The following is a 71,357-nucleotide window of genomic DNA, read 5'->3' on the forward strand; positions in this document are numbered from 1 at the left end:
GATGGGCCGAGAAGGCAGAGACCCCCACAGCTGTGCATTCTGTGCATTCCCTTGGGAGGAAGGCAAGGCCTTACAATGGCCTGCCAGGTCCACAGGATGTGCCCCAGTATCTCCACCGTGTCACCTCCCCGGTGTCATCTCCCACAGCTCTTGTCACCCTCCCCCAAAAGCACTCTCCTTGCTTTTCCTAGACTGGGTCAAACCCGTTTGTTCACAAGGCACCTTTGTCATAGTTGTTCCCTGTTACTTCCCCCAGATACCTCATAACCAACTCCTTCCTCTCCTTCAAATCTTTGTTCTATAGTTACCTCATTTATGAGGCCATCCCTGCCTGCCATGCACAGATTGAACACATTATGATCACTGAAGCTGCCTTGCCCGTTGCTCACAGGGACTGTAGGATCAGGGGCCCATCACAGGCTGTGCCTTAGACTCTGCACCGACAGTCCTGGGAGTCCTGCCACTATCAACCATGTGACTTTGTGGAAGTCCCCTAACCTTTCCAAGTTCAGCATCCTTGTAGGTAAGAGGAAGAATATTTCTGGACTCCCTCATTTCACAGGATTTCTGTAGGAACAAGAGACACATTGTCTCACTCATCTCCAAACTTCTGGAAAGGAGATGGCTCTGTAACCTGTAAAGTGCTGCACTGTCAGTGAGGCCACTGTCGGCCAGCATATGTGCTCACTTGAGTGCTCCAGACACCTGGGCGGGCCATGTCTTCCAACATCACATCTTACCCCTTGAAAGTCAAATTGGATACCTGGACCAATTTGGATAACCAAGAGGTTAACCTTGGATAGCCAAGAGGCAGTCCTAGAACCGGTGTGCTGTCCTGATTCGTTCCCGAAGGCTTGGCCCGCTGTTTCCTGGTCCACATGGCCAACTGGAGTGGGCGAGCGCCCAGATGGTCCTCTGCTCTGGGCCTGGGGATCCCCCACCCATCGCTGAGCTCCAGCCTAGTCTCACAGCACCCCCACATAAAAGACATAAAAGGCCATAGAAAGCAGGAGATGTCACATACCCCAAACACTGGGCCATGTTTAGTTTGTAGTGGTATTTCCTAATGTTGCTAATCACAAAAACTATTCATTGTAGGAAACACAGAGAATTAATGCAAATCTATAGAAGAAATTTTATTTTATTTTATTTTATTATTTTTTTAAATATTTTTTTTATTGGTGTTCAACTTACCAACATACAGAATAACCCCCAGTGCCCGTCACCCATTCACTCCCACCCCCCGCCCTCCTCCCCTTCTACCACCCCTAGTTCGTTTCCCAGAGTTAGCAGTCTTTACGTTCTGTCTCCCTTTCTGATATTTCCCCCACATTTCTTCTCCCTTCCCTTATATTCCCTTTCACTATTATTTATATTCCCCACATGAATGAGAACATATAATGTTTGTCCTTCTCTGACTGACTTACTTCACTCAGCTAGAAGAAATTTTAATTCCTATTATTCTACTATCCACAGATAACCACAGCTAATACATGCATACCCTCCCAATCTTTTTTCTATGCATATAAAAAAATTGGACATTAGATATTAGAATTAAAGTTTTCATAATGTCTTATTTACTTAGACACGTGGTATCCCTGCCCTATTTACTTAGCATGAAATCAGTAACATTTTCCTACATCATCAAATAGTTTTTGAAAATATCTGTATGACTGCATCCTACTCTATGCTCAAGCTCTAAATATAACTTGTTTGACCACTGCATATGGTTAGATATTAGGGTTGAGACTGTTCCAACAGAGACCCAGTTTCTCCTCCTTCTCTGCTCCTCCCTCCTCACTGACTCTCCTGATCTTCATCACTGATTACCCTCTTGCCCAGGAGGCACCAGGTAAGACCCCATCCCTGCCCTGGACAGGCTGCCTATCTATGTGAAGACAGAAGACAGTGCACTCATAGGAAAGCGGAGCAGGAGCCCCATGCTGAATGAGGGGTTAGGAGAGTGAAAATGTTAGAATTTCCAGATGCTAGGGCCAAAATACACTAGACAGCAGTAGGGCAAATGCTAAGTATTCAGCACAGGCCCGTGTGGCCAGGTACAGCGACCCCAAGAGTATACAGAGTCCCTGAGTCTGAACCAAGCCCCCAGCCTGCAAACATGGTTCCTGTCCCTTTGAGCCTACAGCCTTAGAGGGTGACAGATATTAATCAAATAACTTCACAAATAAAGATAAAACTTACAACCGGTCCATGAAGGACAGGTAGGTAAGGCTATGAGAATGTGTAACCTGGGGTTCCCTTAGGAGGCAGAAGTACTACTCCATGTAGAAGGAGTGGGTGTGGAGAAGGACCCAGAAGAGCAGAGTTGCAATGGAAGGTGGAATCCAAGGGGTGAGCAGAGCCAGACCATGCAGGCCTGATGGGCCATGCTGGGTTTTAATCTTGAGAGGAACAGGAACTATTGGAAGTTTCTAAGCAGGGGGAAGCCAAGATTGGATTTCTATTTGGAAAAGTGTGCTCTGGCTGTGGATGAGTAACTGGCTCAGGGGAAGGGGCAAGAGTGGGGGCAGCATGGTCAGTAAGACGCTGCTGCTGTAGCTGGGGCAAGCGGACAGTGACTTGAGCCAGGGTGATGGCAAAGGGGATGGGAAGAAGTGGAAGGATTGGATCGCTATTTCTAGAATCAAGGTTAGGTCAATGATGTGACTTTCCCAAAAAAATCCCTGTTTTAGTACATTTGCTAGCTAGAAACATTAACCTGTTAGCGTGAAGGGGTGCTCACATCAGCAGGACCTCTCCTTAGACAAAGTCCCCCAGCCGATGTCCTAGTGAAGGCAGAAAGGAAAGGAGTGGGACAGGACTCAGATGAGGAATTGCAGCAAAGGAGGAAGGACGGGACACCAGGGGGCAGCACAAAGGGATGGGGATCTGTGGGGACTGAGTGGCCACCACCAGCCCAGCCCCCGGAACCTGGGGCAGGTCACTCCGGGGCCCCACAGCTTGGTGTGCTCATCTGTTCATGGGGAAAACAAGGCCTGCCCTGCACCACCACCCACTCCCCCCCACACACACCCCAGCCGGCTGGTGTTGTGAGGATGGCAGATTAGGTCATTCTGGAGGATCTTGCCAACCTCAAGTGTCTTAGGAAAGGAACTTGGCCATGTCCCAGGCTGCCCTAAGAATGAAGCCAACCTCCAGAAATCAGCCCTGGGGTCAGAGGTTCCAGGAGGAAAGGAGTCCTTAAGCTCTGGACTGGAGCCCTGGGTCTCCAGTCAGGACCCACCCTATAGGCCAGGATGGGGCAGCCCTGGCTGGGTCCCTATGTGTTGTAGGTGCCTGGAGCCGTAGGCTCTGGTGGAGCAGAGACTGGACCTTAGAGTGTAACTATCGCTAGTGGTTGCCACGGCACATAGTAGTGCAGCCCAAAGGCACCCTGTGGTTTGTGGGGGAAACACGCGCTCTGGGGCAGGCCCCTCTGGACCAGTCCCAGCTCGTCTGGGAGACAAATCTGGAAGAGCGTCTGTTTCCAATTAACCTCTGGTTCCCACTTGGCCTCTCTAAGACTCAGTTTCCTCATCCGCAAGCCGGAGATGCCCACACCTGCCCTGCAGAGGCCCCGACGGTGTGGCCCAGGTGAGGCCCTCAGTCACAGGATGTGCTGCGGGGCCTGAACTCCGGCGCCTGCGAGGGGCTCCTCCGGTCCCCTCCACGCAGGCAGGCTGCTGACAGTGGCAAAGCCACGTTAACATGTTTGGGGGGAAGACTGCCCGGGTTGCGGGTTTAATTAAAAAAAAAAAAAAAAGGCATTTGGGTTTGGTTTGTCTAGGGCTTGGCAGACGCGTGTGCTCTGCTTCCCGGCGGCTGGGCGGCGGCTGGGCTGGGGCGGGCAGGGCCACCAGCGGGGCTTTAGGAACGGCCCGGAGGCACCGGAGCACCGGAGGCCCGCGGGGCTCGGACTGCGCGGCGGGCGCTCCCGCGGAATAGCTCCGCCGTCGCCAGGCAACAGCCCTGACGCAACGCAAAAAAAAAAAAAAAAAAAAAAAAAAAAGTCCCTTAAAAAAAAAAAGAATAGTGCTGAGAATTCACGGGAGCGGAGAGAAAGGCAGGCAGAAGCGGGCTCAGCCCCGAGCCGGGGCCAGAGGCTGGGCGCCGGGAGCCGCGTCCGGAGGAGGAGGAGGAGGAGGAGGAGGGGGAGGAGGAGGAGGGGAGCTCGTCCACCCCCTCGGAAGGGGCCTCGGAGCGCCGAGAAGGTAGGGTCGCGACCCGGGCGGGGACGTTCCCAGGACTGGGGCAGGGGCTGCGGCTGGTGGCGGCTGCGGGAGGGGGCTCGGGGCCGCGGGTGCCCGGGGCAGGCACCTGCAGACAGTGCAGCCTGGTGCAGCGGGGCCGGGAGCACCCTGGATGGACACCCCCAACCCGCCCCGGGAGAGCCGGGTCCTCCCCCATCGTCGCCGGGGGCTCGCTTGTCTCCCGGGGAGTGGGACAGCCTGCTGGACGCTATCTCCCATCTCCTTGCCGGCCGCGGTCCCCGGCTAAGATCTGGATGGAGATGTGGGGGGCACGGTCTGGGAGGGAGGAGCCCCACTCGGTCACCCCAGGTCCGCTCGCAGACTGCCGGTCGTGTCTAAGCCCGCCCTGTCCCCTCCAACCTACTTCAGGCTCAGTGACATGAAGTTCTTGCCCCAAGGAAGCAATCCCTAACTCAGAAGTGACCCAGGGCCCGGCTGAGGCCAGTTTGATCAGAGGGAAGGGCGCAGCCCCAAGGGCCCCAGGGGAAGGAGCAGGTCAGCCTTGAGACTGGGCCCCGCCCCCCCCCCGGGGGGGTCATTAAGAGAAGGCAGGAATGTCTATGGTCCTTGGCTAGGACACAGGTGTCTCCTTCCACCAAGTCAGGTTAGATGTTCTACTTTTAAAATAATCTCTTATTGTCTGTATCTGGTTTTCATTCTCTGCGGCCTGTGGTTCCTCCTGAGGAGGTCTGGAAGGGAGGCTGGTTCTAGGTTGGTGGGCCACGACCTCATCTTCGACCCACAGGCATGAACTCCCAGATTAAATTTCCATCCACTCCCAGCCATTCCTGGTGAATCCCAGGTGGGATGAGCTCAGGTCCCCATCAACAGGAGAATCCCCTAAGGGCCCAGGGGAGCCATGGCTCCAAACAACTTCCCTTCTGATGCCCCAGAGATGGTCCTGCCGCCCACCAGGCAGGGGATGGAAAGGGGACAGTGCTGGGCAAAGTCGTGGAAGAGCAGAGGTGGCCATGGCGCCTCTGACCTGACTGCGTCCCCTAGTTCCTGCTAGCATGTTTTTAAGAGGTTTGGCAAAGCAGCCATGAGCTGTGCTTAGGGTGGCTAAAGATGACAGCTCTTTTCAGGGTACATTTACCGAGCAGGCACTGCTTGAAAACACTTTGCGTCCGTTGGTCATTTTGTTCTCACGATGGCCCTGGGAGGGGACATCGTATCCCCATTTTGCCCCTGGGACTCCAAGAGACTCGGGAACTCTGCACAGCACAGGTGGCTAGTGAAAGAGGAGGGAGAGTCAGCCTCACGTGCCCGACTCCGAAGACAGTGCCCTCAAAGGAAGGCTGCTTTAGGAGATCTAAGGGGAGAGGCCCAGAGAGGGGGAGGAAACCAGTTGCACCCAGAAAAAATGAGAGCTGTGTGGCAGGGCTCATCCTGGGTCCTGGGACTATCCCTTACCATCCTGAGGGACCCCATGGAGCCAGGAAATCCATTTCTTACATCAGGAGCCTGAAAGGCTTTGCAGTCAGGCCTGGCTCGCTTCAACCCTGCTTGCCTGAAGTGGAGAGAGGAGTTTTCCTTCAGCCACTTCTCCTCCGTGCCCACCCGAAGTCCCTCAACTTTTCACACACTTGTTCCTGTCTTGTCCTCCCAAATACATGCATGGATTTCCACAAAATTAATAGTCCTGTTTCCGTATCTACCAGCTTGGCCTCCATCCAAAGAGGGGCTCTGGCGGGGAAGTAAATTAAGACTGTGCCTAACTATTTGCTGAGGGAGACCCACAGAGCCCCAGGCCAAGGGGGAGGAAACTGCTTGTTAGGCTCCTCACACACTTGGGTGGTTTTCTCTAGGTAAATTGTGCTGGTGGAAAGCTCCTACGGCCGTACACAGGCACCTGGAATCTTTAGACTCCTCCAGGAGCTGTACTCTAATTGGCAGTGGTTCTGTGCTTGACTGGGATGTTGAGCTACTTGCAAAGCTGGAAGATGAATGATAAGCTGACCAGTTTGCTCCCCGGTTTACAGAAGAGGGGTGAGGGAGTTCTTACTCACCGGCAATCTCCTAGGATTAGCCAGGATGGCTCTCAAGAGGCAAATGTACCCTGGAATTTGGTTTGGGGTGAGGACAAGGGAAGGAAAAGGCAAATTCTGAAGTGATCCTGAGGCAGACCTCAAAGGCCTGGGGAGGGGCTGCAGAGAGGGTGGGAGCGGGGAGGAAGAGTCTGGAGATGGCAAAGGGGTTTAGCGGCAACTTGGCCATCAGCCTGTAGAGTTTGGGCGGCTCTAGAGGGTCGAGTTGCCAACATGAGTTTGGAAGGCTGCAAATGTCAGCTTTTCCATGGTTAGGACAGTTGCCCTGGTGCAGGAAAGCCCAGAGCTTCCCTCCCCAGCCACCCCCCCCCCACAGCCCTCCCCCTTTCTCTCTGAAGTGTGGGAGACAAAGAAAAGGAGAAAGAAGGAGGGCAAGAGGAGAGGTTAGAGGCTGGCACTCCCCACATCGTCTGCTTTCCTCCTCAATGCTACCCACCCCTGCTATCCTGACTCTGAGCAGTGCTCACCCAGAAAAAGCCCTTAGAGAAGGGAGTGCCCAGGGCAGTGTCAAGGAAGGTCTCTCATCTCTAGGAGTGGAGGAGTAGTGAGCATTCCGGCATCAGGGGCTTCCTCACCCCCAGCAGCCTTTGCAGAGCCCCAGAAGGGGCAAGCGTTCAGCTTATCCAGGAGAATAGCCTGAGCTCCATTTCTTCAAGACAATCTCTCCAGCATGGCCAGAAATCCGCCCCCCCCACCCCCACCCCCCACCCCCCACACACAGAATCTGACATAACTGTGGGAGCTAGTGATGGGTCCCAGGAGACTTCCTCATAGGGCTTGTCCCTTGAGACCTGGAAGGGAAGGCCCAGCTCAGAGCTGGTTTTCCAGGTACAAAATGGGCCCAGACAGTGACTTCCACTGTGGCCATAGTTTCGGGGTTTATTGACAGCCGAGCAGCATTTCCTCATTCCAGGAAACCAACAGAGCCTCTGGAGTGTGAGCTGGGCACTTCAGCCCCAGAGGCCAGCTGGGGAACTCTCAGGGCGATGCATGCCCAGGAAGGTTCTAGATCGGGATCCATGCCTGGGAGGCCTCTTAGGGCCCTGGCTGTCCCCTTACCCTCAGCCCTTTAAAGTTAAAAGTGACACTATCTCCTTAGTCCCGTGAGCATTGACATGTGCTGTGCCCTGGGGACGCTGAGATACTATGAACTGACATAAGCCCAATTGGTCATGACTCTCAGGCTTCGGTGGCTTGTCGTTTGTACATTTGTTGGACAGTAACCACTGCAAACTCTGACAAAGGTAAAGACGAACTTCGTTTGCAGCTTAGATGAAAGCAAGCCTCAGACCAACGTCTGCCATACATGTACATACATTTTTTGAACAACCATGTATTTGCAGACAGGTCCAACAGAATTCACACAGCTTGCTCTGGGGACTCGGTGAGGTCACAGCTATCCATCTCTCTAGGTGCCCTGACCACACCTCCCCTAAGAGCTCACTAGTATCTTTCCCCCCTACCTTTTCAGGTCAAGAGTGTCTCAAGTAATTTTGGCCAAGCCACATATCTTGAATACCTCTGTTTTCACCAAGGAGAATGCATTTCTAACATTTACTCTTTTAATTATCAGATGCCCAGTGTTGAGCAGAAAGAAAGACAGCCAAAACACCTGCCATAGCTCCCTCTGGAGCACAGACCCTCTGCTTGCGGCTGCTGGCCAGGAGTAGGGAGTCCCAATTTGAACGTACCTTTGTTAAATGCACCCCTCGTTCCAGCTAGCCTGCTGCACCTGCACAGAACTTCTCACTCCACCTACGAAGGGTTTTAAGATCAATAATAGACATTGTATTGTGATGAGACAATGATCTTGCCCTCAAGCAGTGTGGAGTCTGATCAGGGTTGCAGGTTAGAAAAGACAATTTGAGCAGCCCAGAGTACCGAGCTGACAGAGAAGTGATGTTCCGAACATTCTGGAGCACACAGACGTACATGAGCTAACTTGAATGGTTTGCATGGATGGGAGGTGGCAGTCCTAGTAGGGGCATGACTAAGAATTCAGGTACACTCTATCTCATTGGATCCTTCCAAAGCTTTGAGATGGATTCTTTTTTTTTTTTAACTTTTTTTTTTAATTTTAATTTATTTATGATAGTCACAGAAAGAGAGAGAGAGCGAGAGAGAGAGGCAGAGACATAGGCAGAGGGAGAAGCAGGCTCCATGCACCGGGAGCCCGACGTGGGATTCGATCCCGGGTCTCCAGGATCGCGCCCTGGGCCAAAGGCAGGCGCCAAACCGCTGCGCCACCCAGGGATCCCCTTTGAGATCGATTCTATTATGACCCCCATTTCACAGATGAGGAACTTGAGGCCTAGTGGGTTAAATCAATTACCCAAGGTGGTATATTTAGTTAAGTCTTGGGACTGGGCTGTGAAACCCTGTCCCCCCAACACCCCACCCTGCCCCATCCCTAACCTGCTCCATCTCTTTCTCTGCCCTCTGGGAGCTATGGACTCAGGCAGCTCAGCGGCCCAGCGACACTCAGCTCAAGTTGACACAAGCAGGGAGCAGGGCCATGCATCCCACTTCTTGTTCTCCCTGAGCCAACTGTTCCCTCCAAACCCCAGCAACGGTGCAGTCCCGCACCTCGGGTTAGCTGCAGGCCGCCTGGATGTTGCTAGGCAAGCAGAATCCAGGCCGGGGCCACCCCTGGCCTCCATCCCCAGTTCCTGGGGATGGGCCCTGCCCAAACACAGGGAGACTCTAAGGGCCCTTCAGTCCCTGGAGAGGTCAGCACGCCCAGACCGACTGTGAGAGGGAAGTGACTTGCATAAGCACCGAGCACACCATGCAACTTCTTAGGAAGTCCTTGCTAAAACCACGAGGCTTTAGAACTTGTGATGCGGAATAAAACAGAAAGCCCATCATCAAAACAAATTCCCGTTTGAGCTGGACTTTGTTGACTCTGTCTGTTTGAAGTTGAAGCCAATTATCCTGTGGATTTGGGTAGTCCTAACTCTGCCTCGTGTAGGGGCTGAGACCAATCCTAGTCGGGAGATACTTTGGTGGCCTGCACCCCACCGGGGGGCCATGTACACCTCAGTGCCCTTATCTGTGAAATGGTACCCTGAGTTCTAGTCAGCTGTGAAACCTTCCCTACTTTTATAGCCAGAACACCCGCCTGAACTGTGTTCTACTTTGATCTCTTCAAATTGCTTTAAAGGCCACTCTGTGTCTGCTTTCCACCCCCTAATCCCCAATGCCATGGCCTTTGGCCAGAAAAGTGCTCTGGTCACATGCAGCGGAGGGCTGGGACGGTGAATGGGCTGGCTCAGCCCCTCCTGGGCATCCCTGCCTGGACAGGCTCTCCCTGGAGGAGGGCCCCTGCTTCAGACCCTGCATTTCCCTTGGCTCCCCCCTCCCCCTTTCCCCCCTGCCTGCCAGCCTGTCCCCTGTATGGGACTTGAGGATTTTCAGGCACCTTTCTCCCTGCCTGTCACAGCAGAGCAGTCCTTTCCCAGGGCCTCACAGCATTGGAGGGGACACTGTGGCGTCGTGAACTCTGGGTGGCCCAGCAGCCCCCTCCCTGTAGCAGCCCTATGCTTTCTTCTCTCCTTTCACTGAGGCAGTAAATTAGATCTGCAGGTCCCAGGAGCCAAGGCCTCTCTCTGCAGCAATAGGGAAGCACAACTCTTTCTTGGTGATTTTCTGGGAAACTTCTTTCACTGGGTGAAACCATAGGAAAGGTTTCCACATTCCCAGCCCTATGTGTGGCAGGAGGCCTGTGTGTCTGCTCTGAGTGGCCGAGAGCAGAGCCCATCAATTATTCAGCATGGGCTGAGCACTTTGAATGTGCAAAGGTCTGAACAAGTGTTTTTTATAGAATCTTGCCTCACAATATGCCAGCGAGATGAGACAAGGTTTCCCGGTATTCTAGACAGTAAAAGCCCAGTTTGGAGTCAGAAGATGAATCCAATCCCAGACAAACCCCACGGACAAAGCTGTGTGACCCCAGGCAAGTCTCAAGACATCTCTGGTTTGTGGTTTGTCTGTGGTTTATCTCCGGAAGGCCTCTCTCCAGCCCAGACCATAGCATGTGGGGTGAAAAATTGTGAATTTTTGTTTACAGGGTGATTTCAAAATCATTGTGATTTTTCTTGTTATGCCAGGTAAGGAAACAGAGGCTTTGGATGATAAGTGGAGGTACAGCCATTAGCGCTGGACGTCAGAGACGGAGCTTCACTGGGAGACACCCCTGGGAGAGCGTGGGTAAGTGGGTTCCCCTGCCCCCACCCCTCATGGGTGCAGCTCGGTGACATGGTGATAACCCACCAGCCGCTGTGGTCTCAACTCTGCACGTGTCAAGGTGGAAGGAAGTGCAGAGGCCTATGCGCCCAAACTGCATGTTTTGCAGGAGAGAAGCGAAGCCCTGAGAGGGAAATGAGTTGCTACAGTCACTCAGGATGAGACAGGGTCCCTGGAGCTGACTCTCAGGCCAGGAGCTCTTTTCTCTCCCACCCTGGGCTGGATCTCTCTCATTTCCATCTGCTGGCAGCAGTGCTGTGACCCTGGCTAGGAGGCTCTCTGGGTTGCCCAGAGCAGGAAAGTCCAGAGGAGTGAGGAACACAGCCCACTGAGCCTCTCTGTACCTGCTGGGGTCCCACATTGGGCCTCGTACCCAACGGCGCATCCTCCCAGGCTGGCAGCCTCAGGTCTAGGAATCCTAGCTGCCCCTGGGACCTGCCTGGGAGCCAACTTACCTCCAACAAAAACACCAGGGACAGAAGAAATGAGCTCTGTGTCCCATACCAGACACGTCACTCATGTTCCAAAAAGTCATGTAATTTGTCTGGGAGGTTGTCACAGTCATTAAACAGCAGAACTTTGCTTAGGCTTGGGTCCCCTTACTGCCAGACCCTGCCCTCAGAGGAGGGCTCTAGACTGGGAGAGAGACCCTTATGCTGCAGTAGTTTTGCTCATCAACGTCAATAGAAAGGGACTTCAGTCTAGGTGCTTGGGTCTCAACCTACTCGACTGTGCAGATTAATTTTAAAGGAAAATGAAGTATTGCCATAAGACTATTTAAATGGTATTATTTGCTCCTGGCTTTAAAACATTGAAACACTATAAAGCATATGTTCCTGTTACTTTTCTACATATGAAGTCATTTGAGGACATGGTCAAAATGATGGAGTTGGGAAAACTTGGGCTCAGATGGTCATTTCTTACTTACCTGTATATGACCTGTCAAGCAGAGATATTCCTATCTCAGGGCCATTTCAAGGCCTGGTGCATGGTAGCCACTGGAAAATGGTTCTCTTCCCCTCTTCCTCTTGATTCTAGAAATTTGTATTTTTATTCCTGTATTCAGTTTGAGGGGAAATGACCACTTATATATTTCTTTTACTTATACTGAAAAACACACGAAAGTTGAACTGGCAATATCAAGCCAGTAGCTGTAAGAAGTATGGGGAAGAATTGGAATTAGATAGTGCCTAGACAGATCCCACAGTGAGTGCAGGGAGATGACTGGGGCCTGTTTTGGTGGCAGGAAACAGAAGTCCAGCTTAAATTAGCCCAAACAAAGGAGAGAATTCATTAGTGCATAGAAATAGGGAGTTTATGTCTTTGGACACCATTGGGTCCAATGGCTCTGAAGATGTTATCATGTTTCTGTCTCTGTCTCTCATTTGGTTCCCCTTCCTAAAGGCTTATTCCTTCTCAATGAAAATGAGTTCTCCATGAGGCTGACAATGATGCACCCTGGAAACTCCAGGCCAAAAAGCCCTGTTTCTTCAAATGTCTATATTTAAATCCCGTAGGAAAGACTCAGACTGGCCTTGCTTGGCCATGCATACATCCATCAGACCAGTCGCTCTTGCTAGAGTAAGGGCTAAAACGAACCTCTAAGTGTGGGTCACATGAGCATCCCTGGGGGTGGGAGTGGTGGGCAGGGAGCTCTGACTCACAGTCCCTTCTAAACACTAAAATGATGCTGGGAGAGGACCCACAGAAGGGATGCTGAAGACATTGGTCCACCTCACAGGAGCATCAGAAATGTAACTAATGTGATCCAAGGAGAGAAATAGTCAATACCTAAGACTAGTCAGTGCAGAAAAGTGCTAAAAAATTTTTGTTTGGGGAAAAAGCGATCGGTTCCATTCAAAAGGAATGTGGAAGGGGATCCCTGGGTGGCGCAGCAGTTTGGCGCCTGCCTTTGGCCCAGGGCGCGATCCTGGAGACCCGGGATCGAATCCCACGTCGGGCTCCCGGTGCATGGAGCCTGCTTCTCCCTCTGCCTGTGTCTCTGCCTCTCTCTCTCTCTCTCTCTCTCTCTCTGTGTGTGACTATCATAAATAAATAAATAAGTTAATTTAAAAAAAAAAAAAGAATGTGGAAAGCTCTAGAATGAAGTGGTGTTTGAAGTAGGCTCAAAGACTTGGTCATATTCAAACATGAGGTTTTGGGGGAAGTATAAAACATGAAGTTGAGGCCAGCCCCACAAGCCATCCCGCCTACCAATTCAGACTCATTCTGACCTTGAAAGTCTCACCTATGAATTTGCAGGAGGTCTTCTGCTGGGCAGGTTTGGAGGTAGAACTACTACAGCTAGGATGTGGTCACTGATTCACAGCATCACCATCCTCAGCACTTATTGAACATCTATGGTCTCTAGAGTGTTGTGTTCAGGACGCAAAAGAGAAAGCAGTGTTCTTCTATTGAGGAGCTAGACATCTGGTCAGGGAGGCAGGACACTCCCAAAGCTCAAGATCAAACCGCCTAATGGGTGGTGAGCGTAATAGAAACCAGTGCCCGGGGGAATTCAAAGAATGACCTGGCAGGTGAGGTATCCTTGAGGACTTCTGAGTGGGAGCAACCTCTCAGCTGAGCTCGAAAACAGAGTTTTAGTCTTTGTGAGAGCAGGGAGGTCCCGGAGAAGTCATTCGTTTGTTCAACAAGGCTGCTGAGCACCTACTGTGTCCTGGGTGCTAGAGACACAGGAGACCATCACCGCCCTCACAGAGCCTACATTCTAGTGGGTGAAATATACAATAAATAAGTAAATAAATAAATAAATCGACATATAGCATAGTTATATGATGAGTGATAACAGCTATGGGTTCAAAGGAAGAAGGATGTCTCCATAAGATGGTCAGAGCCAGTCTCTGTGTGGAGCCAAGACTTGAGGGCAGGCAGCATGGCCTCAGACTCTTAGAAGAAATGGCTGGATTCTCACAGTGGCTTGCTGCCAGGAGTAATCCAGGCAGCAAACAGATGACTTCCAGGAGGTAGAAAATGAAGGGGTCTTCTGGGTGGGCAGCTTGCAGCCCCGTAGGTGAGCTGTCCCCTGAGGTATAGATCAGGGGGGCATTTGAGAAAGGTTCCACTGACAGGCACAGCTGTGGTACCATCCTCCTTCCCTTACTGTCATCCCCCACCGTGCACCCAGAGCACACATGCAACAATATAACCTACCCCCCCACACACACACACACAATGTCCCAGCACAGTTCACCCCCGCCAGGGTCCAGTCTCTGCAAGATGTCATTCCCCCACCTCAGGAGCTCCCTCCCCACACTGGCTCAGCCAAGACTTGGAATAAAGATGAGCTATGCAGGGGCCAGACCAGCGGGTGTCCCCTCCTGCTTTGGTCACCATGGCAACCTCTGATAGGAGAGAAAACACACTTTCTGGCAGCTCCTGGAAGCTCCCTGGCTCCTCTGGGCAGCTCGGTAGGGTGCAGGGCTGTGTCCCTTGGCCTCTCAGGGTCATTAGCACTCCTGCCAGTGTGCAGAGCACGCACTAGAAATTCACGGCCAGCCTGCGTGGGTCACCACCACCGGAGGTCAGGCCTGAGTCGGGGCCTTGGGCTCTCCATTCAAGATAAGCTTTAGGGTTTTAATGATTAAACCTAGCTGGAAAAGGCTGCCTGGTCAGAGATCCGCCTCCACATCCCAGACCTATTGACCCCTCATCCACTTGGGGGGAAAAAAATAAAAGAATTAGCCGCTTTAGAAAAGGAAAGAAACAAATTCAGGTGTGAGTTGTGGCCTGAGCTGCCCTGAATTTAAGTTTATAAAACACATGGTAGTGTGCCAAGCCCTTTGCCCTCACTCTCTCATCCTCACCATAGCTCTGCAGGGTGGACACTGCAGCCATCTCACTTTCAAAACGGAGGCCCTGTGGTTCTCAACTGGGGGTGACACCACCAGCCTCCCAGGGACACGTGGAAACGTGGAGAGGAGAGAGTTTTTTGGTTGTCATGCTGTTTTATGACACTGCTTAGCCCTCAATGATGTATTTTGTCTCCCCAAATGAATTATTCATCCTCTACCTTTCAATCAGGGCTCTTGGTCTAAGCAGCAGAAAACAGTATTGCTGTAAGGTGTTCACAGAATTGGCAGGAGGTAAAGACCCAAGGGAGAAGACAGGCAGAACCAAGGCAGCTCCAGAAAACAAAGAGTGGGAGGCAAGGCCCTGTGAATTAAACTGTCTGAGACCGACTCAGTGGAGTGCTAGGATTTGACTCACACTCTACCCCCACACAAACATTTCTGATACCAGATGTGTGATTTCTTCCACACTAAACAACCCTCCGGTTCTCTGCAGGCACCAACTGGGTGTCCTATGATTGAACTCAATTTTGACACCATCTAGTTAAAGTCAGTGTCAGATCCTACAAGTGAAGGATTCAATTCGGCAGACTGCCCCCACCTCACACGCCAACTGCACATCCCGGATTGCCACCTGTACCTCCAACCTACTGGCTATAAACCGAGAATTGCCCACAAACCCCTCCTCTGATTCACAAGTTTGCTAGAATGGCTCACAAAACTCAGGGAAGCATTTGCTTGCATGTCCCTGCCAATGAAGAGGTACAAGGTGTGCAGAAGGGTTGCAGAACTCACGTGCCCTCCCCAGGTGTGCTACCCTCCCAGAATTCCCGTGTGCACACCAACCCAGAAGCTCTCTGAACTCCTTAGGGTAGGGTTTTTATGGAGGTTCATTACATAGGCATGATTGATTAAATCAGTAGCTATTTGTGACTGACTCCATCTCCAGCCCCTTCCCTCTTGCCCCCCAGGGCAGGGATGGGGCCGTAAGTCCCAACCCTCTAATTACAGAGTCGGTTCCCCTGGTGACAAGCAGCCCCATCCTGAGGGGTTTTCCATGAGTCCCTGCATTCACATAAACGCAGGTGTGGTTGAAAGGGACTTGTTATGAATAGTGAGATACTCCTTTCACCTTCTCTGGGTCTATAGCCATTTCAAGAACTAAGGACAAAACCCTAGATGTTACAAGAATAAATATTCTTTTTTTTTTTTTTTAAGATTTTGTTTATTCATGAGAGACGGGAGGGGGGGTGCAGAGACACAGACAGAGGGAGAAGTGGGCTCCCTGCAAAGAGCCCAATGCAGGGCTCGATCCCGGATCCTGGGGTCACGTCCTGAGCCGAAGGCAGACACTCAACCACTGAGCTACCCAGGAGTCTCAAGAAGAAATATTCTTATTGCTCTCATCAATTAGGACATTCCAAGGGTTTCAGGACATTCCAAGGGTTTCTCTCTGTACGAGAAATTGGGGATGGAAACCAAATATCTATTTCTTATTATGTATCACATCCTCCAATAGTCCTTTAGCGGGGATGATCTGGCTAAGATAATGCCACCTCCCCTGCACTTCACATCTGCTCCAAGGCTTACGTGGCCACAAACGACTCCTAACCATTTCTCCTTCAGGGCCTCACATGCACCACATTCTGAGGCCTGGGCCTGAGCATCTGATTGGCCAAGCTCAATTCACATGCTCACAGCTGGTTGTGTCAGGGCTCAGGACAGGAAGGAGGATATGATCCTGTCTGTTCCAGAGGAGATATACCCAACCTGCCGGCTGTCTAGCACAAAATGAAGAGCTCCCTGAAAACAGTTTATGGTAAACTAACAAGACAAATGCCCACAAATATCCACTGACGCCAGATGTTATTTATATTCTTTCTCCAACACATGCTTATGCTGGTTATAAATGTCAGAAACACAGTTTCTCCCTGTGGTGACCAAGGCCCCCAGTGACCCCAGGTCAGCACGGAACACCGGCTGGTTTCTGGATGATTCTGGTACTGAAACCTAAGAGGACTCTGATTGGCCCAGCTGGAGTCATGTGACCACTTACTCGGGACAGAGAAGGCCTACCCATCCCGAAATGTTACAGGGTTGCAGGGTTCTTGTCTCCCTGAGTGGAAGAACGAATCTCTGAATCCGCAGATACAAAAGGGTGAGGTGAAGTGAAAGTTTATTAAGGTTGAGAACAGAAAGGAAAGAAAATAGCTCTCTGGAGTGAGAGGGCTCCTGCATGGGGACCCCTGAGGCCTTTTATGATTGGTCTTTTATAGAAAACTGACCGGGAAACTTAAATTTTCTTGATGTCACCTCTGATAGCACCATCATTACTTCCCCTTTGAATATCTCCTCTGTGCTGTTTAAGACAAAGTGGTGTGGTGATGTTCCCTTATCTGGCTCTGTTAGCCTCAGCATTTCTGGGATTTTTGGTGAGCCCAGATCACTTCCCTCTTACCTATCTCTCCCTACCTCATCTACCTCACCCCAGCTGTCCCTTACTCAACAGGAAGCACAGAGAAATGCTCTTTCTAGAAGAGATAAAGGACACAGGGTGGAAACTACTTCATGATGCTGGACACAGAGAAGGCCTCTCCAGCTGGACCTGTGATGCTGGACTGCCCTGTGTGCCAGCTCCCAGGCCTGGCCCTTGATGCAGGATGGGGCTATCCTTTCTTCCTAGGGCCTGACAGCCTGTGTCTGGGACTCTGAGGTCAGGGCATGTCTCATGAGGACAAGTGGTGAGGGGACCGGGTCTCCTCTGCTTCTGTGAGCCTGTCCAGACTGGTTGAGACTGGAGTGAGCATAGGCCACAATGCCCGAGGTGGGTGCCTGGGGGGCATCTGTTCTATTTACTTGTTCATTCCACAAACATTTAGAGAAGGCAGCATGGTGCTAAGTGCTGCTTGTTCCAGGATACAAAGCCTGGTTCTCACCCTCCTGAAGCCCAGAGTCTGGTAAAGGAACCATTAGGAAAGTGCTATGGCTCGAGGGGAACCACTAAATCCGGTAGCTGAGGGGCCAGCCCAGAGCGAGACTGCAGAGGTTAGATCCCTACTTTCCCATTCATCAGTTCTGTGCCCTCAGGCAAGCTACTCAGCCTTCCTGTGCCTCAGTCTCCTCATCTGTGTAATGGAGACAATGCTACTACTTGCCTTGTAGGGTTGTTTTGAGGATTAATGTGTTATTACATGTAAGGCTCCTAGAACAATGCCTGGTGTGGTCCGCTCTGAGTAAGCGTTAGCTAATATTGTTGTGATGAGATCATTGTTTCTCTGATGTGCTCTCTCTCTATTGCATCCCAGGCACACACAGCTGGGGCGGGTCAAGGAAAACTTCCTGAAAAAGAAACCCCTTGAGAAATGAGGGGTAGAGGGAGGGAAGGGTGTTCCAGGCTAAAGGAACAGCTTGTGCAAAGCCCTGAGGGAGTGAGAAAGCATGCTCCTCCATGGGACAGGAGCACTGGGGAAGTTGCACACCATGGAGAAGAAATGAAACCATTCTAGCCCTGTACCCCAGACTGAAGGGAGCAGGCGCGAGCCTGGGAGTCCCAACAAGGGGTGAGGGTGGCTTTTGAGTTTCTTAGACCGTAGAGCAATAAGGGAGTGAGTCCTGCCAGGGAACAGTCTCATCTGACCTTCACCTTGAGAGAGACAGAGACAGGGAGAGACAGAGAGAGTGGGTTAGCAGCTCCCTCTGCCCTCGCACCCTTCCCTGCCCAAGGAGTCCATCTAGGAAGTGGGTTTGAAAGCTGTTCAAGTGAACAGATTAGGTCATGATAACACGAGGGCATAATTGGCTGGATGACTGAGCTGCACCCACCTGGCTCCTCTAGCAGCCTGAGAATTAGCTCATGGCTGGCACGGCCTCCTTCGCAGCAGCCACTGTGGGCTGGAGTGAGCCAGGAGCGTGTTGGAGCAGCAGCCCTCCTGTGCAGCGCACGTCCCCAGGCGCTGGCTTGTCGCTCCAACAAAAAAGGCGGATGCGCCCCTGAGGCTTGTCTTCTGTTGAGGGAAATTTTGTGTTGCCCCGCAGCCAGGTGGCCTGCCTAGCAGAGCACGCCCAGGCCTGGTGGGGATTAGGGTCTGACTTTGTTTTTCTGGGTGCCCGGGTCTGCCAGCGTCCTTTGGCTTTCCTCCTCAGGCTGTCCACCTTTGCAAGGCCCAAAGTGACAGACACTATGTTCCCGCGCCACAGGAAGGACTTAGGTTAGATAAAAGAAGGCCCGCTTGCCCTGGTGTTGGAGGGCTCTTCCTCCCCTGCCCTTTCAGCACAGGAAACCGTCCAGTGCTGGCCTCGGTTCCCCTGCACCCAGCCGACTCCTCTCCACCAGCTCAGCACCCAAAGCCCTACAGTGCCCTGAGTCGGTGACATTCCGGCTCAGGCCCTGGCAACCTGGCAGGTGGAGGGAGGAGCACCTCCACAGAGGCTCTCAGGGCACCTGCACATCCAGAGGGGCAGTGATCCCTGGGACACCCTCTGATGACCAGGAGAATGGAGATCAGATCCAATTTCAGCAAATCCTCACCCCCTGGTGAGGGGGCAAGGGGAAGCAGCCTAGGGCTCTGTCCCTGCCCGCTCCGTGTCGCCATGCCCCCCAAGTGGCAAGTCCCTGACTCAGGCCGCTCCATACCCCATACATGCCTTGATGATCATAATAATCCCCAGGTGGGTACAGCTCTTCAAAGGTTGCAGAGAGCTTTTGTGTACCAGAATCCAGCAGACCCTCACAGCATCCTCGTGAGGCGGGTTGGGGTAGGAAGCCCTCTTATGCAGAGTTGGAAACTGAGACTAAGAGGAGAGAGCTGAGCCCCAGCACTGGGTTTCTGGGGAGCAGATCTGAGACCAGAGGTGAGACATTCAGCCCCCTACCCTTGCGCTTACCATGTGGATGACACACTGTCAAACTAGGTCACCCCCAGGGCCCTGAGCTGTGGACAGGGGTGTTTAGAAAATGAGCAGAGAGGGAGGGAGTGGGGACATAAAATCGTGTTTTCCTAAACTAGGCTTTTGTTTCCTCCTTCCTATGGAAGACCTGCTAGTCACCGCTGCGTGATGAGAATCTAAAGGGGAGACCTGAACATCTAGGGGGAGGTGGGACCAATCAACTTCATCTCAGTCAGCTTCCAGGGAAGGATGCAGGGTGCACCCAGCAGGTCAAGGACCAACAGGGTGATTCCTCAGTGCAGTGCAGAGCGTTTTTTCTGGTCATATGACTGATGTAGCACCGATAGGTTTCATCATCTTAAGAATAATATTTTTTAAAGTTTAACTTTGTCTAGGACTTACCATAGAGGAGGCGCCATGTGAAGAGCTCAATATTTGTTACTTTGATCCTTGAAATGGTCCCATGAAGGTGATATTATTACCACCAGGGCCAGCTTCAGGAGCAAGGGACCCGAGCAGCCCCAATGGGCCCTGTGCTTGGGGAAATGCTCTGCTGTTGCCAGATTGAAATTCTTAGTACTGTTCAACAAGGAGCTCTGCATTTTCATTTCATATAGTCTGCTGAGCCCAGAAAACTATATAGACGATTCTGGTTATCCCCACTTCTTAGAAAAGGACACAGAAGTACAGCGTGGTCGAGAAGTAACATGTCCAAGATCACAGAACTGGGCGCCCTGGGAGGGTCTAACCCCACGGCCCACGCCTTCTAGAGTAGGCAAAGGCCAGCCAACATCAGAAGACTGTGCCCAAGTCCCACTGCTGACACCTGTCTGTGGTCAAGAGTGACTCACTTCACCCCTCCCAGCATCGATTTTCCCCTTTGTGAAATGGGGTGATCCCACCTGCTCCTTGGGGTCCCTGTGAGACTTGAGCGAGAGGATGCACACAAGGGTGCTTTCATACACCCCCTAAGCTCAGCAGATCAAAGGATCATCATTAGCTGACTCACCGTGCATTGGCGCTCCTGTTAATGCCTCCAAGTCCTTCTGACACCATCTTCACAGGCCTTCTCTGGATTGCTTTAGAAAACACCAATTAAAATAAACTCCCCCTACCCTTGGAGGCAGCCTCATAAAGTCATGGAGTCATAGCTATTTCACACTCCAAAGGGAAGACCTTTCCCTAACAGGTTCTCCCTGCAGCCATAGCTGCCCCTGCCTTCTGTAGTCAAGTGTGCAGGGAGAGATGAAGGGAGACTTCCCGTCAGTGTCTGCTCACACAACTGTGGTGTGGAGAGAGCACTGCCCTGGGTTTGTCCGCAATTAGATCCTCTCCAAAAGGCTTCACTGGGAATGATCAGAGCTCCCCAGTCCGGTAGAAAGAAGTCCTGGAAGGTAGAGATGCTTCGAGGCACACTCAAAACACTTTCTGGCACCTCAGCAAAAGAGGCAGTGCCTGGGAGGGGCTGCTAATAGGTCTTTAGATTCAGAGAGACTCTAAAATAGCCTGTGTAACCTTGAGAGTGCATTGAAAGCCCCTTGCGAGAACACCCCCACGTTTGCAGAGCTTGCTAAACCTGCAGAAAGTGGATACAAACCTTAGTTTGCCAATCCTCCCAAACCTAGGAGATTGGTATGATCACCCCCATTTTATAGGCAAGGAAACTGAGGCTCAGCAAGCCTGACAGGCCCTGCACCTACGCCATCTGATCTCTAGTCTAGTGTTCTAGCTCAGAACCAGTGGTTCTCAGCCCTGGCTGTTTCCTCACATCACCTGCGGAGCCTTAACGTCCCATCCCAAGTTGCTTGAATCAGAACCCCTTGGGAATGGAGCCTGGGAATCTATTTTTGTGAAGGTTCCTCTGGGGATTCCCATCTGGGTGGCTAGAGGTGAACAGTAGGTTTCTCTATTAGTTGGGGTAGACTATTCCTCCTCATTCCTCAGGGATGCCCTCAAATGGGCCAGGCTCAGAGCATGGGGAGGATGGCCAGACTTCCTCTGGTCAGATCGTGTTGCAGGCGGGGATTGTAGAAACAGTCCAGAAAGACAGAAAGTCCTGCTCTTCTTGAATATCTCCACTGCTCGGTGGGAGAGAAGCCCCAGAGCCTCCCCAGGGGGCCAAGTCTCTGTTTTTATTTTGCTCCCCACTCCCCGCATTCTCTGCCTCTTCATATGCCTGCCCACCAACACCCATGCCCAGTTCCTGTCACCCAAACAAGTCATCAGGACTCTTAGTTTTCGTTTTTCTCTTTGCAGAGATCATTTTAGGTATATAGAAATCAATAAAAATCTTCCCCTTCTCCTCTTCCACACCAACAGTGTACTCTCCAGACTATGAATGTTTTGGGTTTTCTCACCTAAGCTTTATCTTGGACATCTTTCCGTATGAATTCATGCTTTTTCAGCATGCCCTCAGCACACATTTTTTTTCAAGAGCCGGCTGAGAACCAAGGACTTCTCTCCTTGGTCCAAGTCAAACATCCCCAACTCTGATGTACCCATCTCCATCTCCACCTGCCTGGACTCTGTGGGCACAGGGATGGGGCTGGGAGGCTGGAGCTTCACTTGGACTTGGCCTGGGACTCGGAGTGATTTCTCTACCTGCCCTCAGACCCCCTCCCCAGAGGTGGGAAGGCCAAGTCACATCAGAAAGCCACAGCCCTTGTCCACGAGGCGCTGCGGTGCAGGCATTTTAGGTAAATGTGCGACCCATCTTTCTAGAATGGTGAGTCACAAACCTCGCTTGGTTTAACAATCCTCCTTGAGTGAGGTCGGCTCTTCCCTCAGCCGTTGCAGGTTTATTTGCTTCCTCCTCGGAAGCGTGAGGTAAGGTGTTGTTCTTGGAAGAAGCAGCTGAGAGTGCGCAGTAAGACCTGGAAGAGCCAGTGCCTGAAGAAGGGTGGGGGGGCTGTGCTGGGTGGGGTCAGCGGTCCCTGACCTGAGACCCATGGCACAACAGTGTCTGCCTGGGGACCCTCAGGTAGCTGTCGCTCGGAGGAGAGACCTGATCCTTCAGAATCAGACAACCCAGACTTGTCCTTGCTAATGGCCAAGAGCTCTCTGGTGAGTCATTCAACCTCTAAGAGCCTCAGGTTCCTCCCATGCAAAATGGGAACTCGGAGAAGTAACTACAGACTTGCCATGAGGATTGAATGTGATAATGGAGGTGGAATCATTTCAAAAGTGGTGAAACCCTGTAGAGAGCCCTGATTTATTCTTGACTTCTCTGCATTGGGTTAAGCCTTGAAATTGCCTCACTTCTAGTCCTGAGTGAACTATCCGCAGCCCTGTCACCTGACCTCTCTGAGCCTCAGTTTCCCCTCCTAAGGAGCTCAGGAATGTGGCAGGTCTGCCAGGGGCGGGATTAGTACTGACATCATTTGCATCCTTCCTGCAGGGCCTCCTACCAGCCGGCAGGCAGCTTCTCACCGCCTGCCCTTGCCCATGAGGGAGCTCAGTCCTGCTTCCCTGCCTCTCTCTGATCTGCCTGCACCTCCAGGACTGATCTTGGCAAATCTGCCCCCCCCAAAATTCCTGCTGACACTTGTCTGTTCCTGCCTTTTGTGAAGCATGGCACCCACAGGACTCCGGGAAGAATCTTAAACACTGAACCTCCACCACTGCTCCGGAGGGCACACTGTGTGGCTCGTCCACATCCTGGTCCCTGTCAGCTCCAGGGAGCTCCTCACATCCCAGCGATGCCCTCAGCAGCCTTGAACCCAGCTGGATGAGATCACTCCTGAGGGGGAACCAATCTTGCCACCCACCAAGATTCCCACACCGCCCCCCACCACCTCCCATGCCTGGCCGCCCCAGCAGACTCTAGGATGTCTGTGCCTCAGATCCAAGTAGAAGAAGTGGTTGGTGGGGAAGAAGAGCCAGCAGGAGCAGCCCTGCCTCCCGATGACCACCTGCGGAGCCTGAAGGCCCTCACCGAGAAACTGAGGCTGGAGACCCGGAGGCCTTCCTACTTGGAATGGCAAGCCAGGCTGGAAGAGCAGACATGGCCCTTCCCGAGGCCAGCTGCTGAGCAGGGGGAGTGTGGGCAGGAGGAGCCCTCATCCCCAAGGAGGGGGTCCAAGCAGCATCCCCCACCTAACAGGCGTGCCAGCCAGGATGCTGGGCCCCAGCCCACCGGCAAGCTGGAAGGCTTTGAAAGTATTGACGAAGCTATAGCCTGGCTCAGGAAGGAACTGGTAAGTGGCTGCCCCTCCAAGAATCCCCAGAAAAGGCATCTCTCTCTCTCCTCTGTCTGTCTCTCTTTATCTCTCCGCCTCTCCCCCAACCTCTATCCCTCCCAATTGGGCATCTGTCATTTCCCCCATTAAAGCAAGGGTAGACCTCATTACTGTGCGGTTACGTGAGGTCCACATGCCAATCAGCCCCTAGTCACAGGAGGAGGAGGAAGCCTGTGTGCCCCGACCTTCCCCAACGCCCTCCTTGCACAGAGTCTCATAGGTTTATTCCCGAAATGTGAAGGATGTTCCTGGAGTGTGATGTCCCTCCCCTCCAAAATGTTCTCACTGTCCATCCCACCTGCTAGGAGCCCTCCTCAGCAAGCTACTCTGCTCCACGGGAGTGGGGAGGGGGCGCTGTGCTGGAACCCTGGGGCTGTGGGGGGTAAGTACAGATGGGGCTGTGCAGGCCCAGAGCTGTGTGGCTGGAGGTTGCTCTACGTGGCTCAAGGTCAGCCCACAGTGCTCCCTTCATACTGAGCTGTGTGTAAGGAGCTGCTGTGAGGGCGGCGCGGTTGATGGGGCCTGAGAGCTTTGGGCTGGGTCTTGGAGGTTGAGTGAGAGTCTGCCCAGAAGTCAGCACCTGGAGGGGCATCTGGGGGAATGAGCATGAGTAACAGGTATGCTTGGGGAGGGGGAGGGCAGCAGCTTTCCTCCGCCCACGGGCACAGCAGGCTCCCATCAGTGGCATCTCTCAGCAGGTGGGAAAGAGAATAGGTGTTCAGAGTTTTGTGCCCATTGCCCAGGGGAGAATCACTGGTCCTGGGTATCGTGGCCCCTCGGCAAAGCCAGGCACGGTGCTAATGCTCCCCATGACCTCGACTCCTGTCCCTCCTCCTTACCTGTGGCCCAGGTAACACCTGCCCTGTCAGGCCACTCTGGACACAGGTGAGCCAGCACCAACAGCCAGCTGCCTTGGAGAGCCACTCATAACTGCTGTGTCAACAGGGTAGGCAGAGGCCTCCCTGGTTTGTTCTGCAAAATCACGAAATATAAATCCCCTTTGGGGCCTAGAATTCCTCACGGGTTGAAATAAGTAATTGGGGCAGGAGGGGAGGCTCAGGGACTCAGGTGTCTGATGAATTGGCAATCTTTTCTGGTTTTAAGGTTTAGTCTTTAGTATTGAAACTGCTTCCCAAAATATACCCTTCCACTATGTCTGTCTTTAGTAAGTGGGGTGTAAAGTTGGCTTGCATAGAAAATGGGGCACCTGTGGATTCATGCTGTGTCTCTGAACACTCCACTGCCACTGGGTGGGTGCTCCTGGCAGGTTTAGGAGGTGAGTCCAGAGGGACACACGCTGGCCCCTGTTCTTTAAAGCTGGTCTTTAAGATCCCCAGGCTGAACTGCTTTCATTTGTTTTCACAAAGAGAACAAAAATATCCCCATCAATCAAGGATTCAATTACTTGGCTCTGGGTCCATTTGAGGTTTTATTGCTTCTGGGAGTGGAGGCTTTTGCTTTCTAAATAAATTAGCATTCCTTCTGGGGTGGGGGGGGGTGGAGGGGCTTTGGGTTGGAGATTAGAGAAGGAATTCCCTGTGAGTAAACCGGGAGGGAATTCTCTAGAGCTCATTCCCCTCATCCTCTAGATGGGAGAGGTGTCTCTCAACCCCACCTGCATATTAGAGTCACCTGGGAAGCCTTAAAATGTCCCAGAACCTAGACATGCAGATCAATCAAAATGAATGTCAGTGGGGTGGGACCCAGGCATCAGATTTTAAAGTTCTCCTGGTGCTTCCAAACGCAGCCTAGGTTGAAAAAGCATTGCTGTAGGTCTGCGGGCTGGGCCCCTTTTTCTTGCCTGGCCATTGCAAGCCAAGCAGCATGACTGCCCTGGCCAGACTATGTGCTGAGAAAAAGCAGGAGGGCCAGGTCAAGGACAACCATGGGTAATGCAGAGAGCAATGCTCTGTAGGCAGAGAAAGAAATACTAATTGTCCAGACTAACTTGTCTGCCAAAGGCTGTCTCAAGTACAGGGAATATTAGCATTCATAATGCTTTATATTTGCAGGATATTTTATTTTTTTTCCATATACACAATGTAATTTTTTTCTAAGTTTTTATTTAAATGCCAGTATAGTTAACACAGTGTAATATTAGTTTCAGGTGTAGAAAGTGATTCAACAATCTCATGCAACACCCGGCACTAGTGCATCCCAAGTGCCCTCCTTTTTTTTTTTTTTTTTAAATATTTTATTTATTTATGACAGATACAGAGAGAGAGAGAGGCAGAGACACAGGCAGAGGGAGAAGCAGGCTCCATGCACCGGGAGCCCGATGTGGGATTCGATCCCGGGTCTCCAGGATCACGCCCTGGGGCAAAGGCAGGCGCCAAACCGCTGTGCCACCCAGGGATCCCCCAAGTGCCCTCCTTAATGTCCGCCACCTATTTCCCCCATTCCCCTACCCACCTCCCCTCTGGGGACCATCAGTGTGTTCTCTCTAGTTAAGGGTCTGTTTCTTGGTTTGTTTCTCTCTCTCTTCTCTTTAACTGGTTTGTTTTGTTTCTTAAATTCCACATTATGAGTGAAATCATACGGTATTTGGCTTTCTCTGATTGACTTATTTCACTCAGTACTATACTCTCATGTCATTGCAAATGGCAAGATTTCATTCTTTTTCGATGACTAATATTCCATTATATATATATATACACCACCTCTTCTTTATCCATTCATCAGTGGACACTTGGACTGCTTCCATCATGTGGCTATTGTAGCTGACGCTGCTATAAACATCAGGGTGCATGTATCCCTTCAAATTAGCATTTTTGTATTCTTTGGGTAAATACCTAGTAGTGCAATTGCTGGATTGTAGGGAAGTTCTATTTTTAACTTTTTTAAAAAAGATTTTATTTATTTGAGAGAGAGAGAGTGCAGGTGGGGGAATGAGTGAGTGGAAGGGAGGGACAAGCAAACTCCGCGCTGAGTGTGGAGCCTGATGTGGGCATCAGTCTCCCGACCCTGAGATTGCGACCTAAGCCAAAACCAAGAATCAGATAATCAGGTGCTTTAACTGACTGAGCCTCCCAGGAGTCCTCTATTTTTAACTTTTTGAGGAAACTCCATGCTGGTATTTTTTTTTTAAGATTTTATTTATTTATTCATGAGAGACCCAGAGAGAGAGAGAGAGAGAGGCAGAGACACAGGCAGAGGGAGAAGCAGGCTCCATGCAGGGAGCCCAATGTGGGACTCGATCCTGGGACTCCAGGATCATGCCCTGAGCCAAAGGCAGATGCTCAACCACTGAGCCACCCAGGCGTCCCTCCATGCTGTTTTTTAGAGTGGCTGTGCCAGTTTATTTGCATGGCATTTGCCACCCTTTCCACAATTTCTCTGTGCTACCAGGAATGGGTAAGAATAGTAATAATAATACTGAGATTTGTCACTGGGTGTCTGTTGTGTGCCACACACTTCACATGTATTACTTACCTCTTTCGATCATCACCTCCCTATCCCGTCAATCCCATTTTACAGAGGAGAAAACTGAGGCTCAGAGAGAAATGTAGCAATGAGCAAGAGAGTTAAAATTTGAACTCTGGCCCATCTGGTTGCATTGCCCATAATCCTCTTAGCCACCATACTACGCAGTATCTTCCAAAGGCAATGGATTTTGCTGGGTGATTCCTAAAAATGTATATTCACAAAGATGCCAGCAGTCAACAAAACACATGAGCGTAGAGGCCAAGGGAGAAACCAGACTGAATTAGAGTCCCAGTCCTCACACCATTATTCCTTTGTCTTACATTAGCTGTGTGATGGCTGTAATTGTCTCCATTTTACAGATAAGTAAAGTGGGGCTCATAGAAGTCAAATGCCCTGCCTAGGATTGTATGACTAGTGAGTGCCAGAGCCAGAGCTTGAACTCAGCCTTCACCACTGGGGAGAGAGGCAGGAGAGGTGGCCCTCCTGCAAAGGTCCCAGTTGGGCATGCTGAATGAGCATGCTGGATGACAGGGGCAGATTTGTGCTCTAGAAATCACTCGGGAGCATCTCTTAGTGTGGTGACTCCCGAACTAACGGGCATACAGATCACCTGGCTCTCCTGTTAAAATGAAGATTCTGTCCTGTTGGTCTGGGATGGGGTCCATGATTTCAAATTTCCAACAAGCTCCAAGGTGATGCTATACTGCTGGTCCATGGACCCCACTTTGAGAAGCAAGGACTAAAAGGCAGGCAAGACGGGGGCCAGGAGGCCAGAAAGGGGTCTCAGAGGAAGCCCCCGGGATCCCCAAGCCTGTGCCCGGAGCTGAGCCATTGCCAGAGCTGCCCTTTTGGCTTGGGGCTCGGCCAGTAAATGGGCCTCTGGGAAGGAAGTCCCAGCATGCCACACTGAGGTGTCCAAGAACCAGATTCCATCAGAGGTTGTAAGTCTGAGGTCAGAAGCGGCTCAGATGCAGCCTGGCAGGCAGTGCTGTTCACTCCACTTCGGGGATTAAATGGTAACACAGGCAACTTGTAAAGTCCTTGGACTGAATGGAAAATGCAGAGTTCAACATCTGAACAACAGGCACCCTTTCACATTTTTAACATTTCAGTCGAAACACTTAACTCCGTGTCATTTGTTTTCCTAATTCGTCATCTATCAACTCACTGAAGATGTCATTAAAAATTAACCTGTTTTGGGCACGTGGGTGGCTTAGTGGTTGAGCATCTGCCTTTGGCTCAGATTAATCCCAGGGTCCTGGGATCGAGTCCAGCATCGGGCTCCCTGTGAGGAGCCTGCTTCTCCCTCTGCCTGTGTCTCTGCCTCTCTCTCTCTGTCTCCCATGAATAAATAAACAAAATCATTTTTTAAAAATTTAACCTGTTGTTTGAACCCAATGAAGGGGGTTTCAAACAACCTTTGTTTTATTCTAAGCCCAGAATTTAAGTTTCCTCTACACCTGGGCAGATTCCCTCTGCCAGTTTGTCAGGCTCCTGTGCACATTTGTCTTTTCTCCTGATGTGGCTAAGGTAGCCAATTAAAATCTGGAATCCGGACAACCAGGTGGCTGTTTGTTCTACAGGATGCCAAACCCTCAATGTGCTGAAAGTTCTGGCTCTGCAGTGGGTTTGTGTTCAGTAAAGGGCAGGCCCCCAATGGCTCTGGGATTACCACTGTCCTGGGAGCAGTCAGTAAAAACAGTGAGGTGTTTGTTGTCATCGTTGAGCCTTTTAGAGGCAGGCCACGCTGGGTCTGGACAGATGGGCTAGTCCAGCCCCTGTCTCCTGCAAGGCCAGCTCCAAAGCAGAGAGTGACTGCCCGAATCTTGTTTCCAAGGCAAGAAAGGATCCTAAGAACTCCCTCAAGGAGCTCCCTCTCCCTCTCCATTCTCCAGCTACAGGGAAAAATGACAAGTCATTCCTGACAGGCTCCTGGGACCTGTAAGTAGGGCAGACCTTTCCTTCAGTCTCACGTGTTGGAGGATACAAGGGAGGTAGAGACCCTCAAACCCTGTTGGCATTACTCCTCCAAGCTAGGCAGGCCTGAACTTTGCCCCCTGCCACCTGCCCCCCCAGGGTATCCAGGGAGCCTGTCACCATCTGGATGTGGCAGGTAGAGCTCCCACTTCTGTATGCAGGAGAGGCTGTGGCACAGCTCTACTTGTTCCAGACTGCTTATGTTAGCAGAAAGTCTCAGCCTCCACCTTCTTGCCTTTGGGGCAGCCTCCCCAGGTGGCCAAGGGGTGGGGGCAATCCTTCAGGAACCAGTGAGTGTGCCCCGGATGCTGTGGGACTCAGCTCTCTAGCTGAGTCTGGAAATCAGAACATTTCACAGACCTCTGTGCTTTGTCCCAGAGCTTGAAGCACCCGGGTAAAAGGAACGCTCCCTTGTCTTCTCCCTTCAACCCTGCTAAAATATTCCCCTTGCCAACCCGAAAGATAAAGAAAAGGGAAAAAAATCTTCCGCTTGGCCTGCGTGCTGCCAAAACTACAGACAAAGCAAAACAGTCCAGCTTCCTATGGGGTTGTCTTTGTGGCAAGAATCCTGGGACATGAGCAGCTGTTTTTATTTTAGTTTCATGCAGGTGTTTGATACCCACAGAAAGCCCCAAAAAGGTGTTTATGGTTATTAGAAAAAGGGAAGAGGAACCTGACAAGTTTTAATAATTCAAGGGGCTGCCATGGCAGGAGGTCATGGACCTGAATTCGGCTGGCCCCTCTGTGGCTGCAGCTTGATTTCAGCCTCTCCTGATTAAGCCTCTCTTGCCTCTCTCTTGTGCTGCCCGCTTGGCAAGCATGTGGCTGATGCATCCCAGGCACGGCCAACAAGGCCAGCATGATCCATTTCTGCTGAATGATACAGCCGAATGCACCGAGCATCATCTGATCACAGCCATGGTAATACTTCCCATCTAAGGAGCATGGCATGGTCCCCAAAGCACTTTTATATACAATATCCTGGGAGAAGGCTTGGAGGTACTTGCTATTCCCATTTTTACAGAGGAGAAGCCTGAGGCTCAGAAAGATGCTAAGCCTGAGATCAGAGAGTTTAGGTGACTTGCCCATATGCCCAAGGTCATAGGCAAGGAAATGGCCAAACCAAGACCTAGACCCACATCTCCTGGCTCTGGATCCAGATCAATTACCATTTTTTTGTTTTTGTTTTTTTTAAGATTTTATTTATTTATTCACGAGAGACACGGGGAGAGAAGCAGAGACATAGGCAGAGGAAGAAGCAGACTCCCTGCGAGGAGCCCGATGCGGGACTGGATTCCAGGACCCTGGGATCACTCCCTGAGCACTGAACCATCCAGGAGCCCCCAGAGCACTTACCTTTGTACTAGGTATAGGCACTGACACTCAGTGCTAGTCTGTGGAGCCAGGAGTTGTTCAAAAGCCTGTATTTAAAACCCTGCTAATTACAGAACAGGACACATGCAAAGGATTACAGAGAGTTCTTAGCAATGCCTCATAACCACCCGGTAGTGGCGACAGGGACAGCTCTGGCCATATTATGATAAGGGTATGCTCAGAACCATTCAGCGAGGGACTGGCTGAGCTGGGGTCCGAGTCCCCAGAGTTTCTAGTCCAGGTGTTCCTTTGCCCGGCTCTAAGTCTTCTCAGTGTAACTTGGGGCTTTCAGCCTGTCTGGCAGGAGCAACCTGCAGGAGTTAAGACTGTTCTGTTCATCTAGCCACACACTTTAGTAACCCTTCAGCAGTTACTCAAATATTTATAAACAGAGCTACCAGCAAAGGAAACAAACAAAACATCAGTGACGTTCATTCCTGGGTCCCAGTATCATTCTTTGGACTTTTCAGTAGCTCCTGAGAGTCCCAAAATAGGAATACATTACATACAACTAGGAAGAAAAAAGATTTAAAAATAAAAGACGAAAGAAAGGTTTCAAGCTCCCCTCTGTCTTGTCAATGTAACTGGTATACATTCCTCACCTTGTAATCTCTAGGTCTTAAAAAAGGCATAGAATCTCCTAGACTAAGATAAGGGAGTCCTGGATCCCCCCAAATTCCCTACTTACAGTGAGAGCCGATGAGGTGGGGACCATTGGCCAGTGAGATGAAGCCGACTCCAAGAATCTGGTCTTGCCTCTTTCCTTCCCTTGACTGTCTGGCAGTTGAAAAGAGGGGGAGATGAGGGGCACCTGGGTGGCTCAGCAGTTGAACATCTCCCTTCGGCTCAGGTCGTGATCCTGGGGTCCTGGGATCCAATCCGCATCAGGTTCCCCTCAGGGAGCCTGCTTCTCCCTCTCCCTGTGTCTCTGCCTCTCTCTGTGTTTCTCTTATGAATAAATAAATACAACATTTTTTTAAAAAAGAAAAAGAAAGGAGTGGGAGATGGGAGACCGGAGCAGAGGCTTGATGATGGTACCCAACCAGAATAGACCATAAGGCAATCCTGGGGCTGTAGGAGACAGGCTGGGGAGGGGGGGGTCCCTTGATTCAACCGTCGGTTCATCCAGCATAGCCAGAGTTCATGGAGTGCTTGAGCTTAGGAGCTGGGTGCAGGTGGTGGACCAGGGTGACTGGGACAGGATTCCTGCTTTTATGGGGTTCCGCCTTTCATGGAGGAGACAGACACAAAACACAATGACATGGTGTGACAAGAGCTATACTAGAGGTAAAATAAATACAGTTCCAAAATGCTTCGGGGAGCCGAGGTGCACGCTGAGCAGTCACTGTGCGCCAGACACAGTGTACAGTAAAATTAACCAAACAGAAATACACAAATCCCTACCTTCTTCAGCAACAAATCCATGTCATTAAGTGTGATTGACATTAGGCTGCTCCTTATTTTCCATTCACATTTTTCCTTGAATAAGGAAAACCCAATTCCTCTGATGTGCACCCGCCCAGTTATAACTATGCAGTATGTTAGTGTGTAGTAACTATTGGAAGAGGCATCCAGAGCATTTGTTAAAAATTCAGATCCTTCTCAACCCTTCGTGGAAATTCAGATTCCATAAATCTGGGGTGGTGTCAGGAACTTAACAAGTGCCCGAGGGTGATTCTAATGCAACTAGGTCACTAACCAGTCACAGGCGGAGAAGCAAAAACATAAAATTTGTAACTAAACTAGACTTTCAGTCAGGTTCTACTATATCCTAGCTGTGTGACTTTAGGAAAACAATTAACCCAGACCCAGGTTTTGTCATTGCAAAATGGGTTTAATAAATACCTCCCTGCCAGAACATACATAATAAATATTTATCGAAATAGTCAGGTGCTATGTACTAAATGGACTGTGCACATTTATATTCATCACATCATGTAATATAGCGCTCTTTTAAGGTAGGCACCGTCCCCATTTTGCAGGTGGGAAAACTGAGGTAAAGTAACTTAGCCAAGACCAACCAGTCGAGCAGGGGTTAGAACCCAGGTCTGTCCGACCTCGGAACCCCTGCATTGAACAGCTGCTGCACAATCAATTGCTCCTGTGATCAAATGAGCATGAATCCACTTTGTATTTCATGATGTTTTAGGCTCATTCAACACACTCTTTCAATTCCTGGAACTCTAGGCTTGCTGTTCTCCAGAGTTCACTCGATTTTGCACTTTTTCCAAGAACTCCCTTCTCTCTCTGAGAAGTCTTCATTATTCTAATATGAAGTCTGGGTCTCATGGCACAGAGGTTCAGAAGGGACTGTTCAAGACTAAGACATGCCCTTGGGCTGAACATCCCCTTTATTTAAAAAAAATTTTTTTTAAATTTATTCATGAGAGATGCAGAGAGAGAGGCAGAGGGAGAAACAGGCTCCCTGTGAGGAGTCCGATGTGGGACTCAATCCTGGGACCCCGGGATCATGACCTGAACCAAAAGCAGACGCTCAACCAGTGAGCCACCCAGGAGCCCCTGAACATCCCCTTTCTGAGGGATGTATTATTTTATAAGCTTCAGGACCCAACCTAGTCCCCAAGCTGCTACCAGGGGAAAAACAACAACAACAAAGGAACAAGCACTGCCCACGGCTATTGTTGGTCATGTCCCTGGGCATAGGCCTGAGCCAGACACAGCCTGTAAGCAAGCAAATCCCAGGGAAAGGTGACAGGCTCACTCAAGGCGGCTGAGCCCCCGGCAGGGCTGTGCACTACGGGCCTGGGCCTCGGGAGCCCGGGGTGCCCGCCGTGGGCCAGCGGAGCCTGCAGGCCGCTCAGGACCCCAGGGGGGAGGAGGAGCTGCGGGGCCAGTACGAGGTCCTGGCTTCTCTGCCTCCCCACTGCCCCCCGCAGGGCAGGCATGCACCAGCGCCTGAGGACCCCTCTCCTAGGGCTCTCCTAGGGCTCCTCTGACAGTGCTAGCCAGCAGGATGCGCAGACCCCCCAGATGCTACAGCAGCCAGGAGCCAAGGGCCATCACCCTCGTTGTCCAAAGGGGGAAGATGCTATGTGGAGAAATGCAGGAGCGTCCACCCATCAGCTGTCACAGACTCGGGCCCCGCCCTCCCCAGCCCACCCACTCCCGGGCTCTCACTCTGCCAGCAGCCCACGGGGCCACCTCGGGCCACACTGCACAGTACTCAGCAGTTGGTGACCTTACTAAGCCCCTGGGACCTGTGGGGGAGGGGTGCAGCCCTGACTCTCGCCCTAACTCTGGACTCTGATCCGGAGCTAGGTCATAGCCGCTTCCCAGGCACTGCAAATACCCCCCTTAGGTGGGTTTTGAGTTCACATACACACCCCCACACCCCCACCCCACCCCCACACACACACCAGGCCCCAAGGCTGCTGCGGAGTTCCCCCAGGTAGATGAGGCCAAACCATCTGTTCTTCCTAAGGAGGCAGGCTCCGGGGTTAATGGAGTGTGAAATGACTTTGGAGAGCAAAACGGCCTCAATCACGCCTGGAAGGTGGGGCAGAGAAGAGATGGGCTTCACTTCCTCTTGAAGGCACAGTGAGAATCTATAGATAGAAACTACAGGTGCACGAGAGCCTTGATTACTCATACAAGCCCCAGTTCTAGAGAGCCCCTGTCCCACAAGAGGCTCCCCCTCACTCATGGTCAGTAGTGTTTCTGGCTGGTTCGTGGGCTTGTTCAGCACCAGTGTGGAACTCCCACTCTAGCAGTTTCCAAGCTGGGAAGCCCAGAATCCAGGAGAAATCTAGAAGTCCCAACACTGGTGCTCTAGGGGTCTCTCATGGAAGGAAGTCAGGGTGCCTCAGTGTCCTTCATTCGTCTTTCATTCAATTGACAACTGCCCTGGCCACAGCTGATTGATCTCCAGGCAATCTCTTAAGGAGGCACAATCCCTGCCTGGGATAGTTAATGCTCCCAGTAGGAACAATCTGAAGGCAGTGCAAGGAGCTCATGGTAGAGTAGAAACACAGTCCCCATGGTGGGGCAGGTGGGGAGGGGAGGAAGGGGTGTCTCTTCTCCTCTCTGTCAGCTCTCTCACCCAGAGACAGCCCAGCAGAGCATCTTGGTTCAGAGAGGCAAGGAGGCCCACCCTCCCTGCAGTCTGGCTGGAGGCCCTGCTCCAGCAGCCTGGCATGAGTGACACAGTCCTAGGACTAGCTGTTGGCCCCACAAGGCCCCCCCACTGGCTGTCCAGGGCAGTGGCCAAGAAGTTGGGGAAGGCCCATGCACACTGGCCAAGCTAAGGACCTCCGCCTCCATTTCAAATCCCAAAATGCTTTGGCATTATGAGTGGACACAGATAAGCCAGGTGATAAAGGGGATGCTAATGCCACCCTGCCAATCCCACGGGACTGGGCTTAAGCGTGAAGAGCAACACAGGTGTCAGGTGTAAGTAATCATCTGCAAAGTGTGTGGGAAGCATGATTTGGTGACTAGCTCTGCTAGTCACTCAAGGACCCCAGTAACTTAGTGAGAGAGGTAAGAGTGTCATACGGGAAATAACTAACTGCTTAGCTCTGCAGTTCTAGGGGATAAAGTGAAACTAACACTTATGGAACCTCACATCCTATACAGAGTGTCTTATATATGTGTTATTCATGTAATTCTCAGAGCAGGTATTATTATTATGCCCATTTCACAGATAAGGAAATGGAAGCTCAGACAACTTGAGCAACTTGCCCAGAGCAGCACCACCGGTGAGTGGTAAATGAAGGACTTCAAATCCACAAGCCAGGGCTTTGTTCATTCTACTCACTGCCTCCTCACAGGCCTGGAGGGCAGCCTGGGTGAGGAAGTCAGGAAAGGTCCCCTAGGATTGTCCCAGCTGTAGAAAATCAAAACCTGGCTCTGGGGAGATATTGTCCATTGACTTCATTCTTTCATTCATTCATTCATTCATTCATTCATACATTCATTCAACAAATGGCTTTTGAGCATGAGAGTTATGCACCAGGCACAGTAGTCATTCCTCTTAGGTGTTTTATCACCTGGCGGGGAGACAGATGAGTCAACAAATGCCTTGTGTAGGTGCTGTGGTAGGAAGCACCCATGGTGGTGAGTGTCACCCAACCTGTAAGGTATGGAGGCAAGGAGGATGGGATGGTTCTAGGGGAGGGAAGAAGGACCCAGTATGACTGCTGTGGAGGGGAGTTGAGGCTGGAGGGAGCAGGAGAGCCAGGAGGGTTGGTTGGGCCTTTGAAAGGTTTGAATAAAGAGGAGACCTGTCCATCAGCCTCTTGAGTGTAGGGGCCAGTGCAAACATGGGCGAGGGGCGGGGGGGAAGCAGGGAGGAACCCATGATGTGGGGTGTGGGGTGACTGTGGGCATGCCAGTCTTGGCTGTCCTTCCCAGCCTAGCAACAGCACCCATCTCTTCTGCTCCCACTCAAGGATACAGGAATCCTTTCTGAGGTGTACAGCTTCCAGGCCCGCCTCATATCCAGGATGCAGCCTTACTTGGCTAGGAGAAGGTGATCAGCATCCCCTCTCCATTAAGGGGTCACATCGCTGCCCAGAGCCACTCATCTCATTAGGGGCTGATCTAGAACTATCTGAGTCTTTTGGTGCAACAAAATACCCCAGCCTGGGTAGCTTCTCAGCTACAGCCATGTGATACAGTCTGCAGGCTGCAAGTCTCTGGTCAGGGGACCAGCATGGTCAGCAGAGGGCCCTCTTCTGGGTCACAGACTTCTCGCTGAGTCCTCACATAGTGGAAGAGGTGAGGTCGCTCTCTGGAGTTTCTTATGAGAGCATTCATCATCCCATTCACAAGGGCTCATCCCTCATGACTTAAGCACATCCCAGAGGCCCCACCTCCAGATGCCATCACACTGGGCATTAGGGTTTCAACATATGAATTTAGGGGTCACACAAAGCAAACTGGAACCCAGAGCCTCTGGGGACAGATCTGGGGGCTATTCAGAGTGCATCACTCTATGTGCCAGCCTCATGGGTAAAGATTCAGTTTGGCCTTGGACCTTCCAAGTTGGAAAATCAAAGACCTTATCATAGCAATAGAACTTGAGGGATGTCTGGGAGGCTCAGAAGCTGAGTGTCTGCCTTTGGCTCAGGGCATGATCCTGGGGTTCAGGGATTGAGTCTCTTATCGGGTTCCCGGCAGGGAGTCTGCTGCTCCCTCAGCCTATGTCTCTGCCTCTCTCTACGTGTCAAATAAGTAAGTAAGTAAGTAAGTAAGTAAGTAAGTAAATAAATAAATAAATAAATAAATAAATCTATGAAAGAAAGAAAGAAAGAAAGAAAGAAAGAAAGAAAGAAAAGAAAAAGAAAGAAGAAAGAAAGAAAAAGAAAGAAAGAAAGAAAGAAAGAAAGAAAGAAAGAAAGAAAGAAAGAAAGAAAGAAAAGAAAAAAGAGCTTGACTCTTGCCACAGAGGACAGACGGTCCCGGACAGGGTCTGAGGCACATCTTCCCTGGCTCTGGGCTCTGCTCAAACTTTCCCTCCCAGCAGATAGGGGCTCCAAGGAGAGCACAAGAGCGCCTCGGAGAAGCCCAGACAGCCTAGTCATGTTCTGCCCAGGGGATGAGAGCCACGGTGTCCTTCTGCCCACCCACAGCCTGGGGCAGGGACAGCCTGACACCTGCAGAGAGGCAGCTGTGACTGCAGCCTCTACTTTGCCGGGCAGAGTGGTCTGTCGCCGCCCAAATAGAGACCTTTGAGAAACCTTCACTTGAGTCAACAGCTTTGCTTGAAAATCAGTCCATGAACAGTTTGCTTTCTAGAGGTGTTTGGAAAAAAATTTTTAATTTTTTTTTTTTCCCGGACCCTAAAGTTGCCTCTAGCAGCACATTTCAATGACACCACTTGCTTGCTTTCCTAACAGTATTATTCTGGCTCCTTCTCAGAGGCCAAACCAATGATCAAATAATGAATAATATTTTCTCCAGGCTTCTAAGTGTGTTCCTACACAGCACTGATTAAAACAATAAGCTGGACCTTTTGGTGAAGTTATATAAATCATCAGACAGCTTACACAAACCATTTCCAAGTTTCAAGCATTCAGTCTCATAGAGAATACGGCGCATTCCGTCCTTTCATGCACGGCTGAGAGAACGGCCTGGATTTTATACTCAGTCTCTCTTCAACATCAGTCAGAGGGTAATTGTGACTGTTGGGCTAGGATGCCTTAGATCTGAGCCTCAGAAACGGGGGCTAAACGAAATGCCCTTGATCACCTCAGGATTCCTTCTGTCTTCCTGCATCTGTGCTAATCCCAACAAGCCTCAATCCAGCTCATTTGCAGCTTCTCTGGTTTGCCCTGGGCGCACAGGGTTCTCTGGGGTGAGCTTTAGAGATAGATTTGCAAACCTCTGCCCCAAATGTGCTTGCAGGTGTGCACAGGGCCGTGTCTCAAGCCATTGTCCCCATCTTGTCGTTTCTCCAAATTAAGAGAACAAATTTTCAGGGGGAAAGGTGCAAGATCGCAGAAAGTGAAGGACTAGGGAATGGAAATGAAGCAGCTCAGGAACAGGGCTGCAGGGAGGCCGGGTGCTGGAGAGAAGAGGGTGTGTCCACAGGCCATATACTAGTACTCATCTGAGGAAGCACCAGCTGCTGGGGCAAAGTTGTGTTCAGAGGAATGGCTTCTTGTGCTCCTGACCGTCTGCTAGTTATGTGATTTTTGTCTTTTTTTCAAAGTCCTTAAAACTTCAGGGCATTTTAGACCTGCAGAGAGCAGACCCAAGAAAGTGTCCTAGCACGTTCCATTGGCAACTAGGAATAAAGGTATTAGCCAGAACCTCGCATTTTTAAGTATTAAAAGAAACACTGATATGCTGTCTTCCCTGGAATGCCAAGACATCAGTGTTTTAGACTGAGCAAGTGAGCACAGAGCAAGTGGACAACGGGCACTGAGGAAGGAAGCAAATCATCCAGATTGCCCCCAAAATGCCGCTTCTCCCAAATGCTGCAGGGGCCGTTGCCTAAGAACAAAACACTCTCTTCCCCAAGCACCCCAGTTTGCCCCAGATCAGGGAGGGTTTTAGGATATGGGACTTGGGGAGCTAAAACCAGGAAGGTTCTGGGCAAACCTTGGGTGATCGTGGTGATCACCCTAATTTTTAGCTTTTGTTGTTTCTTTAATTGTGGTAATATATATGTGTGTGTATATAATATAAATATAAATGCATATATAAAATGTAAAATTACCATGTAACCATTTTTAAGCATACAAGTCATTAGGTACATTCCCAGTCTTGTGCGATCATCACCACTGTCCATCTCCAGAAGTGAGTTCTTCTTCCCCAACTGAAACTTTGTCCCCAGAAGACACTAACTCCCCATTCTCCTCTTCCTCCCCCCCCCCCCAGCTGCTAGCAACCCCCATTCTCTGTTCTGCCTCTCTGAGTTTGACTACTTAGATTCGTCATGTAAGTGGCAAGTCTCTCACTTACAGATCGTGCTGTAGCGTACGCCAGGATGGCTGAATAACATGCCACTGTATGGACAGGCCGCATTTCGTTGATCTGTACATCCATCAGTGGACACGTGGGTGGCTTCCACCTCCTGCCTCTTACGAATAATGCTGCTACGGACACAAGTGCACGAGTATCTCTGTTCAAGCCCCTGCTTACAATTCCTGCAGGGAGATACGCCCAAGAGGAATTGCTGGGTCATGTAGTAATTCTCTGTTTAATTTTTTTGAGGGACTGCCATATTGTTCTCCACATCAGTTGAAGGCAATGTTTGTTTTTATTCCACCCGACTCAGAGGCAGAAGTCAGCCCGTCTTCTAACTCCCCCTGAGAGCAGATCACTCTCACATGAGGTACTTGTGTGAATTTCCTCGCCTGGCCATCCTACCTGCGTTGGCGACAGCCGTGCATGGCCATTGCTGCAAAGTCACCCATTGGCCACCTCTTTCGTGAGCTTCCTCATCTGATAGGAACACGCCCTGTCACCACAGTGGGCTGATGGCCACAACACGCTGCCATTTCTTCCCCTTTCACCGAGCACTCTGCCCTAATTACAGGATTACTGGAATTGTAGGCGCGCCTCTGAGAATCCAGCAAGCGCCTTTATTCTGCTGGAACAACAGGCCACCCTGGGAGGGGGATTAGAAATCGGCACGTCCTACAGTTGAGCCTTTGCCAGGGAGAACATTAACCCATACTCTGATGGTTGAGTCAGCGGGCCCAGGGTGACCTAGGGCCAGCGTCTCAGTTTCTTTAATAAAGTCTTAAAAGTGGGAGGTTCTGGCCACTTTCCACGTTCTGCACCTTGGCTTGGAGAGAAAGAGCTTAACCGGTGAACCTCTTACCTTTGTCTGACTGGCAGCGTTCAGCTCACTTGGCATGCCACTTATTATCTACCGTGCTTCTCGTAGTCCTTGGAAAAGACAGTGTCCCTTCTCTCTAGATGAAGAGACAGAAGTTCAGAGAGTGTTAGTGACTCACCCAAGGCCACACAGCTCAAGAGGAGGGGCTTCCACTGGAACCCAGATCCAAACCCCAGAACAGAGGATTTCCCACTTCATTGGGCTCTGGGATCCAGCCCAGCTCCAGGTAAGCAGAAGCCATGGAAGGGCCACCAGCTCTGGGCTCTGAGGGGCCTGGGGTGGTCCAAGGGCACCATGCCCCGGCTGGCCGATCCTGGATAGTCCCTTAACTTCTCTGAGTTGGTTTCCTCCTCTGTAAAACAGACTGAAATACCTCTCATCTAGAGCTGTGAGCAGATGCAGTGAAGTAATAACGTTAGTTGACACTTCACCTGACAGTATGTGGCAGGAGATGGGGCATGAGATCATAGCTGCCTGAGTGCCTCCTTGGCAGAGCAGAAAAAAAAAGCAAGGGGGTCCTGACTCACTGTAACAGGATCAGCAAAGACATATGTTCACTAAACATATCTGGAAAAGGTTTAATTTCTAAAAAGCCTCATAGCTATATGAACCTTGTGAAATAAGCCAGTCACAAAAGGACCAATTCTGTATGATTCCACTTATATAAGGTACATCAAGCAGTCAAATTCACAGAGACAGTGAAATGGTGGTTGAGAGGGGAAGGGGGGTGGGAGTTGTTTAATGGGGACAGAGTTTCAGTTTTAAAAGATGAAGAGGTCTGGAGGTGGATGGTGGGGATGGTTGCATACCAGTGAGAATATGCTTAACACCACTGAACTGTATGTTTAAAAGCGATTAATATGGTAAAAATGTTGGGTTATGTGTATTTTGCCACAATGAAAAAAACGAAAGAAAAATTCTAGGTGGTGTGTTGGGAGTGGGGTGGGGAATCTGCACATTTTGCTTAGGTTTTTTAATTTTGTTTATTTTTAATTTTTAGCAATGGGAGTTCATTTCTGTATAGATTCGGCCTGATTACCGGAGTTAGCTCTTTTCTTTTTTTTTCTTTTTTTTTAAAGATCTTATTTATTTATTCACAAGAGACACAGAGAGAGACAGAGAGGCAGAGACACAGGCAGAGGGAGAAGCAGGCTCCACGCAGGGAGCCCGACATGGGACTCAATCCCAGGACTCCAGGATCACGCCCTGGGCTGAAGGCAGGTGCCAAAACGCTGAGCCACCCAGGCCTCCCCTGGAGTTACCTCATAAGGCAGGGCAGAAATACCTCAAATTAATGTACAAGTCACCCTTGGGAAATCCTTTAGTGAGAATAGGACCAACACAGCCGGTTTTCCCTGTGGCATTGGAACAGTGTTTCTCTGAGCATCAGATGCAGTGGCTGATTTACGTTCAGGGGTCGTAACAAAATACATACTCCGAGTGACTCATAGGGCAGATACTAACACTGAGGCGCCCTCAGAACCAGGGTCTGCAGGGAAAACAGCCCCTTCCCCATCCCCTATCGTGGTCCTTTGGGAGTACAAACAAGTCGAATGGCCAGAATCCTCAGCCCTGTTGAAAGTATGGTCTTATTTCTCTTGATTCTCTTATGCAGAGTCAAATGAGTCCAAGCTGAATGAGTCTGTGAAGTGGCTTCACCAAGGTGGCCTTGGGCCAGTCAAAGAGAACTGGACATATGCTTACTCTCACCCCTCTTTCCCGCTAACTCTGATGGGATTTCAACCCTAAATTGTTCTCTGACCTTTGACTTGATCTATTGGCCGTAGGAAAATAGACCTTTTCTTCTATCAGGCACCCCTACGGGCCACATCTCACAGATACTCTTAGACACCTGCTCAAACCTGAAATTCTCCGACCTTAAGGATCTTTTCAGACCTCAGATCCAATCTCGGGGCCAAAGCTTAAATAAAAACCATGAAGTTCCCATCTTTTCAAAGAGCTCTATCTTCAAATGATAAAATACTCCCAGAGAAGTGGTTCAATCAAGACTCCTCGAAGACCATATTAAATAAAGCAATAGGCGTGAGCTGGCACTGTCTTTCAGACAAATTTGACCACTATCTCCTTCAGAAGGGTTTTAGACAACGCCTAGCCCACTTCCATGCATGACCAATGAACACCTAGCCCACTTCCAAGCTCCATGACAAATGAATGAATGGCCAACTGCCCTGTGATGAGCAAGCCATCATTAATTTGGTGCTGTTCTAAATCAGTAGAGTTTTTAAAAAAGATTTACTTATTCATTTGAGAGAGAGGGCAGAAGGAGAGGGAGAGAATCTCAAGCAGACTCCCCATTGAGCGTGGATCCCAGGACTCTGAGACCATGACCTGAGCCAAAATCAAGAGTCTGACACCTAACCAACTGAGCCACCCAGGTGCCCCAATAGAATTTCTGATTGACAATAAAATTTGGGTTTTTATGCCCAAGGATTAAGAAACTAACAAACAGGGGCTATGAACGTTAATACCAATTTTGCCATTAAATATTTTGCTGATCCCCATGCAAGACTTTTTTTAAAGCTTTTTATTTATTTATCCATGAGAGAGACACAGAGAGAGAGGCAGAGACATAGGCAGAGGGAGAAGCAGGCTCCCTGAGGGAGCTTGATGTGGGACTCAATCCCAGGTCCCCAGGATCACGCCCTGAGCCAAAGGCAGATGCTCAGCCACTGAGCCACCCAAGCATCCCTCCCATGCAAGATTTTTTATCTTGATTTTTCTTATCTGCGAAATGGAAAGAAAGGGGATCTGTAGAAATACATTTAAACATGAAAGAGAAAAAAAAGAACAATAAAATGCTTATTGGTGAAGTTGCTTATTTTTCTACGAGGCAATGCACTAGATTCCAAACCTTAACAGAGGAAAAGTGAGACCATTTGCATTCACTTGCATAACAGTGGGAAGTGTCCCCCTGGGATCTCATGGTTGGTTTCTCCACATCAGTTTGGTTCCAAGCACCATGTGAAGGATGTGGCTGAGCTTGAAGACACAAAACCACAACAACAATAGCCACATGCAATGACAGGCAGAGTAGACAGTGAGAAGGAATCAGATTTGTATCAAGTAGGAGCAGCTGAGGACCCCTGTCCTATTGACAAGGGTTATTTTTTTTTAATTTTTATTTATTTATGATAGTCACACAGAGAGAGAGAGAGGCAGAGACACAGGCAGAGGGAGAAGCAGGCTCCATGCCCCGGGAGCCCGACGTAGGATTCGATCCCGGGTCTCCAGGATCGCGCCCTGGGCTGAAGGCAGGCGCTAAACCACTGCGCCACCCAGGGATCCCGACAAGGGTTATTAATGGAAAGTGCTGGGATGCCTGGGTGGTTCAGTGGTTGAACGTCTGCCCCTGGCTCAGGTCATGATCCTGGGGTCCTGGGATCGAGTCCTGCATCAGGCTCCCCGCAGGGAGCCTGCTCCTCCCTCTGCCTATGTCTCTGCCTCTCTCTGTGTCTATCATGAATAAATAAATAAATAAAATCTTTTTTAAAAAATTAATTGAAAGTGCTGGGAGCCTGAGGAGATCCTGTGAGCTCCAATACCCATCTCTGCTATGGCACCACTGTGAAACTGAGAACTGTTTGACATTCTTCCAGACTTGTAAACTATTCAGCCAACCTGCTCTGCTGATCCCTCGGGGCTGGCTGTATAGTACTAACAAAGTTAGCATGAGGATGAATTTTGGAAACTGTAAAGATGTTAGACCAGGTGTGGGGGTATTATCACTCCCCTTCCTCAATAGAAAAGGCATCGAAAAGATCATGAGCCTTTTGTTAGTTCACTGAGTGCAGGACTAGCTCCATGCCCCACCCTCCTCAACAGTAGCAGAGGAACCAGGACTTCCTTGTCGGTGGCTTGGGCACTGGAGACTGATTGTCTGGATTTCTCATCTCAACTCTGCCATTTATGCCCTTTGTGGCTTGACATAGTGACTGACTTCGTCAGCTTCTGTCTCTTCATCTCTAACTGGGGGATGGTGATGGTGATTTTACTTAGAGTTGCAGCATGTTGATATATCCGTTATAGACTGAATTTTTGTGTCGCCCCTCCAAATTCACATGATGAAGCCCTTACCCCCGGAGTGATGGTATTTAGAGGTGTGCCTTTAGGAGGTAATTAGAGTTTGAGTCATAAGAGTGGGGCCCCCATCATGCGATTGATGTCCTTATGAAAGGAAAGAAAGCTGAGCTTTCTGTCTCCATCATGTGAGGATAAACCAAGAAGGTGGCCATTGCAAGCCAGGAAGAAGGTCCTCCCTAAGGATGGCATCAGCCCACCCCTTGATCTTGGACTTCCTGACCACGAGAACTATGAAAAATCTTAGTTTGTCTATTGGTTAATCTTCCCAGTCTGTGGTATTTTGTATGGCAGCCTGAGCAGATTAATAGATTCCTGAAGAGCTTAGAACAGTGCCCGGTTCATAGTAAAACACTCAGTAAATATTGGCATATATTTACATATTTGTTTGGTTTTTTTGAAACTTTATTATGAAATATTGCAGACAGGGGCACCTGGGTGGCTCAGTGGGTTGAGCATCCAACTCTTGGTTTCAGTTCAGGTCATGATCTCAGGATCATGGGATGGAGCCTGGTGTCGGGCTCAGTGGGAAGTCTGTTTAAGGATTCTCTCTCTCTTGGGATCCCTGGGTGGCGCAGCGGTTTGGCGCCTGCCTTTGGCCCAGGGCGCGATCCTGGAGACCCGGGATCGAATCCCACATCGGGCTCCCGGTGCATGGAGCCTGCTTCTCCCTCTGCCTGTGTCTCTGCCTCTCTCTCTCTCTCTGTGACTATCATAAATAAATAAAAATTAAAAAAAAAAAAAAAAGGATTCTCTCTCTCTCCCTCTGCGCCTTCCCCTGCTTTCTCTCTCTCTCTCTCTCTCTCTCTCTCTCTCAAATAAATAAAATCTTTTTAAAAACATTGCAGGCCTTCTAGAATGTTTAAAGGTTTAAAGAATAATAGCATAACCACTACCCAGCATGAGGTATGAAATATTACCAATACAGCTGAAGCCCTCATATACCTTCCCCAACCACCTTCTTTCCTTCCCACCCAGAGGTAATCATGCTCCTGAATTTGGTACTTATCACTCCCGTGCGTTCCTTTATACTCTTGCTCCATTCCCATCTGTATGTATCTGTAAACAATGAGACTGAAATTTTAAGTAAGCCAGGACTGACATATGTCTCTTCCAGACAGACTTAGACATAGTATCTAGCCTAGCACAAAATATTGTTGGAGGGGCGCCTGGGTGGTTCAGTTGGTAAGTGTCTGCCGTGGGCTCAGGTCATGATCTCAGGGTCCTGGGACTGAGCACCCATCAGGCTCTCTGCTCAGCAGGGAGCCTGCTTCTCCCTCTCCCTCTGCCTGCTGCTCCCCCTGCTGGTGTGCTCTCTCTCTCTCTCTCTCTCTCTCTCTCAAATAAATAAATAAAATCTTTCAAAAAACAACAACAAAGTATTGTTTAGGAAACCCATCTGTCCCCATGTGTCATCTTGCTCTGTGTGTGCTTTCACCCTCCTGAGCAGGGACTGTCCAATATCTCCAGGTGGGCCAATCGACGATGCGAGCCATTAATCAGGTCTCCAATCAGCATGTGTGTGTTTGTCAGAGGCGACGGAGCGGCAAGCCCCAGCCCCGTTCTTGGCTGACGCCTCCTCTCCTCCCTTCCAGATGGAGATGCGGCTGCAGGACCAGCAGCTGGCCAGACAGCTCATGCGGCTGCGCAGTGACATCAACAAGCTGAAGATCGAGCAGACCTGTGACCTGCACCGGAGGATGCTCAACGATGCCACCTACGAGCTGGAGGAACGGGACGAGCTGTCCGATCTCTTCTGCGACTCCCCGCTGGCCTCCTCCTTCAGTCTCTCCACCCCGCTCAAGCTCATCGGAGTCACCAAGATGAACATCAACTCCCGGAGGTTCTCTCTGTGCTGAGAAGCCCTGGAAGGGGGCGGGGGGGGGGGGGGGGACGGTGCAGAGCAGAGTGTTTGGGAGGCGGGGAGGGGATGTGGCAAGGGAGTTGAGGCTGAGTTACCCTGAGTGGGTCTCCCCAGAGGCAGGACTTCCCTGTGACTGGTGAACCTGGACCCTCAGACCCACAGCAGGTGCTCTCCCCGGGGGCTCCGGCTGTGGAGCCCAACAACCCCCTGACTGTCTGTGACCCAAAGTGTCCTGCAGAAGGGCCGCTCCATCCAGATGTTCAATGAGACCTGGCTCCCAGCATGACACATCTCCATCCTCCCCTCGCTCACCCATATTCCTGTTTCCCGGAATCGCTGGTGCTATGATCTGGGATCCCAAAGGGGGACCCCCAGAGCTGTAATTCTTGCAGAAAGCTTCCCCAAGGACACTGCACATCCAGGGAGGAGGTGATTAGGTGTGTCAGATGAACCCATCTCCTGTTGCTGTCCTCTAAGTACAGGCTCAAGTTCACCGTAAACAGGTGACTTAGCAGCCCTAACAGGGACCCACCTGGAAGGGAAAACCAGAAGGAATGACAAAGTGGGGGCTTGGGGACGCAGCCCCACAGTCCCTGGCCAGCGCCTCTGGGGAGCAGCTGGTCCAGGCGACTGTCAGTCTTAGACCTTGGCACCACCAGCACCGTGTAAATTGTTTCCAGCGCGTGCCAGGACACACCAGGGAATGTGGGTGGAGCAAGCACAGATGCCCTCTGTTGCCGCCCTGGCCGCACACACCAATCCCAGTCTCCAAAGAGCCCCTTGGGGAGTGCCTGAGAGAACCAGGCAAGTGTGTCGGTGGATTTCCCACCTCCGAATTCTCCTGATGGCGTCACTTTTGTCCCCTTCTTGCCCTCCCCAGAGAGACTCCACGGAGCTCAGGAGCTCACCCTGAGCCTCCTCTGACATTCTGTGCCTAATTTAAACGACTAATTTTAATTGAATCAGACTGTTACTAATCTGTTGCTAACTTGTTAACAACTGTTTGATTTTTGTCCAAATGGTGATGCCAATTGGGTAGCTCAAGTACAGTAGTTAAGGAATTGACTGTAAAGGGTTGTCCCTGACATCGGGCATGAAGATCAGCAAGGTGAGGGCTGACACCTCAACAGGGAGGAAAGTTAACCTGATAGAATGCTGCGTGGAGCGTGTTCTCCTGCCAGCTGGGGGTGAGGTGGCTTTGGACGTCACCTAGCCGAGCCTTCTTGTTCATAATGGAGTGAAGTGAAGCCAGGGAAGGAGATGACCTTCCTCAGGTTTCATAGCTCCCTAGTGGCTGTAGAATATCAACAGGTTAAATCATTATTAAAACTGCCTAGACCAATCATATATCAATGAACCTGAACCCCAAAGATGGTCCTAATGCTTTGCCAAACCCACAAACTGCCAAGCCCTCTACTCTCCACCTCGTGCAGCCCCTACATGTACCTCTCACTTTGCAACTCAGAATAGTTGGGTCAAAGTCAGAGCAATGCCTGGAAAGTAGACCCGCAGTACATGCATTTACCAATCACATTTCCATAGTCGAAGTAAGGTATCCTGATGTTCTTTCATGTTTCATCTTCCTGTTTAGTCTTACTGGGGCCTATGCACACTTTTACACACACACACACACACACACACACACACACACACCCTGACTCACATTGGTTGTTTTTCTTTTGTGGGCTGGCAGTGGGAGGATGTGAATGAATGGTCCCTAGTTAGAAAAGAACTTGGTCTCTTTTTTGTGATTTCAAAGAGCCAGAGGGTTTATGCTTCCTTCAAAGAAGGTCCAGCACCACAGCTAAAATTCATTCTCAACCTGACTCTGAGCAATGACTGCAGCCTGAGGCCCAGAGGACTGGTCCACAGAAAAGACCTCAGTGCAATGCCAGGACCCTTAGACCTGCTCCCCCTCAGGCAGGGAAGGAGGGGACTTTCTCTACCCAGTGCCCTCTCTCCTCAGGGATTACATCCAAGCACTGCCAAGTCCTGCAGAGGCGTTCCTGCCGGGCTTCTCTGAGATGCCTCCTTGAGAGGGCAGGGCGGCAGGCTGGCCTGCGCACACCACTCACTCTCGAGAGGCACACAGGTACACGTATGAAAACCCACACCAAAAAGCCCGTTGCATATTCTGAAAGTAATGCCAAACTGGTGTTTTGGGTTTTTTTTTTTCTTTCTAGAAAATCAGAAATCAGTCATTATAGTAATTGAAAAAATTGGATTCTACTAAAGCTGAGTGATATAGTTGATTTTGTCAATCCAATGGAGTTGGCATCAGCTGGGCAATTATTATTTCGGGTCATCTAATGGTGCCCTTCCCATCTTTGTTCTCTGAGAGGAAGCCCAGATCAAGAAACACTTTTTCTGAATAGATTAGACGTCTCCTCTCTTTTGCTTAGCTCACCCCAAGAGAATTTAATCTGGGGGCGAGGATGGTGGAGAAAGGGGAGGGGACCAGAGATGACAGCAGAGGGGGACAGACCGGGTGCGTCCCCTGACTCATCATCCAGTGTCCGGGAGTTCCCTTAGTCCCACAGGAAACACAATTAACTCACCCGGTCAGTTCAACTGTGTGAAGTCCCTGCCTGGTTGGGGGGATCAAGAGATGTCTGTGGATCACCTGCAACCTAACCTGTGCCATCGCCAGCATCCTGGGGCCACCTTCTGGTGTCCCACGTGTACACAGTACTATTTGCAGTCTGACTCATTATCTACCCACCTCTGTGTCATCCCCAAGGACCCTGAGTGTAAACCACGAGGTCTCCACTGACACTGCCGTTACATAGCAGTGTGTGATGCCTTCATGGACTCAGCAGAGATCACAGAGGCCCGGAGAGCCTGGGGAGGCTAGAGAGGGCCTGATCCGGCCCCGGGCCTCCTCCCTGTAGCAATACCAAGTGCTATTACATAATCGATGGACAATTTATAATCTTATTTTTTATTATTATTTGTTTCTATATTGCTGTTAGAAAAAGTGAAATAAAAATATTTCAAAAGAAGATACTATATGAGGAGAGATTTCTTTTCTTTTACCTTGTTCCTATTGTAGCACATACAGAAAGAGAGAGGAGGGGAGGGAGGGAGGTTGGAAGGAAGGAAAGAAGTGTGGGTGGAGGTGGATGGGTTTGGGACACGCTTTTGGATATACTTTGGAGGTAAAGCCAACAAGACATGCTGACAGCTTGGATGTGGTGTGTGAAGAAGATGGAGGAATTAAGAACCACCCTCTGGCCAGCAGCTGGACAGAGGGGGTGCCATTTACTGAGATGAAGAAGCTTTGAGGGGAGCATGATTGGGGCAGAGGGGCAACACCCAGTAGTTGTGTCTCAAGCATGGTACATTTAAATGCCTATTAGACATCCAAGTGGGGAGTGTATAAGTGGTTGAATATAGGGATCTGGATTACAGGAAATGGCCAATGTTGGAGACATAAATTTGGGATTCTGGCATAGGATATTTGGATGACATTAAAAGTACCATGCCTGTATAAATTCCTGAAGGAAGAGAGAGAGGACATAAAAGAAGAAAGAGCTGGGATGCCCGGGTGGCTCAGTTGTTGAGCATCTGCTTTTGACTCAGGTCATGATCCTGGGGTTCTGGGATCGAGTCCCACATCGGGCTCCCTAAGGGGAGCCCACTTCTTCCTCTGCCTGTGTCTCTGCCTCTCCTTCTGTGTCTCTCATGAGTAAATAAATAAAATCTTAAAAAAAAAAAAAAAAAAGAGGCAGGGGCTAAGTACAGCATCCTAAGACCCTGACATCTAGAGGTCTGGAGATGGAATGGAAGGTGATGACCAGTCAATGGGGGGAGCAGAGTGATATTTTAGGGATGATACAGCCTCTCCACTCAGGGACACAAGACTGTTGCTACCCTACCTGCCCGGTGGCCGCAGCTAAGTGTATTCCTCTGGGACTGGCGACATAGGTCAAAAACAGTGGCTCCTAGAGCCACCTACAGATCTTATCTATCTCATTTATTTCTAAGATAGATAAGATCTGCTGACAACATTCCCTTTGGCTTCTCAGCAGGAGGAGAAGCCCTCTCCTGACTATGGCAAAGGTGCGGAGTCTGTGATCTTGGCGGTTGGGCCAGGAAGGCTGTAATGGGCCCACAGGGAGGAGGAAGGCAGTGTGGCTGACGGTGGCCCTGCCACGACAGACAGGCCTGTCACAATCCCAGGCCCTCTCTGCTGGGAACCGCTCTGGAGCCCTGCAAGTTTTCAGACCTGGCTATTTTTAAGTACCCTGTTCGCCGGCTCGAAGCCAACAGTGATGGAGACAGCAAGGCGGTCTCCGAAGGAAGTTGCTTTAGGAAAGGAAACCACAAACGTTTGAGGCCTTGGCAAGCAGTCTTCCCTGCTCACCACGACGTGCTAGGTTCACTGTGGACATCTCCCCGACCAGCAGTCAGTGCACCGGTAGTGTGTGCAAACTCCCTGGGCCCAGCTTCATGGGCTCCTAGTGTGTCCCCTAAACCATCTCACCACACAGAGGGTCCCCCATCCCCCGCCACGGCTCCCCTACCTACCTGCTTGTCCACAGAGGGACAGCTGAAGCGCTAAGGATGACTTGCCAGAGAACACCCAGGGTCCCAAGGCAATCCTGAGTTAGGGAATGACAAGCCAGCCTCCCCATCTCCCTCTGGGAGACTCACCTCCCCAGGCTGTGGCCCAGGCATCACAGGGAAGGGTTGCACCCACTGCATGGGGAGCCTCACCTGGAAGGGGTGCCATGGGCTAGGAACTCTCCTCCCTGTCTGCCTGTACCAGCCAGGGTTTGGGGCAGGAAAGTGGAAGTGGCTGTGAGAATTCCAGGAGGGGAAGGACCTGATAAAGGGGTTTGGGCTACAGAACTATCAGAAGGGTCAGGGAAGTGGTTGCTGGAGGAAGTGGCTCGTGGAGGTCATCTTGAAAGTGCGCTGGATTTCAGTAGGCTGGGCAAGTGCCTCCCAGGGCCTCCTGCAGGACCCGAGTGGCTCCTTCTCAAGAAGCCTTCTGTCCCCACATCTCCCTGCATCACCGCTGGGAAATGACAGCATCATGCCTGGTTGCAGACTAAGCTGTCCCTTCAAAGTTCAAATGTTAAAGTCCTGGCACCCCAGACCTCAGAATAGGACTGTATTTAGAGATAGGACTTTCAGGGTACTTGGGTGGCTCAGTGGTTGAGCATCTGCCTTCGGCTCAGGTTGTGATCCATGATCCCGGGGTCCTGGGATCGAGTCCCACATGGGGCTCCCTGCAGGGAGCCTGCTTCCTCCTCTGCCTATGTCTCTGCCTCTCTCTCTCTCTCTCTCTGTGTGTGTGTCTCTCATGAATACATAGATGGAATCTTTAAAAATAAAAAAGTAGAGATAGGGCCTTCAAGAGGTAAGTAAGGTAAAATGAGGTCACTCATATGGACCCAATCCGAAAGGACTGATGTCCTTATAGGAACATGACATTGGGACACAGACACACACAGAGGGAAGACCATGTAAGAACACAGGGAGAAGGCGGCCGTCTGCAAGCCAAGAAGAGAGGCCTCAGGAGAACCCGACCCTGTAGACACTTTGCTGCCAGACTTGCCGCCTCCAGCAGCGTGAGACAGTACATGGCTGTTACTGAGGCCACGAGTCTGAGGGACTTTGTATGGCAGGAGCAGGCTAAGACACCTGCTGTTCTTCTATATCTCTCTCTACCTCTATCCCTGCTTCTTAGAGCTTGCACCTGGAAGTGATGCAAAACACCTTTGCTCACATTTCTTTGGCCAGAACAAGTCACATGGCCAAACCAATCCTCCAGGAGAGGAGGAAATGCAAGCTTAGTGTGTGCCCCATGCAGAGGAGAACTGGAATGTTTGGGAACAGGATAGCAATGACCACACCCAGCATTCTTCCCACCTCACCCTGAGCGACCTGCAAAAGTCCATCGGCCTGTAGCCCTAAGGACGCCTTGGCCCACAGAGTCCAAGGCATGGGATAGGCACTTGGGAGTGCACAAGATGGTGTGGTAGGGGGGCAAGAAGAAAAGATGAGAAGTTCTCTTAGTATTCTTAATCTCTTTCTTTCTATTTTTAATATGCTTTAAACATGCATAATGTGGGGTGTCCCGGTGGTTCAGTCGCTTAAGTGTCTGCCTTCAACTCAGGTCATGATCTCAGGATCCTGGGATTGACTCCGCATCGGGCTCCCTGCTCAGCGAGGAGTCTACTTCTCCATCTGCCTCTGTTGCTCTCTCCCCCTCATGCTCTCTCTCTCAAATAAATAAGTAAAAATCTTTAAAAAAAATAAATAAATGTGCATAATGTGTTACTACAGTAATACATTTTGTGAAGTGTGAATCTGTCGTGGGAGGAGGGGTATGCACAAAACACTTCTTACCACTGGAGCGCAACAGCAAACAAGTGAGCCTTAGCTTGCAGAGAGGTCCTGGACCTTAGCCTGCTGCTGGATGCTGGGCTGGGACGGATGGGACTCAGGGATTGATGCTTTGCTCCTGAGAGATCACACAGGTATGTCCCTTGACAAGCGTCCCTCTGTGGACACCAGCAGCTGGTCATTGCACTTTAGTTCTTTGGCAAAAGGTACAGCACCCCTTCCCGTTAGGTCTGGGCTCTGCTCCCCTTGACCACAGAGCAGAAAACAGAGGGTGGGAGAGGAAAGATAGGGAGGATGGGAGAGAGGAAAGGGGGAGAAGGTACAAGAAAAAGCAAAAGAGGGGAGAATTTCCTAAAGTGTAGAGTTGGCACCAAGTCAGAGAACATGAAATAAACTTCCTTTCCTGAGCTGAATCCCCCACCTTTTTAATAAGGTCCCGGTCGATCCTCAGAGCAGAGCCCAGAAATCTTGGTTTCTGAGTTGGAGTCCCAGGGGGCAGGCGTGCATCCAAGGCCCAGGAGGCGCAGGAATGGCCAGGCACCCCACAAGCCACTGGAGTCCACACACCAGCTTGAGCAAAGCAGATCTCCCTTCCTGTCTGCCCCACCTTTGACAGGCCACAGGCCGCCTCCTGCACAGCTACCTGTCCCCCCACCTGCCACCCCCGCCAGGCCCTGCTGAAATGACCAGAGCTTAGCCCACAGAGGGAGGGGAGAGCCTGCGGGCTGGCCACAGGGACGGGGGGACGTCCCTACTGCCACTGCCTGCAGGAGACACAGTAACACAAAATGTCATCTGCTGAATCCCCCCTCCTCTCTCCCACCCCAGCCTAAAGTTGGGGGTGAGCTCTGCTAACTCTAAGGAAAGACCAGACCGAATGAACCATCACAAAAATGCTACAGGGCGCCCTTGGAGGTGGAACTAGATTTTCTAAGAGCAAGTTTCTAAGTTTCCAGTCACTTCTATTTCTAGCAAAGGAGACAGTGAGTCTCCTTTAGAGAAACCTCCTGAGTGGTCCCTTTCAGGAAGTAGATGAAAGGCAAGTCAGCAGCCACTGCTCTCAGGGAGCGTGAGCTGACTCCTGGCACCTACAAGAGTAGGTCAAGCTCCCACTATGACTGCTAGGAAGGAGTGGGTAAATTGGTGTCAGGGCCTAGAAGCCTTCCAAAGAAAGGGATCTGGACGCCTTGTGGATTTTAAAGTGCTACAGCATCTCTGAAGCACCTCTCACACCGAATGTCTGACTGCTTCCAAGGGGGGGGAGGCTGGATGCCATCAATCATAGACATGAAGAACCGCAAGGCTGTAGCACTGGGAGCCCAGACCTTCCGGAGATGACAGTTTTCCCTTCAGGGGGCAAAGCAGAGAGCAAGGAGCAGCATCACGGAGTGATGAGTCTCAGGAAAGAAGGGAGAAGAGAGACACAGACATGCCGTGATGAAATGGGGCTCAGAATTAAATCCCACAAGATACAAAAGGAGCCATGGCCTCCTACCAACCCCAGGCTGCGGACATAGGGTATATCACATGTTGTCGCATCAGGGCTGGAGCAATCAGAGTATGATCTTTTCCTACTACCAACAAAGAAGCAGGTCCAGGAGCTGAAGTGGCTGGTCAAGGTCACTGCCCAGTCGGTACAGAGCTGGAAATGCATCCTCATTCTGGCTCTTCCCAACACCCTCCCTTCCCAACACCCACCCTTCCCAACTCCTTCCCTTCCCAACACCCTCTCTTCCCTGCAACCCTTCCACCACCCATACCCTGGCCAGAACCTCAGAGAGGTCTGAGAAAACAAATCTGTGAAATTCTTCCTTCTGTAAACAGATTTTTTCAGACTTTTGTCATGGAGACCCACTGTGTTGCAGAAACCTTAAAGTGCCCTCTGCTGGAGAAACTGAGAAACCTGTTCACATGTGGATTTTTTCCCCTGGAGTTCCAGCACCACCATCATTTACACCTGAATGTTTGATGATTCCCTTGGCGTTTGCGACTGTCATCCTTTCTACATTTGCTAAAAAACCCAAAGTTCAGATGCTATTGCCACCACTCCAAACCCCAAATCTCTAGTTGGAGCACTCTGTCACCATGTCAGTAACCTGATAATTTTTTTTTAAGATTTTATTTATTTATTCACAAGAGACACAGAGGCAGAGACACAGGCAGAGGGAGAAGGAGGCTCCATGCAGGGAGCCTGACATGGGACTCCATCGGGGTCTCCAGGATCACGCCCTGAGCTGAAGGCGGCGCTAAACCGCTGAGCCACCAGGGCTGCCCCTGCTAAAATTTTTTAGTTTGTGCCAAGCACTGCACCTGTTCCAGGAAACACACTTTGGTTGCCTTCACACTGTCTAAAGCAAAACTCATGTCTTATCTTAGTTCCAGAATGCAATCCTTTATAAAGAAAATAAGCTAGCCGCTAACCTGAAAATGGTAGGTGAAGTTTTTAAATCTGTCGTTTCATTTGGTACCTTCCTTCTCGCTTTTCCAAGCTACAGTTCCTAATTATCATGGCCATTTCCCCCAATTATACGTGAGGAGGGAGAAAGCTTTCCATCTTTCTATCACTTGCTTTCTCTAAACACCTGAATCACCCCAGGTTTTCCCATCATGGGCTTCACTCAGGTTCAAAACTCTAGCAGCCCCCCCTCCCCCCAGCCAGCAGCAGAGATCTGGCTTTCTCCTCAAGAGAGACAACTTTCTCAGTGACTCAAGTAATTCCATTTGCCCCTTCCATCTTTCTGCTGGTCCCCTCTCTGTCCATCTTTGTTCCCATGAGTTAGGAACAAAATTATTACATTTGCAAGCCCTCCCCCTTGCCTATTGTGTGCTTCCTCGTGACTCACTGGGCTTCGTTGGATGTGTCTCAATTCATTTTGATCTTGTGATCTTGCTTGCTTTGTTCTGTTTTCTTAACCTCTTGGAGAAGCAGCCTCTCAGATTTGCACCCCTCTCTCCAGATGGCCACCTTCCTTTCCAACCAACAGCATACTTGCACTTTCACTGTCCCTGGCAGCAGACCAAGATCTAAATTGGCATGACAGCAAACTCCATGTGATACATTACTAATAAAGTTTGTTAAAACAAACAAAGTAGGAGGGGAGAGGAGGGACTTTCTGGAGCTTACTCTTAACCCGAGTTCAAGAAATACTGTAATTCAGACCTATCATTTTTTTCTCAAAACCTGAATGCAAAACTGATTGAAAGGAAGGTTTAAACAACCCAAACCAATCCAAACAACCTCTATAATCTCAAGAGTTGGATGTGTGATTCTCTTTCTAGACCAGCCCAAGTTCCAAATTGATGTTTGTCACCAAATGTTAAATTGTTAAGTGTGAACATCTTAACTTTAAGCAACAAAAAAACTGTGCAATAACCTTTTTTTTTTTTTTTTAGATTTTATTTATTTATTAGACAGAGAAAAAAAGCACAAGCAGAGGGAGAGGGAGCAGCAGGCTCCCTGCTAAGCAAGGAGCCTGATGCGGGGCTCGATCCCAGGACTCTGGGACCATGACCTGAGCTGAAGGCAGATGCTTAACTGACTGACTGAGCCACCCAGGCACTCCTATATGATAACTCTTAACATCAGAATATTTCTGACCTACGGTCTACATCAGTGATTAATGTATATTACTATGTGTGTGTATTGGACCTCTGCCCCTTTGTGCATTTGATCCTCTTTTCCTGTGAGTACCCGACTCCACACAAAGGCTGTAAGTTTCCTCTTTAAACTCCTAGTGCCTAATGCAGTACCCGGAATGGTCAGGGCCCTGAATAAAAGTGAGGAAAATGAATAGGCTCAGAATTATTTTATGAATCTCAAGTGTTTGCAGAAAGTAGGTATCTGGATCTTGAGAAAGAACAGCATTATCTTATGGCTGTGATTGAGCTGAGCAAAAAGCAGACATTCTAAGGCAGGTGGGTCACTTCCCCTGGCCGGCCTGAGTCTCTAGCTCCCTCTGCCGGTGCTCCTTCCAATTGTTCATGAATAAGGTAAATCAAGACTTGGCCTTCTAGGCGTGGCCAAACCTCAAAGCATCCTTGGTATGAAGATATCACATCTGGATCTCAGAAAAAAAAAAAAAAAATCGAGCTTAGAAAACATTAGACAGAGGGCTGCCTACGTGGCTCAGTGGTTGAGCATCTGCCTTTAGCTCAGGGCATGATCCTGGGGTCCTGGGATGGAGTTCCACCTTGGGCTCCCAGCAGGGAGTCTGTTTGTCCTTCTGTCTATGTCTCTGCCTCTCTCTGTGTGTCTCTCATGAATAAATAAATAAAATCTCAAAAACAAACAAACATTATTTTAGAACACATTAGAGATAACTGATGAAAAGAAAAATCTTAAGCATTCCATGTTCTAAAGTCATGAGAGGTAAAACCAACTGAATCTGTACAAATTTATCCTTCTCTAAACTTATCTATTTGAAAAATCTCCAAATAATTGGAAAATTAAGCAACATACTACTCAATAATCCATGAATCAAAGAAGAAATCAAAGATGGAAATTAGAAAACATTTTAAGCCCCCAAAAGAAAGAAAATATTTTAAGTCAAGCAAAGTGGATATATGATATAATAAAATTTATGATATTCCAATCAATGCCACCATTAGAGGGAAATTTGCTTTAAACATTTTTATTGGAAAGAAATAAAATTCCTGGGAATCCCTGGTGGCTCAGCGGTTTATTGCCTGCCTTTGGCACAGGGTGTGATCCTGGAGTCCTGGGATCAAGTCCCACATCAGGCTCCCTGCATGGAGTCTGCTTCTCCCTCTGCCTGTGTCTCTACCTCTCTCTCTCTGTCTGTGTCTCTCGTGAATAAATAAATAAAATCTTAAAAAAAAATCTGTTATTGTTAAAAAAAAAAAGAAAATTCCTAAACAAATATCCCAATTGTCTATATTAAGCACTAAGAAAAAGAGAAATTAAACCTGATATAATCAGGAAGAAAACAAACATTAACACAAAAATCAATTAAATAGAAATTGTAAAACAATAGAAAAAGTCAATGATGCTGAACCTAAGTTAATTGAAGAGATCAATACAATCGATAAACCTCAGCTAAACTGATAAACTAAAGTGAAGGAAGGAGAATTACACACAAATTACCAATAGCAGGAGTGAACAAGAACACTATGATAGATTCCTATGGAAAGGGGACGTCATGAAAAACTTTCTACCTAAATTAGACGACTCAGACAAATGGAAACACTCCTTGAAACACAGACTACTGAAACTAACTAAAGTAAAAACAGATAATCCAAGTAATTCTATAGCTACTACAGAAGTCGAATTCTTAATTAAAAGCCATCCTGCAAAGAAAACTCCAGGCCTAATTGGTCTCATCAGTGAATATTATCAAATATTTAGAAAGAAAAAGATGACCATCCTACGGAAACTCTTTCAGAAAATAAAGGAGAGCACACTTTCCCACTCATTTTATGAGATCATCATTTTTTTGACATCAAAACCAGAAAAAGACATTATCAAAAAAGAAAGAAAAGTAGAGATTAATATCCCTCATGAAAAAAGAACCTAGAAAATTCAATGTAGCAATACACAAAAAAATGAGATTTATCCCAGCTATTTCAGGTTGGTTAAAATTTAAAAATCATAGTTCACCATAACAGGATAAATTTTTTTTAAGATTATCTTCAGAGATGTAGGTGAAAACATTGAAAAGATTCTATTTTCATTGATGTTAAAAACTCTTAGCAAATTAAGAATAGAAGACTTCTTAAATGCATATAGAAATATGAAACACCTCAAGCTAACCTCATCCTTAATGGCAAAAGACGGAATGCTTCCATCCTCCATTTGGGAACAGGCAAAAAATGCTTGCTCTCATGACTTCTCTTCATCAGTAAATTGGGGATTCTAGCCTATGTAATCAGGCAAGAAAAAGGGATAAAAAGAAAGAGTGGAAAGTGGAGAGTAAAATTATCTTAGTGCAGACTACATGGTCATGTATACAGAGAATCCTAACAAACCTACAAAAGAACTATTAGAGCTAATAAATGAGACTAACAATGTCTCAATTACAAGGTCAATATACAAAAATCAATTGTATTTCTATATATTAGCAATTAGAACTTGCACCTTTTTAAATTAGCATGACAAAACATGAGTAATTAGGGATAAATTTAACAAAATATAGCTAAGATTTATAACTGAGACACATAAGACATTGTTGAGAGAAACCAAAGAGGGTGAAAATAAATGGACAAATATACCGTTTTAATAGATTAGAAAACTCAGTCTCCCTAACTCATCTATAGATGTGATACAACTCCAAACAAAATTCCAGCAAGGAAAAAAAAAATTCCAGCAAGCATCTCTCTTGGAAATTGACAAGTTGATTCTAAAATTTACATGAGGGACGCCTGGGTGGCTCAGAGCATCCATCTTTGGGTCAGGTCATTTATCCCGGTCCTGGGACCAAGTCCTGCATCAGGATCCCTGCAGGGAACCTGCTTCTCCCTCTGCCTATGTCTCTGCCTCTCTCTGGGTCCCTCATGAATAAGTAAATAAAATCTCTAAAAATAAGTACATGGAATTGTAAAGTGCCAAAATACACTTGGAAAGAAGTACAAAGAGGCCCTCGCTATGTGATTTCAAGGCATTGTGCAGGGACATTAAATAAGACGGTGTAGTATCAGTGTAAGGACAGACATACAGATTAACGGATGGAAGGCAGAGTACAGAAACAGACCCCCTCCATGTATATGTTTAATTGATTTTCAACAACTTGCCAACTCAGTGGGGGAAAGTATAACCTTCTCAATAAATTGTGCTAAAGAACTGGACACTCATTATTCATAGAGAAAAACAGTGAACCCTAGGCTTCACCACATATATAAAAATTAACTTGAAGTGAATCATAGACCTAATATAAACACTAAAATCGTAACACTTCTGAAAGAAAACATAGAAGAAAATATTTATGACCTTCGGGGAAGCCAAAATATTTTAGAAAAACACCACCAAATGCACAAACCAAGAAAAAAAAAACTAGCTGGACTTCATCAAAATTTAAAACTTTTGCTCTTTGGGCAGCCCTGGTGGCTCATTTAGCGCTCCCTTCAGCCCAGGGCGTGATCCTGGAGACCCAGGATTGGGTCCTGCGTCGGGCTCCCTGCATGGAGCCTGCTTCTCCCTCTGCCTGTGTCTCTGCCTGTCTCTCTCTCTCTCTCTCTCTCTCTCTTATGAATAAATAAATATCTTTAAAAAAAAAACTTTTGCTCTTTGAAAGATATTATAAACCACAGACTGGGAGAAAATATTCTTAATATATGTGTCTGATAAAGAACTGGTATCCAGAAACTATAAAGACCTCTTACAATTCAATAATAAAAATACAACCTAGGGGTGCCTGGGTGGCTCAGTCAGTTAAGCATCTGCCTTCGGCTCAGGGCATGATCCCAGGGTCCTCCGATGGAGCCCCATATCAGGCTCACTGATCAGTGGGAAACCTGCTTCTCCCTCTCCCTCTCCTGCTCCCCCTGCTTGTGCTCTCTCTATAAATATCAAATAAATAAATACAATTTTATTATTTTTTAATAAACACAATTTTAAAAAAGAAAAAAGGCAACCTAATTTTTTCAATGGGCAAAAAAAATCAAACATACTCTTTTTTTTATCTTTAAACAAATTTTTATTACACAAAGGTTGTCACATAATTGGATATTTTTCTACTTTGTACACAATTATTCTTACTCTCTACAGAAAGGCTGCTTCTTAACTTTTCATCTGGTGATAGCAAACACTAAAATCCTGATTTTAGGGATCCCTGGGTGGCGCAGCGGTTTGGCGTCTGCCTTTGGCCCAGGGCGCGATCCTGGAGACCCGGGATCGAATCCCACGTCGGGCTCCTGGTGCCTGGAGCCTGCTTCTCCCTCTGCCTATGTCTCTGCCTCTCTCTCTCTCTCTGTGTGACTATCATAAATAAATAAAACATTAAAAAATAAATAAATAAAATAAAATCCTGATTTTAACAGAATAGTAGTAAAAATGCGATTTAAATTGAAAGCAGTACATTGGTGCATGGCTCTTGTACTCAGTTATCAGGAACGTACAAATATCTTTTTATTCAAAAATACAAAATAAATTCTCTGTAGGCATGGACAATGACAGCAGTAAACCATTATATGTTGTCAACTGAAACAGTAACTGGTGGTTATAGCGATTTTCTTAAATACCAGCCAGCGTTTTCTTTAGTCATTTCCTTCAACTGACTTCTCTGAAGTTATGGTTGAGGAGCACAGCCTTGAGCTTCTTCTCAATTCATTAAGAATGGTAAAGCCCTATTCTAGGAATCAGAACATGCCGCCTCCCATACCACCTCCCATTCCACCCATTCCACCCATTCCCGGGTCCTTCTCTTATTTAGGAATTTCGGCGACTACACCTCCTGCTGTAGTTAACAGAGAGGCCACTCCAGCAACATCCAATAAAGCAGTTCTTACAACCTTAGTTGGATCAATGATTCCTTTTTCCACTATATTCACAAAATCTCCAAGCATAGCATTGTAACCAACTTTGGAAGAACTCTGCATGATTTTCTCAACTATCAGTGATCCTTCAATACCTGCATTCTTAGCAATGGTCATTGCAGGAATTTTGAGTGTTCTCTTAATAATTTCAATACCAATTCTCTGATGGTCATTAGCTGGAGTTATTGAAATCAAGGCTGGAATGCACCAAAGCAGGACATCCGCCTTCTAGAACAAACAATGCCTTTTGCAAGAGCAGCTCCTGTGGCATTGAGGGCATCTCTAACTCTGTCTTTCTTTTCATTCACTTCAACATCATTTGTCCCATCAACCTTCAATACAGCTACTCCATCTGAGAGTTTTGCAAGACGTTCATTCAGCTTTTCCTTTTTCATATTCACTAGTTGTGATATCTAACTGTTCAATGATTTCTTGAATACATTTTTCGATTTGAGCCTTGTCACCTCTTCCTTTTAAAAGCATGGCTTCATCTTTGGTCACAATGACCTCTCCAACTTTTCTTAAGTCGTGAACATCTTCGAGATTTAGAGTCAATCCTTCTTCCCCAAACACTGCACCACCAGTAGCAATAGCCGTGTCTTTAACTTGGTTCTTTCTATTGTCACGAAAATCTGGAGCTTTGACTGCCACAACCTGAAGACCAAATTTTAGCCTTTTTAAAACGAGTGTACTCAGAGTTTCTCCATCAACATCTTCAGCAATTATGATCAAGGACTTATGGTGAGCATTGGCAATTTCAAGAGCAGGTACAAAGAACTGGACACTAGGAATTTTCTTTTCACTCAATAGAACATAGGCATTTTGGAATTCACATTTCTGACCTCTCGATGTATTAATAAAGTATAGAGAAATATAACCTCGATCAAACTTCATGTCTTCAATAATTTCTAATTCAGTGTTTTTCCATTCTTTACTGTGATGACACCCTTTCTTCCAACCTTTTCCATTGCATCAGAAATGATGTTGCCAATTTCTTTGTCTCCATTTGCAGAAATCAGAGCAACCTGAGCAATTTTCTTCAGGGCTTGTCACGGGTTTAGACTGCTTCTTAAGTTCGGCGATTACAGCATCAACAGCTAACATCACACCTCTCCTGATTTCTCCACAGGATTAGCACCTTTGCTAATCTTCTCAAAGCCTTCCTTGGCAATAGAGTGTGCTGAGACAGTAGCAGTAGTGGTGCCACCCCCAACCTCTACATTGGTGTTATTGGCCACAATTTGAACAAGTTTAGTGCTAATATTTTTATATTTGTCTTTTAAGTCAATTGACTTTGTTACAGTCACACCTTCTTTTGTTACTTTGGGACCTCCCCAACTCTGTTCAATAATCACTGTTCTTCCTTTTGGCCCCATAGTAACGGCTACAGCATTGGCTAAAAGGTCTACACCTTGAAGCATTAAGGCTTAGGGCATCTGCACCAAATTTTACATCTTTGGCATAGGCCTGAGTGAGATGAGGAGCCAGTACTCTGGCCACTGGCAAAGGACTGTGGGTAATTGAAGCATTTCTTTGGGACCGTGGCAGAATGTGCTGGCAGTGAGGCAGGCCATTGGAGGCGAGTGAGGCCAAACCAACCCTTCACAGAGAAAGATACACAAATGGCCCATAAGCACATGAAAGATGTTCAACATCATTAGCCATCACGGAAATTACAAGGAAAAACAATGGTATACCATTGCACACCCATGGGAGTGACTGAAATTAAAAAGACCAATACTAAGACAATACCAAGTATTAGTGATGTGGAACAAATTCTCATACACTGCAGGTGGAACTGTAAATGGTACAGCCAACATTTTGGGAATCTCTTACATGGTTGAACATATACTTACCTCACTACCCAGCAATTCTACTCCTAGAGATATGCCCAAGAGATATGAAAACAGATGTTGACACAAAGACTCATTCATACATGAATGCTCATAGCATCTTTATTCATAATAGTAAAAAAAAAAAAAAGATAGAAACTATGTAAAATGTCCTTTAGTAAATGAATGGATAAAAAATGGTGGTGGGCATTCAGATGGCTTAATCGGTTAAGCATCCAACTCTTGGTTTTGGATCAGGTTATGATCTCAGGATCATGAGATCAAGTGCCACATCAGGCTCTGTGCTGGGCATGGATCCTGCTTGAGATTCTCTATCTCCCTCTCCCTCTCCTCCTCTACCCTCTGCTGGAACGTGGGCTCTTTATCTCTTTTTAAAAAATAATGTGGTATATAATAGAATACTACTTAGCAATAAAAGAAATATGCTAAACCGTAGCATAAATGAATCTCAAAAACACGATGCTGATGGGATGCCTGGGTGGCTCAGTGGTTAAGCATCTGCCATTGGCTTAGGGCGTGATCCTGAAGTTCTGGGATTGAGTCCCACATCGGGCTTCCTGCATGGAGCCTGCCTCTCTCTCTGTGTCTCTCGTGAATAAATAAATAAAATCTTTTAAAAAACCAACAACACAAAACACTATGCTGAGCAAAAGAAGCAAAACACAAAAGAGTACATGCAGTATAATTTCATTTACAAGACAAATTCAATTTATGGTGACAGAAAGCAGATCAGTGGTTACCTGGGGCAGAGGCAGGGATTAACTGTGGATGAGATGTGGGGTACTTTGGGGGTAATAGGAATATCCTGTATCTTGGATGTAGTTGTATGAATGTATAAATTTGTTCAACTTCATCGAAATGGGGTGTGGTTGCATAATAAATTATACCTCAGTAAATTATAACTCAATAAAGTTAATTCAAAATAGAAAACAAATCCCTAAGCAGTCTGGGGGGGAAAGAGGTTTAATTTTTTTCTTTATTTTTTTATTCATGAGAGATACACAGAGAGAGAGAGAGAGGCATAGACATTGGCAGAGGGAGAAGTAGGCTCCCTGCGGGGAGCAGGATGCCAGACTCAGTCCCAGGACCTGGATCACAACCTGAGCCAAAGACAGATGCTCAACCACTGAGCCACCCAAGTGCCCCAAAAACGAGGTTTTAAAAACACTAGTAAGTAACATATGAAAAGGAAAACCACCACTTTATGGAGTCCTAGAGGCAGAGGCTAGAAGAAAGGAGATGTAAAGCAAGTGAGATTCTCTGAAATCCTCTCCCCCACCTTGGTCTCAGGTATAGCTGAGGGCACAAGGGACAGGACCCTGTCTGCGGTCATCTATGGGCTCTGCTGACCTTTCCTCTGTACCACTGTTGGCGGTGTCTGCACACAGTTACAATCACCGTCACCATGGGTCTTTCATAGCCACGTTGGGTCTGATGGTCTGCAGCCAGACGCCTTCACATGCACTTCTTATTCGATCCTCTCATCTACTCTTGCTCAGATACCGTCACCTCCATTACTACAGAAAAGGAGACGGAGGCTCCGAGAACTTAGTGACTTTCCCGGGGTCACACTAACAGCAACAGACCCCAGGTTCAAGTCCAAAGTGCCAAGGAACTTTGTTTTCCAAATTCTCTCACATCCCCTATCATTTTGTCCTTGGGAAAAATAACTTGGGTTGTCACGTAATTACAATCACCAGGAGGGATAACATGTCAATCAACAGACCGATAACAGATCTAAGAGGTACAGCTGTGATGTGACATTCGCTTTCTCGCTCATGTATTTCCTGCCACGTGTATTTCTCAAAGAAGGGAGTGACGGTAACTGCTCGTGGTGTTTAACTAGGCTTTACTTAGTATTTCAGTTCAACGAATCTTCTGCGGGTGAGGCATCGTTGGAAGCTGGGCATTCAGCAAGGAGTAAAACATGGTCTTTGCCTTCCAGAAGCTCAAAAGTCAGCCCCGGACCCTCCTGACCAGCGTAGGCCTGTTTTCTCCCGTGTGTGGTCCTAACACCGACTATTACTTCCTCCCGAAATCCCAAGAGCTCACTGCCAGTGACTAACAGAGTGGAGAAGAGAAGGGTCCACGTCCAGATTTCCTGTTTTCCAAGAAGTACCATGGTGTTTTCCAAATCCGAATGGAGGCAGGATCTACAAGCACAGAGCAGTGGTGGCCACAAAACGAAAGAGTCATTTAAATCAGAATCCAGAACACAGTGCGGTTCTGTACAGGGCTCTAAGCCTCAAGCCTGACATCCTCAAGCTACTTAAGAATTGCTGATGTTACATTTGGGGTCGTGTGTTAACAACACTGCCAAATCTGAGACACCAAGGAAACAGTCCCCGAGTCTCCTTACATCTTCCCCTACAAATTTTCAAGGCACATCTTTTACATATCATCACATATACCTCGAATCGCAAACATCCCTCTCAGAAAGGAGGTGGCGTAGAGAGAGACACTCTTGTGATAAGCACCATTCCCTTTATTTCTGCCCAGGCTTTTGAAGGCAAGGGAAGGAACGTACAGGCTGTTATTCCTATTTTCCAGGATGAGAAGCTCAGACACGGAGAGGTAGTAACAGGACAGAATGGACACCCCCTGGTTTTGTGGGTCTCAGTCCTTTTTAGAGATTTTCTTTTATAGGATTTTATTTATTTATTCATGAGAGACAGAGAGAGAGAGAGACATAGGCAGAGGGAGAAGTAGGCTCCACACAGGGAGCCTGATGTGGGACTCGATCCTGGGACTCCAGGATCACACCCTGGGCCAAAGGCAGATGTTCAACCGCTGAGCCACCCAGGCATCCCCCTTTTTAAAGTTTTGACATATTCATCTTTCATTCTCTAGTGCTACATCATGCACATTTATTTGAAAAATTAAAGTGAACTACACCTAACTTTTATTACATAATTATATGCAAAATTAATTACTTTTGATGCATTTTCTTTATGTGAAACACATGTGGAGCAGAAAGCGTGACACAAACCTGATTTTTGGCTTCCTCAGATACACATGGTCCCTACACAAGTGGCCCCTTGTTCATGACACACAAAATAACTTTTGCCTGTCTTCTTAAAACAAATTTAGCAAACACCAATCCATTAAACGCTTTCTCCAGTTGCGTCCATCTGGTCGACAGTGAATGGCGCCCCCTGGTGGCAGAGACTTGTATAACCTTCAAAAGCCAAATTTTCTATTTTTAAAAAGTCACTCTGTATTTGATTATGTCTTCTGCTTTGGTGTAAGGTCCATGAAAAACAGAATCTTTATCTTCTTAGCTCCCTGAATATCCCTCACAGTTAAAACAAACAGCATCTGGCACATAGTAGATCTCCTGTAAATATTTGTTGAATGAAACAAAGGAAGTTCCTCCTGCCCACACCAGGTCTTTCATATGCTTTTGCTCCAATTCATGTACAGTGTGTAGCTGAAGCCTCTCTCCCAACTTATCAATTAAAACTCAGCCCCAGTCTCTCAATGAAATGAGCTTCCCGTGCAGCTGCATCTGAAAATATTTAACAGCGAGAATGATCATGTAAATCATATGCAAATTAGATCAGCAGATATACTTTTCTATTTTATATCTAAATAAACTGAATTATGTGGATACCGTAAACCACAATGGCTTATCAAGAAATGTAAATTACTATAAAAATAAATCATCAAATCGTTTCAGTTGTTCCTAAATCATGTGTTCCTTTTTAGAAGTCTTTGCAGTAGTTTCTTTTTTTTTTTTTTTTTTCTTATGGCTACCTGCCAGATGATACCCTTGCCTGAACCATAATTCAACTTAGGGAATCACAGGAAACTATTTATGTATTTATTTATTTATTCATTTATTTGAGAGAGACAGCATGAGTGGGAAAGAGTGAGTGTGAAAGGAAGAGAGCACAAGCAAGGGGGAGGGGTAAAGGGAGGAGAGACTCCCCACTGAGTGGGGAGCTGATGCAGGACTCAATCCCTGGACCCCCGATCATGATCTGAGCTGAAGGCAGACCTTGAACCGGCTGAACCATCCAGGGACCCCATATGAAACTCTTTCAACAACTTCCACATTAGGTTGATATTTGGTGGTGGTTTTCTGTCTTAATCAGTCCATTTCTCTTAGCATCAACAATTTAGTTTTAGTTTTTGGTGCTGAGTCTTCTCTCAACTTCTACTGAATTAATGGGAATTTCACCAAAGAATTTCTTAGCTCTTAAAATACTATTTAATATTCCTACTTATTCAATATTTCTTAAACAATCAATATTTCTTTTACCAACTAGGTCATAAAAATGTTTAGTGAAACATCATATTCAAGAATTGGTTTAATTTTATTAACTTACATTCATCAGCAATTCACAGAGCTTTGTGAACATTGGTCACAGTTTTTATGAATTTTGTCATCAAAAATCCATTTACATATAATTTTTTTTACTTGGCCCTTCTTTGATGAGGGACAGGGCCTCCCTGCAGAGGTCAGTTTTAGGCTTGCCCTACCTAGTCTTTAAAAAGAACTGGCCTGGTATGAAGACAACTGTACCGCCCCAGGGATCCATGGCTAGCTGCTATCTCTGGAGTAGGGTCGGCGCTACAGAGAGAATAGGCAAGAATTTGCCTATGGCACAAAATTTTAGGAGGCTATCCAAACCCCAGTAACCAAGATGACTGGTATTTTAATGCAATATTGTCAAAGGTCAAAATGCCCCAAACCCATGATAAACAAAATGTCAAAAATTTTAAGTAAACACAAGATTGGATAGGGCTGAGATTGGGCTAAAGTGAGTAAAGTGAGTGATGCAAGTCCAGATAGGATCCTGTGTCCGTTGGATTTTGATAATTCGTTCATATGGGGGGTTTTTTGCATTAATTTGGATTTTTTATTGCACTGATGATTTCTCAGCTATGACATCAAAAACTCACAAACAACAAATGAAAAATAGATAAATTAGAACTCCTCAAAATTGAAAACGTTTGTGCTTCTAAGTACACTATTAAAGACATGCAGAATGGGAGAAAATACTTACACATTACATACCTGATAAGTAATTAATACCCATAACATATAAAGAGCTCCTAAAACTCAACAATATATAACCCAATTTTAAAAAAACAAGCAAAAGGGGATCTCTGGGTGGCTCTGCAGTTTGGTGCCTGGCTTCAGCCCAGGGCCTGATCCTGGAGACCTGGGGTCGAGTCCCACGTTGGGCTCCCTGCATGGAGCCTGCTTCTCCCTCTGCCTCTCTCTCTCTCTCTCTTTCTGTGTCTCTCATGAATAAATGAATAAAATCTTAAAAAAAAAAAAAAAAAAAGCAAAAGACTTGCATAGACTTTTCTCCAAAGAAGCTATATAAATGGCCCAATAAACACATGAAAAGATACTCAGCATCACTAATCATGGAAATGCAAATCAAAATGACAATAAAATACCACCTCACATCCATTGATTAGGATGACTATTATAAATAAAGATATTTTTTTAAAAATTCAAGTTTTGGAGAGGTACAGAAATTAGAATTCATGCATTGCTGATGGGAATTTAACATGGTACAGCTGCTGTGGAAAACAGTATAGAGGTTCGTTAAAGAAATTAAAAATAGTGGGCAGCCCAGGTGGCTCAGTGGTTTAGCACCGCCTTCAGCCCAGGGCCTGATCCTGGAGTCCCGAGATCAAGTTCCGTGTCGGGCTCCCTGCATGGAGCCTGCTTCTCCCTCTGCCTGTGTCTCTGCCTCTCTCTGTCTCTCTGTCTCTCTCTCTCTCTCGGTGTCTCTCATGAACAAATAAATAAAATCTTTAAAAAATTAAAAATAGAAATATTTAATTCCGCTTCTGGGTCAATAGCCAAAAGAACTGAAAGTAGGAACTCAAACAGATGATTTGTATGCACATGTTCATAGCAGCATTATTCACCATAGCCAAAAGGTGGAAGCAACCCAAGTATCTGCTGACAAATGTAGAGATACACAAAATGTGGTCTCTCTATACAATGGAATATTATTCAGCCTTAAATAGGAAGGACATTCTGACATAGGCTACAACATGAATGAACCTTAAGGACATTATACTAAGTTAAATAAGCGAGTCACAAAAGTGAAAATACTTTAATTCCACTTAGGTTCCTAGAATCATTAAATTCATAAAGACATAAATTAGAATGGTGGTTTCCAGGGGCTAGGAGGAAGAGGAAGTGGGGTATTCATGTTTCATACGGCAGAGTTTCAGTTTGGGAAGATGATAATGTTCTGCAGATGGATGCTGGTGATGGTTGCAAAAGAATGTGAAATGTACTTAAAGCCACTGAACTATACACTTAATATTGGTTAAAGTGATAAATTTTACATGATGTATGTTTTAGCATAATTCCCTAAATACTGCATTAAAATATTATTTGTTTTGATTACTGGGGTCTTTTTACTTCTCAAATTCTGCACCTGAGAAGAGTACTTCATTTGCCTAACCCTTCTCAGGGTCTGCTCTGGAACATTTGTCAGACAAATGTAAACAATTTTCTGGTTTTCTTATTAGTAGAATTATGCTTCTCCCCTACATGAGCATGGCCATGAGTGGTTGCGGGTAACCTTCTACTCCTGAATCTGGCCACTGGGAGGTAAGGACCTGGTTTGGGGTGGGGGTGGGGAGGCAGAGTGTGGCTGACAGTGGATTTGGAATGCGGAGTCATGGACCAGCTATGGAAAAGTCTTTGAGAAAAGATATAAGGAACCAAGGAGAGAGTGGGCTTGTGGGAAGTGGCCCATTTTACAAATGGCTGCAGGAAAGAAATCTTCAAAGAGAAAGCATGCTTGCCACATAGTGTGGTCAAGACTTGCTCTCAAATGTGGGACACATAGGTGCCTCAGTGGTTGAGCATCTGCCTTCAGCTCAGGACATGATTCCGGGATCCTGGGATTGAGTCCTGCATTGGGTTCCCTGCGAGGAGCCTGCTTCTCCCTCTGCCTATGTCTGTGTCTCTCATGAATAAATAAAAACCTTAAAAGCAAAAGACTTACTGTCAACTGCAATCTGCTCCAAGGGGACTGGGAAGGGTGCTGGAGGGTACCTAGGATTGAAGGAAGAACTCAGGAACAGGGCCTTGAGGATAGGAAAGCCCTTAGAGCTTCCAGGCCTGTCCCTGTCCATCCATCTCTTACCTCTGTCCACTTGGCTCAGTTCTGAAGACAGCTTCTCTTCCCACATCTAGGAAAGGGGCCTCCACCACCCCAATTCACAGTACTGCAGCTTAGCAAGTCTGGCAAACAAAGAACATCTTCCTTCCATGATCCACTTACCAATTCCAAGAAAGGAATTACCAGTTTGCTCAGGCTGCCTTAAAAAAGCACTCTAATCCAAGGGCCTTAATAACAGAAATGTATTTTCTCACAGCTCTAGAAGCCACAAGTCCAAGATTAAGGTTGGTTCCTCCTAAGGGCTATGAGGGAGGTGTCTCTTTCAGGGCCCTCTCCTTGGTTGGTAGATGGTCGTCTTCTCCCTTTGCCTTCACATTGTCTTCCTTCTCTATATGTCTATCTCTGTCCAGTTCTCCCTTTCTTAGAAGGATATCACTCATATTGGATTAGGTAAGGTCTACCTTCATGACTGTGTTCTAATATGATTATCTAAAGACTCTATCTCCAAATCAGGTCACATTCTGAGGTACATTAGAACTTCAACATATACATTTTTAGGGGAGACACAATTCAACTCATAACAGAAATCACTGGACACCACCTTTGCCAAGGAGACTGGACACTGTGGTTGATCACACAGCATCCCTATGGTGGGTGGGGGGAGGTAGGGGAATACTAGAAGAATGCTCCCTCCTTCCCTCAAAGCAGGAACATTGTGAAGACAATAAAAAGACTGGCCAGTACATTCAACAGTAAAGCTTACTGAGCAAATCTTCCCATTACATTGAGTGAAGAAAATTTTATGCTTTGATATCTATGGTACACTGTGAAATAAAATGCACATAAATTATAAAGAGCTTGTTTAGTCCATCATGTGTGAATTCACAGCCACATTCTCCCAGCTCACCATTGTGAGCAAAAGGGAGTGCAGCCCTGAGGTGGAAACCACATTTCAAATTTCCTCATTTTCACTTATTCACAGAATGGTATTTTTAGGCCTTGAGCTTGTGCACTAGTATTAATTTTAATGTAACTAAAAGAATACCTGGACAAAGTAGTATACTAGAAAAAACACTGGTCTGAGGGTAGGAGGCCTGTCTGGAGGCCTAGTTCCAGTGTTTCTTTCTCCAGAACCCAGGTTTTTCATGTATAACATGAATCTTACACTGGTCAAGAAGTATCTCTAAGATACTGTTGAGTAAAAAAAGCAAGGTGCAGGGCATCTGGGTGGCTTGGCTGGTTAAGCGTCCCCCTCTTAATTTCAGTTCAGGTCATGCTCTCAGGGTTGTGAGATCCAGCCCCATGGTGGGTTTTGGGCTCAGCGGGGAATCTGCTTGAGATTTTCTCTCTTCTCTCTCTGCCCCTCCCCCCACCACACCCCCCTAGGCATGCGCACTCTCTCTCTCAGTAAATAAATCTAAAAAAAAAAAAAAAAAAAAAAAGCAAGGTGCATATGTACCGAAAGAATTAAAAGTAGGGACTCAACCAGATATCTGTACTCCCATGTTCCTAAGCAGCATTATTCACAATAGCCAAAATGCAGGAAGCACCCCAAGTGCCCATCACAGATGAATGAATAAACACAGTACATACAAGATTATTCATCCTTTTTAAAAAATATTTTATTTATTTATTCATTAAAGACAGAGAGAGAGGCAGAGACCCAGACAGAGGGAGAAGCAGGCTCCCCACAGGGAGCCTGATGTGGGATGCCCTGAGCCAAGGCAGAGGCTCAACCGCTGAGCCACCCAGTTGTCCTAAAATCATTCAGCCTTAAAGAAGAAGGAATCGCTGACACATGCTATGTACCATGTGGATGAATCCTAAGGACATTATGCTAAGTGACATAAGCCAGTCAGAAATGGACAAAAGTTGTTTGATTCCACTTTTTTGAGGTACATAGAGCGGTCAAATGCAGAGACAGAAAGTAGAATGTGGTGGGGGGAGGGGGGGTGCCAAGGGCTGGGGGGAGGTAAAGAATAGGGAGTTATAGTTTAGTGGATAGAGCCTCAGTTTTGCAAG

At 48.1% G+C, this 71,357-nt stretch overlaps 1 protein-coding gene and 1 pseudogene across 2 annotated transcripts; one reads left to right on the forward strand and one right to left on the reverse strand.

The window, feature by feature from the left end:
• The first annotated feature begins 384 nt into the window (after window positions 1-384).
• FAM167A (family with sequence similarity 167 member A) lies at window positions 385-45,540 on the forward strand. 2 transcript variants are annotated; one of them, XM_038573653.1, is made up of 4 exons: window positions 385-523; window positions 10,408-10,507; window positions 22,637-23,435; window positions 45,261-45,540. In XM_038573653.1, exons 3-4 carry the CDS (start codon window positions 23,067-23,069, stop codon window positions 45,522-45,524), a joined length of 633 nt encoding a protein of 210 aa, XP_038429581.1. In that variant the 5' UTR covers window positions 385-523; window positions 10,408-10,507; window positions 22,637-23,066; the 3' UTR covers window positions 45,525-45,540. The 2 variants fall into 2 exon arrangements, with proteins under 2 accessions (XP_038429581.1, XP_038429580.1); XM_038573652.1 differs by lacking the exon at window positions 385-523 and adding an exon at window positions 4,070-4,211.
• Window positions 45,541-60,196: 14,656 nt separating this feature from the next.
• LOC100685492 lies at window positions 60,197-61,902 on the reverse strand (annotated as a pseudogene).
• Between the last annotated feature and the right edge of the window lie 9,455 nt (window positions 61,903-71,357).

Source organism: Canis lupus, chromosome 25 (assembly GCF_011100685.1).
Source record: "Canis lupus familiaris isolate Mischka breed German Shepherd chromosome 25, alternate assembly UU_Cfam_GSD_1.0, whole genome shotgun sequence".
Lineage (NCBI taxonomy): Eukaryota > Metazoa > Chordata > Mammalia > Carnivora > Canidae > Canis > Canis lupus.

Bases quoted from the DNA above. Each gene is read 5' to 3' on its own strand.
- FAM167A (XM_038573653.1), top strand. From the start codon at position 23,067: ATGTCTGTGCCTCAGATCCAAGTAGAAGAAGTGGTTGGTGGGGAAGAA. The intron at 23,436-45,260 runs GTAAGTGGCTGC...CCTCCCTTCCAG, and splicing joins CCTGGCTCAGGAAGGAACTG to ATGGAGATGCGGCTGCAGGA.